At 34.4% G+C, this 69,435-nt stretch overlaps 8 protein-coding genes across 15 annotated transcripts in view; 4 read left to right on the top strand and 4 right to left on the bottom strand.

The window, feature by feature from the left end:
* The window catches only part of LOC132165155 (ubiquitin-conjugating enzyme E2 10-like), a 2,332-nt gene extending 163 nt beyond the window's left edge, over positions 1 to 2,169 (top strand). Inside the window, exons 1-5 of the mRNA XM_059575651.1 lie at positions 1 to 9; positions 177 to 632; positions 1,005 to 1,132; positions 1,307 to 1,411; positions 1,807 to 2,169. The exon at positions 1 to 9 is cut by the window's left edge and continues 163 nt beyond it. Coding sequence (XP_059431634.1) covers positions 563 to 632; positions 1,005 to 1,132; positions 1,307 to 1,411; positions 1,807 to 1,950 — 447 coding nt within the window. The 5' untranslated portion in view covers positions 1 to 9; positions 177 to 562 and the 3' untranslated portion in view covers positions 1,951 to 2,169. The remainder of the gene's footprint in view (positions 10 to 176; positions 633 to 1,004; positions 1,133 to 1,306; positions 1,412 to 1,806) is intronic.
* Positions 2,170 to 20,953: 18,784 nt separating this feature from the next.
* On the top strand, positions 20,954 to 25,004 carry LOC132166429 (protein kinase STUNTED). 2 transcript variants are annotated; one of them, XM_059577248.1, is made up of 11 exons: positions 20,954 to 21,028; positions 21,298 to 21,574; positions 21,659 to 21,732; positions 21,805 to 21,923; positions 22,022 to 22,137; positions 22,228 to 22,776; positions 23,217 to 23,465; positions 23,559 to 23,722; positions 23,815 to 24,042; positions 24,121 to 24,270; positions 24,493 to 25,004. In XM_059577248.1, exons 2-11 carry the CDS (start codon positions 21,418 to 21,420, stop codon positions 24,727 to 24,729), a joined length of 2,043 nt encoding a protein of 680 aa, XP_059433231.1. In that variant the 5' UTR covers positions 20,954 to 21,028; positions 21,298 to 21,417; the 3' UTR covers positions 24,730 to 25,004. The 2 variants fall into 2 exon arrangements, with proteins under 2 accessions (XP_059433231.1, XP_059433221.1); XM_059577238.1 differs by lacking the exon at positions 20,954 to 21,028 and having other exon boundaries at positions 21,226 to 21,574.
* A 4,500-nt stretch (positions 25,005 to 29,504) lies between these two features.
* On the bottom strand, positions 29,505 to 32,878 carry LOC132165651 (stress response protein nst1-like). Of its 2 annotated transcripts, none has more exons than XM_059576304.1 (3): positions 32,407 to 32,878; positions 30,171 to 30,504; positions 29,505 to 30,066 (listed from the first exon to the last, which is right to left on the bottom strand). In XM_059576304.1, the coding sequence occupies exons 1-3, from the start codon at positions 32,485 to 32,487 to the stop codon at positions 29,594 to 29,596; spliced, it is 888 nt and encodes a 295-aa protein (XP_059432287.1). In that variant the 5' UTR covers positions 32,488 to 32,878; the 3' UTR covers positions 29,505 to 29,593. The 2 variants fall into 2 exon arrangements, with proteins under 2 accessions (XP_059432287.1, XP_059432295.1); XM_059576312.1 differs by lacking the exon at positions 32,407 to 32,878 and adding an exon at positions 32,302 to 32,400.
* Positions 32,879 to 35,708: 2,830 nt separating this feature from the next.
* LOC132180479 (basic leucine zipper 19-like) lies at positions 35,709 to 41,717 on the top strand. 6 transcript variants are annotated; one of them, XR_009440164.1, is made up of 4 exons: positions 35,709 to 37,389; positions 40,409 to 40,529; positions 41,114 to 41,166; positions 41,341 to 41,717. XR_009440164.1 is itself a non-coding variant. In XM_059593349.1 (3 exons), exons 2-3 carry the CDS (start codon positions 36,609 to 36,611, stop codon positions 40,435 to 40,437), a joined length of 810 nt encoding a protein of 269 aa, XP_059449332.1. In that variant the 5' UTR covers positions 35,709 to 36,246; positions 36,578 to 36,608; the 3' UTR covers positions 40,438 to 40,760. The 6 variants fall into 6 exon arrangements, 3 of the variants coding, with proteins under 3 accessions (XP_059449332.1, XP_059449318.1, XP_059449302.1); XR_009440162.1 differs by having other exon boundaries at positions 41,330 to 41,717; XR_009440160.1 differs by having other exon boundaries at positions 41,114 to 41,717.
* A 663-nt stretch (positions 41,718 to 42,380) lies between these two features.
* Positions 42,381 to 46,427, bottom strand: LOC132183720 (WD-40 repeat-containing protein MSI3-like). Its single transcript, XM_059597119.1, has 6 exons — positions 45,991 to 46,427; positions 45,257 to 45,580; positions 45,010 to 45,153; positions 44,446 to 44,570; positions 43,693 to 43,788; positions 42,381 to 42,877 (listed from the first exon to the last, which is right to left on the bottom strand). The coding sequence occupies exons 1-6, from the start codon at positions 46,321 to 46,323 to the stop codon at positions 42,655 to 42,657; spliced, it is 1,245 nt and encodes a 414-aa protein (XP_059453102.1). The 5' UTR covers positions 46,324 to 46,427; the 3' UTR covers positions 42,381 to 42,654.
* A 4,363-nt stretch (positions 46,428 to 50,790) lies between these two features.
* LOC132189524 (heavy metal-associated isoprenylated plant protein 26-like) lies at positions 50,791 to 51,833 on the bottom strand. Its single transcript, XM_059604269.1, has 2 exons — positions 51,638 to 51,833; positions 50,791 to 51,452 (listed from the first exon to the last, which is right to left on the bottom strand). Exons 1-2 carry the CDS (start codon positions 51,728 to 51,730, stop codon positions 51,069 to 51,071), a joined length of 477 nt encoding a protein of 158 aa, XP_059460252.1. The 5' UTR covers positions 51,731 to 51,833; the 3' UTR covers positions 50,791 to 51,068.
* An 881-nt stretch (positions 51,834 to 52,714) lies between these two features.
* On the top strand, positions 52,715 to 54,040 carry LOC132163598 (uncharacterized). The gene has a single exon (XM_059573949.1). It carries the CDS (start codon positions 52,992 to 52,994, stop codon positions 53,832 to 53,834), a length of 843 nt encoding a protein of 280 aa, XP_059429932.1. The 5' UTR covers positions 52,715 to 52,991; the 3' UTR covers positions 53,835 to 54,040.
* Positions 54,041 to 57,801: 3,761 nt separating this feature from the next.
* LOC132189514 (heavy metal-associated isoprenylated plant protein 26-like) lies at positions 57,802 to 58,963 on the bottom strand. Its single transcript, XM_059604259.1, has 2 exons — positions 58,783 to 58,963; positions 57,802 to 58,412 (listed from the first exon to the last, which is right to left on the bottom strand). The coding sequence occupies exons 1-2, from the start codon at positions 58,861 to 58,863 to the stop codon at positions 58,029 to 58,031; spliced, it is 465 nt and encodes a 154-aa protein (XP_059460242.1). The 5' UTR covers positions 58,864 to 58,963; the 3' UTR covers positions 57,802 to 58,028.
* Between the last annotated feature and the right edge of the window lie 10,472 nt (positions 58,964 to 69,435).

Genomic DNA, 69,435 nt, shown 5'->3' with positions numbered 1-69,435 from the left:
CGAATAAAAGTGAGTCTTTCCTAGTTGCCTTTCCAATTAGAATCCATGGTTTCTTTCTTTGTCAAAGTGGTTTTTCTTATTGCCAACAAGGTCACTTTCAGCACTCGTTTTAGTTTCCATAAAGAGTCTTAAATGTGAGATTAATTGATTCTACCTCTTATTTATCTTATACACAGGTAGGGAGAAAGTAAGACCTGTAAAGTTATGCTTGACAGCAGGTTGTTGAAAGAGAAGAAGGATCGGTGACAGCAAGCAATTTAAAGCAAAATGGGAAATCAAATCGATATAGCAAGTTTGATTTTTCTTCTTTCTTCTAGAACACTCCCAGGATTCTTTGCTTGCAACTTTTGTTTTTTCTGGAATTGATACTGTGCCCACTTTCATCAGCCCTAAAAGATTCATGGACATCTTCATTTCCACCTCTCCCCCATTAAATACACCCTCTCTCACCTTCCCTTCAGCAGTGTGCTCATAGATTGTTTTCCTTCTTTTGCAGACCTATTCTCTCTCTTGAATACTTTGAATACTCCATATAAGAAATTATAATTCTGAAATTGCTTGAATGGCATCAAAGAGAATACTGAAGGAGCTCAAGGACTTGCAGAGAGATCCACCAACTTCATGCAGTGCAGGTTAGAGAAACTAAAGAAACTGGAAATGGGATTTAATCACAACAGCTAGTTTTGTTCTTGAATAAGAGATTGTGATTGCATAAACTAATAAAGTAAAAAGATTGTGAGTAACCCCCAAGGGGTTGGCCCAAGTGGTAAGGGCCTTGGTTTTGGTGACATTTTCATCATGTCTAAGGTTCGAATTCCTTTAGGTACAAACAATTCTTTGGGGCAGCCGAAGTATTATTCGATCCGTGTGAAAGGGGTGCTTTACACGGATCCAAGGTTTACCCGATTAGGGAGAGTATATAAAGTTGCCCTGCTTGGAGGAGTTCTTCGTCATTAAAAAAAAAAAAAAAAAAAAGATTGTGACTGCTGATGGTTCATTTTCAGGTCCTGTGGCTGAGGATATGTTCCACTGGCAAGCAACCATCATTGGTCCAAATGACAGTCCCTATGCTGGTGGTGTTTTCCTTGTGACAATCCATTTCCCACCTGATTATCCTTTCAAACCCCCAAAGGTATGCAGCAAAGTTCACTAATATCCTATTTTGCATCTAATTGCTGCATTTCAAGGTTGATATGTTCCTCTCAAAAGTCATTGCTTTCTATCATGGTTACAATTCTTAAAATCTTAATCATAGCTTTGAAAAAGAAAAGGTTGTGATATTCTCCTTTATAAATATGCTTTGCAGGTTGCCTTCAGAACCAAGGTGTTCCATCCAAATATAAACAGTAATGGGAATATATGCTTGGACATACTCAAGGAACAATGGAGCCCTGCACTCACCATATCCAAGGTGATGTATTGACTCTTAAAAAAAAAACTGAAATCCATCTATTTTGATTTTTCATAGCATTTGAAAGCAATAGTCCATCCTAAGAAGTGCATCACAAACAAGCGAAATAACAATCCAATTTCTCTCAATATGTCCCTCAAAAAATCCGTTTCGTGCGGATTCTTCCCCCTTTTTATTTGTCTAAACATGATATTGAAATATATAGATCCTATGGAAAGGAAAATTGAACTCATGCTATCAAAATGCAAAGCAATTAATAGTCATCATTTTTTTTTTTAGGATATTATTGATGTGTTCCCTTATGGTGTACTTTGCTCAATTTCTTCTTCATCTAAAATTGCTTGAACCAATAAGATTTAAAAGTATACTGATATATATAGGAGTGATTCTTGCAGGTTTTACTCTCCATATGTTCATTGCTTACTGACCCAAATCCTGATGATCCACTTGTTCCTGAGATTGCTCACATGTGCAAGGCAGATAAAATCAAATATGAGTCAACCGCTCGGAGCTGGACCCAAAAGTATGCAATGGGCTAGATCCTATATATATATGTCTATTATAAATTAAAGCACCTTCAATTCTCTATTCTTCCCGATCTTAAACCTTCCATTTTACTTAAAAATAAATAAATAAGCCTGCCATTTTGTCTGTCATGATGCCTTGTTGAGGTATAGGGATGGCCTGAGATAGGCTTTAACTTTGTAATTTGAGCATCTCTTTGCTTGGAATAAATGGGTGGGCAACTTTTGAGCTTATCTTTCAATCTCAATGAGGTTCTCTTGCTTTAAGATTACTGTAATAAATACTTATCAAAGAAAAGATTATTGTAATAAACAGACTTCAAATTCACCCTCATCCTTGTTCATCTTGGGCTATGTAGCACCACTATTGCAATAAAATAGTAAGAATTAAATAATAACAGGGGCTAAGGAGTATACCTCATGAAGACATGCAATCCCCTCATACTCCTAAGAGATTACACCAAACAATTACTAAAATTAACAAAGTTTCTTGATGGATCTCCCCACCATTGCAAGCAACCTTCACTTGTAGTATCAGACTTGAAAACTTCAGTAGCGATGTCTCTAGCACCGCTCTGTTAAAATATTTATTAAATTAATCATTTCTTAAAAGCAGATAAGTGGTGATTTAACATGGTATGAGAACAGAAGTCTTGATTTTAAACCTTAACTTTATAATCCACCTCTCATTTCAATTAAATATTTCACATGTTAGGACTCATCTATTGAAAGAAAGTTTGAGCCCACACGTGAAGCGAATGTTAAATATTTAAGTTTGATCTTTTAAAATAAGTGGTGATTTAACACATCCCACTCTCTGGATTGAAGCATAGGCCAGTTCCATTATCTCCTCAAAATGAGCTCAGATTGCGACAAGATAGGAGAGAGGGTAATCATTGGGATGGCCCAAAGAGGGTGGTTCGGTCACCAAAGTAGATGGTTTGGGTGTAGCCGAACCACTACCATAGCTAAAAAGGATGATTGGGCCACCCCCAAAAGTTAGCTTGGGCGCAGGTGGGCAACCATACCACCCTAACAGACAAAGGAGTGGTTCCGCCACTCCGGTGGCTTGCAAGTCACTTTTTTTCTCTCTTTCTCTCATGATCCAAGTCCAGATGAGAGCTATTGGACCCGGTGCCCATCCAAATCTACGAAGTTAGCTGATCACCATTGGTGCTTAAATCTTCCATAATTGACATGTTTCTATTCTCATCAGGACTCTTGATATCATATCATTATTCTTGCAAAGATTCATGAGGACTGTATAATCTCAATTAGTTTGTCATGGCCTTTTCAATGCCATGCTATCAATGACGTCTAATTGAGGTTGATATCATTGTCAAGGTGACAGATTTTAGTTTTGCAATGAAGATTGCTGTTTCGGACATTGAAGTGTTTCATTTGGTCTTTGGTTATCACTAACCACCTTAATATAATATTGGAACCTCATTACAATTTTCCTTTAGTTTATAAACAAAGCTTGGTTTTTGTTTTTGTGTTTTGTAAGAGTGTTTTGTGTTCGGATTATTTGTTAATATTTTTGTTTTAAGAAGAGAGAGAAAACAAAAAATTTTAACAATCAGATGACCTACCGAATCAAAGAAGCGGATTTTTTTCCAATATATAACATATAATGGGATTGTTGTATGGGCCTTAGTGATGTACCAAATAATATTCAAAAGTCAAGTGATGCCATTTTCAGTGGGACTGCCTATATCTCTAATTTATGTATTTGTACATATCTACTAAAGTTGATGCTATGCATATATGGTTGGCATTATTATTGATTACTTTACTAGAAAAAAGATGTTTGCATTGAAAAAGATAGAGGTAGGGGGGCATACTTGACCCAAGCAATATTCTCCCAACAAATAATTTCTACACATGCCTCCAGAATACGTACAGTTGATTAGCCATTAACATATTCCTTCTGAGTTTTCTAGTGATCATAGCCCCCACATTACCAATTAACATATGGAAACTATCCTACTATCTTTAGAAATTAACCCGTCTCCAACATGCCTTGGTGCCGCAATTTCACAGGTTAAAGGTACGTTTTTTAAACAAAATCGCCAAATGTACATACGCGGCACCATTACTCTTAGAGATGTTGCACCAGAGGCAGGCATGACCGTTACATGCGACTTCTATATGTTTAACCGTACAAGGACGGAACCAGTATTTCTCAAGAGGGTTAAGCGTGAATAAAAGGCTATTCTTAATTTTGATAGGGGTCAAGCCTAATTCTTAAGCCCAAATATATATATATAAGAAAAATTTCAAAACTAGAAAACTATGAGCGGGGCCCATCCCTGGCCGTGTTGTTGCCTGCTGGAACTAGTGACTCATATTCTCTCAGGCATAGAGAATAATATTGGAATACTAGTGGTTGGCCGAGTAGATGGAGCAGAGTGTATGTTATGTTGTAACCATGAATCATTAATAGTAAAATATAGCCGCACTCTCTTGTGGACAAACCACATAAATCTGTGTCTCAACTCTCTCTTTTTGATTTTATATTATTTATTATTGTTGTGCACGGTAACAACACGTGTCCTTCAATAATGCTAGAAGATGGTCAAGGCTGATTGCTAAACAAAGTAAATGATCATACACCAAGTTTTATGGCAACGAGTGTTCCACATGAACCATTTTAATTATTTTTAGATTCGAAATATAAGCACACACCCTTTGTTTATAATACAAAGCAGCATCTTATAAATTCTTAAAGGTAGTGGTGGAGGCATATTTGTCTGTTCTTTACATTTTCTTATAATATCCATTATTGTTGGTCATGTTTCTTTTCTTTTTCTTTTTTTCTTTTTTTTTTTTAATTTTATTTTTGGTTCTAATTCGTCTGATTATTATAGCACTTCTCATGATTTTTGAAGGGTTTTTATTAAGATTTCATTTGTTCCAACAAGAAGTCACTCCCATGAAAATTATAATAATAGTAGTTGAAAGCACTGCTCCTTGCAATGGGTTTTTTAATCATCATTCAATGAATATATATTTAAGTTGTAACTTTCTAACTTGGTTTCGAATGCTATACTAGTAATTTTCTATAGGTTTAGCAGTTAGAATAGGATCCTCTCCGGTCTAAAATAAATTGGAGGATATCCAGTTCATGGCTTAGGATTTCTTCTTTAAAATTATAGAGCCACAAATGAGACACATGTCCCATTTACCAAAAAAAAATAATAAAATATTATTTCATATTAAAAAAAAATAATAATAAGGGGTAGTTGGCCACCTCCATCTTGGCCATACGGGGTGGCCGGACCACCCCATTTTAGCTCAAGCCACCCCCTATGATCGGCCAGGGGTGGCCGGACCACCCCCTATGTCCAAACTAAAAAAAAAAAAAAAAAATCGTTTGGCCCTTGGGGGTGACTGGACCACCCCCAAGGGGCCATGGGGTGGCTTCGGCCACCCCAGACCGCCCCAACCCCCAACTAGGGTGGTCCGGCCACCCCCAATGGGGTGGACAACCACCCCTTAATTTTTTTATAATTTTGTTTTATAATTATTTTTAAAATATATATAATATTTTATTTTTTATTTTTATTAATGGAACAAATGTCCTATTTATGGCCTCAGGATCTCTCTAGAAAAATTCTGACTATTAACTGAATATTTTCCAGTTCAAAATGAACTGAAACTTATCATGTTCCTTAGCAGTTTGGTTGGTTCCTCTCACCCCCCAAAAGTAAGATAGAATCTAAAGAGGAAAGAGATTGAGATTTTCTGAAAATTTTTATTCGAATTTTAGATAATTCGAGCAAAAATTGAGAGAGGAAGCTCAGTTTGCCCGAGCAGGTAGAACCCACACACTAAACTACCTTGGGAACACCTTTAATCCTACACCATCTCTCTCATTCCTTGCCAAAACTTCTTGAAATTCAAGTAAGAAATTTCAAAGAGTCGGGTCCCCGATGAAAGGACTTGGGAGGGTCTTTCCCACTATCTAACCTAAGGTTGAAAATGTCTCAGATTTAAGGGGAATCCGCCAATTGGTGATGAATTCTCTTGGAGAGCCAAAACAATTAGGGGTGTAAATGAGCCTACACACTCGACAACTCGCTTGCTACCCGCTCGACTAAGCTCGACCCGAACTCGAGCTTGACACTGTACAAACTCACTCGTTACTGTTGAAACTCGCTCGATTAGCTAGTGACACATACCCGACTCGCTCGATTAAGCTCGACGAGGGCTCATGAGTTCGACTCATTTAACTCGAGATCGGCAGGCTCGCCCAAGCTCGTTTTAGGGATCGAGAGCTCGACTCATTTAACTCGATAATCGTTCGGCTCGCCCAACTCGTTTAAGGCTCGTGACCTCGACCCGTTTTATCATTTGACTCGACCTAACCCACACGACAATGTAACTAAAAAAATAAAATTAACCATGTTATTAATCAATAATAGTCATAGCTTCAATATGTATACAATTAACTAATTAAGACCTAAGGCTATAGTATACGTTGTATAACTACATTATATGGAATATGTTATTATTTATAAGTTTAATGTCCATTGTCCAATTCAAAAATAATAATAATAATAATAATCATAGGTTCAATGTGTGTACCATTAACTAATTAAGATCTAAGGGTATAGTATAAGTGTATAACTAACATTGTATAGAGTATAGAGTATGTTATTATTTATAGGTTTAATGTCCAATGTCCAATTAATTAGTTAAAAATAATAATAATAGTAATCATCATATTCATAGGTTCAATGTGTGTACAATTAATTAATTAAGATCTAAGGGTATAGTATACGTGTATAACTAACATTGTACAGAATATAGACCATGTTATTATTTATAGGTTTAATGTTCAATGTCTAATGTCCAATGTCTAATGTCCAATTAATTAGTTAATAATAATAATAATAATAATCATATTCATAGGTTCAATGTGTGTACAATTAATTAACTAAGATTTAAGGGTATAGTATAAGTGTATAACTAACATTGTATAGAGTATAGACTATGTTATTATTTATAGGTTTAATGTCCAATGTCCAATTAATTAGTTAAAAATAATAATAATAATAATAATAATAATAATAATAATCATCATATTCATAGGTTCAATGTGTGTATAATTAATTAATTAAGATCTAAGGGTATAGTATAAGTGTATAACTAACATTGTATAGAGTATAGACTATGTTATTATTTATAGGTTTAAGGGAAATTATATATAAACTCCTTAGGTCAACGCGCTTTTTTTAAAAACTCCCTGGGTATTTTTATTTATTTATTTTTTTTTGAAATTTAGTCTTTGGGTCATTCGAAACTACTAGAAAACTCCGTACCGTCAATTTTTGTTAACTGCCGTTAGTCCACTCAAAACTCCCAATTTTATCTGATTAAAATATTCATTTTTTATTAATTTAATTTAAAAAATTAAATCTAAAAAAAAAAAAAAAAAACGCCACCCCTGGCCACCCTCCCAACCCCTTGGGTGGCTCGCGGCCACCCCTTTCCACCCATAGGGGCTGGTGCCACCCTTGGCCATCCTTCAATTTTTTTATTTTTATTTTTATTTTTTAAATTAAATTAATAAAAAATGAATATTTTAATCAGATAAAACGGAGAGTTTTGAGTGGACTAATGGCAGTTAACAAAAATTGACAGTAGGGAGTTTTCTAGTAGTTTCGAGTGACCCAAGGACTAAATTTCCAAAAAAAAAATACCCAGGGAGTTTTTAAAAAAAACGCGTTGACCTAAGGAGTTTATATATAATTTCCCTAGGTTTAATGCTCAATGTCCAATTAATAATAATTATAATTATAATCATATTCATAGGTTCAATGTGTGTATAATTAATTAATTAAGATTTAAGGGTATAGTTTAAATGTATAACTAACATTGTATAGAGTAGAGACTATGTTATTATTTATAGGTTTAATGTCCAATGTCCAATTAATTAGTTAATAATAATAATAATAATCATATTCATAGGTTCAGTATACGTACAATTAATTAATTAAGATTTAAGGGTATAGTTTAAGTGTATAACTAACATTGTATAGAGTATTGACTATGTTATTATTTATAGGTTTAATGTCCAATGTCCAATTAATAATAATAATAATAATAATAATAATAATAATAATCATATTCATAGGTTCAATGTGTGTACAATTAATTAATTAAGATTTAAGGGTATAGTTTAAGTGTATAACTAACATTGTATAGAGTATAGACAATGTCATTATTTATAGGTTTAATGTCCAATGTCTAATGTCCAATTAATTAGTTAATAATAATAATAATCATATTCATAGGTTCAATGTGTGTACAATTAACTAACTAAGATTTAAGGGTATAGTATAAGTGTATAACTAACATTGTATAGAGTATAGACTATGTTATTATTTATAGGTTTAATGTTCAATGTTCAATGTCCAATTAATTTGTTAATAATAATAATAATAATAATAATCATAATCATATTCATAGGTTCAATGTGTGTACAATTAATTAATTAAGATTTAAGGGTATAGTTTAAGTGTATAACTAACATTGTATAGAGACTATGTTATTATTTATAGCTTTGATGTCCAATGTCCAATGTCCAATGTCCAATTAATTAGTTAATAATAATAATAATAATAATAATAATAATATTCATAGGTTTAATGTGTGTACAATTAATGAATTAAGATTTAATAAGCTATTTATAGATTTAATAATAATAATAATAATTTATAGGTTTAATGTCCAAACAGTCCAATGTCCAATTAATAAGCTATGTAAAAAATTAAATTATATGGTACTACTTAAAAAAAATAAAATGTATTAAGTAGTATTTAAGTTTTTAACTTTTAAGTATTGTTTAAATTTGTTAACTAATGTCTAATGGTATTGCAAAATAAATGCCAATAATGCTATAATTCCTATAAACTAAAACAACCAAACACAACACACGTTTTTGAGAAAAAAGGAAAAAGAAAAAGAAAAAGAAAAAACCAAACAGACGTTTAGAGTTTTTTTAGGGTACTAAAACTAACAACTTGTTAACTTAAATAAACGGTTGTGGTTGAATTGATTGAAATTTTATTAAAGATCAATTGTTTAGATCATTTATGGGAAAACGGAGAGGCGAACTCACATATAATTGTGCACACGGAATAATTCAATTTTTTTTGAATTTTGAAAAAATCTGAACTTTTACCTAGATTAATCCTATCCGTCCGATTAATTTCCATTATTTCGTAGCCGTTCGATCTGCAAAGTGGACGACAGCTATATACCACCCCGCAGAGATCTTTATCTGGTGTTCCGCCTGAAACCATGAGCTTATTAATCGAACGGTCATAACTTAAATGAAAATTTTAAGATCATAATCAACGGTAAAAAAAAATCATGTTCATAAATGAAACCGGATTCACTTAAGTCACGCCGCAGAGAATTACTTCCAGTCCTCTCTTTTCGTACACAACGCACAGGAAGCGAGACTGACGCGCCTCGATTATGCAACATTTATTTCTAGCCGTCTATTTTTTGGAGATTAAACGTCAACCATTGGATTGAGAAAATGAAAGCCAGCTGTAACGCAAGCCTATGCGTGCTAGTTATCTGGTGTTCCGATTTGTTTGATGAGCTCACTAATCCAACCGTCTGAAATAAATCGAAAAATCAATCTTAGATTAAACGGTCAAGATGGAATATTTTGCATATATGGCACCAGATTCACCAACTCACGCACGCGGTGGATAAATTATCCACTTCTCGTGCTTCACGTACGCACGAGAAACGAGCCATCAATTCCGACTCATATCTCAGCCGCCCATTGTTTTGAGATTAAACTACAACCGTTGGATCAATGAAATGGAGGACAGCTGTAAACCACGCCCAACTTGAGAGTGATTTGGTGTTCCGCGAGACAGAGTAAGCTCCCTATAATCATCTGATCGAACGATTGAAATAACATAACTAAAATATTCTATATAATCTACGGATTTTATTAAAGGGCTGCATGGGATTGCAGTAGTCACAGCCGTATTGGATCAAAAAATTTAAAACTTAAAATAGGACATGCGGCAGGCTAGGACAAAATCAAAATTTTTGGATTAAATCCAACCGTTCATTAAGAATTTTTGTTTAAACATTTATTAGATCCAACGGCTGGGAATCGTTTTGAGAAAAAAAAAATGTAAAACTAATCGTCTAAACGTCTGCCTGGGAGATCAAGAGATGAGAGGGAGAGGGACTGAGGGAGAAAGAAAGCAATCTCATTTCGTTATTCGCAGAATAGCAATGGCTATGAAGTCACTACAGTGAGCATTCAATGCCAATCTCAGCCCTCTCCCATCGTGGTTGAAAAATTGAATGCACGCATTCAATCCTTCTCAACCCCCCCCCAACAACCCGTTTGTTCCAGTTTCCCAATCAAGGCTACCCAGCCGTTGATCGATCATTTCTCCACTACATCTAACGGCTTCTAGCCATTCGTACAATATTTTTGAGAGAAACTCTTAAGGTAACTCATGAATCTCTTCCAGTCTTCCATTTCAAACTAGAAGACTGAGTTTGTGTATACCAGAGACTACCAGAGTACCAGTTGTTCACCAAATCACCTATGCGGCTATGCCGTCCAATCTCGCCGCCAAATCCCTTTTTTTTTTGCTTATTTAAGTTATTTGAGTTATTTAACTGATTTCTGGTTTTTTTTTTTTTTTGTTAACATGTGGTTGTAATGTGGGCCGTGTGGCAGGTTTCTCTTCTCCAAACCCTAGCCCTTAGGCGTAGCATATACCATTCTGATGGCTATTGATCTGACGGTGATGGTCCTGATGGATATGGCACTTGAGTATTGGGCTTCCAGTTCCAGTATCTTGCTTTGTTTTTTATTCATTCCCATCCCCTTTTTATATGTGCTCTGTAACTTTGTTTGTTATTTCCTTTGTTATCGATTCGAGAAAACAAACTTGTTCATTCTTTTGAAGCGTGAAGCTACCAGACTCTGTCACTCTAAGTTATGTTTATCCTAACTCCTAACTTCCTGAATCATAACTTGTTTAGTCTCTTAAATTATTTTCTAATTTGGTTGTGACTTGTTTAGTTAATTTCTAATTATAATGTTGTGTGTTTTTATCATTTCAGAGAGGAAGTTGTGCACACTGCCTCCTTGAATTGGTGGGTTGTATACTTGTATTTCCAAAGTACAAACGCTATTGCAACATATTCAGTTGTCTGTCGGAGACTAAGGTTTTTAAGTTTTAACTTTTAACAACTTATGCTAAATTAATAGGAAACCCTAATTAAGTTATGCTATGTTTTTTATCCCCGAGTAGTAATGTATGTTTGTTATATTTTGTTATGTATAAGTATAATGCATTAATGTGCCTAATTAAGCTATGATTTGGGCATTTGATTAAGTTCTGTTAAGTTATGCATTTATGCTCAATGTGATGAATTTTTGCCCATCTCATTAATTCATGATCTAAAAAATTTATGCTTTGATATTTGCTCTTTGATTAATGATGTAAATGTTTGCTATATTCTGTTATGTATAAGTATAATGCATTAATTTGCCTAGTTAAGCTATGATTTAAGCATTTGATTAAGTTCTGTTAAGTTATGCATTTATGCTCAATGTGATGAATTTTTGCCCATCTCATTAATTCATGATCTAAAAAATTTATGCTTTGATATTTGCTCTCTGATTAATGTTGTAAATGTTTATTATATTCTGTTATGTATAAGTATAATGCATTAATGTGCCTAATTAAGCTATGCTTTGAGCCTTTGATTAAGTTCTGTTAAATTATGCACACTGCCTATGTTAAAGCAAAAACATAAATTATTCTATTATGTATAATGTATTCTGTTAATGTAATTTCTGTTAATTGATTTTTTATTTTCCATTAATGTATTATGTTATTTTATTTATCGAGTTTTTTAATTTTGCAAATTATTAACAGTTATCATGGACAATACATTTCAACTCAATGAATTCAATGATGTTGATTTGGGTGATGATTCACTCACTGCCGACCCTACTCCTGGATCTGGTGTGTCTACTAGCACTGAATGCACACCAGATGAACATGTTAATCTAGTTTCTCCCGTTGTTGTTGAATCTGGGGATGAGGCTGGGGTTGGGGCTGGGGATGGGGATGGGGATAGGGCTAGGGCTGAGGGTGGGGCTGGGGTTGAAGGTCCAAAGGAAGGAAAGGCAAAAGACTTCCAAAGTCTGGAATGACTTTTCTTTTATTACAATAAATGGTCTTAAAAAATCTCAGTGTAATTGGTGTAAAATGTTGTTTTCTGTAGGGAAATCTAGTACTACCTCCACCCTTAGTAGGCATTTAACTGCTTGTGTGAAGTTTGTGGAGATGAATAGCCTTAAGAAGCAAAAGACTTTGTCATTTGAACCTAGTGATGACATTGATGGTTTAGGGACCTTGACAAACTTTACTTTCAATGAGAAGAAAGTTAGAGAACTTGCTGCCCATATGGTACTTCTACATGAATATCCTTTTAATATGATGGAGCATGAATTTTTTAACAAGTTCATGAGGGCTTGCACAGCATACTGAAAAAAAAAAATTAGCCGTGCCACTGTAAAAAGTGATTGCATTGCCACTTATAACATTGAAAAGAAAAAGTTGAAAACACTTCTAAATGAATTTGATAGGGTAAACATAACTACTGATATGTGGACCTCCTCCCAAAGGGTTTCATATATGGTGGTTACTTGCCATTTTGTGGATTCTAATTGACTACTCCAAAAGAGGATTTTAAATTTTTGAAATGTACCTCCTCCACATTCGGGTGTTGTTATTGCTGAAGCCTTAAGGAACAGTTTTATTGAATGGGACATTTTGGATAAAGTATTTACAATAACTGTTAATAATGCTAGTGCTAATGCTGCTGTCATTGACATTTTGAGAGATGATATTGAGTTGAAGGGTAGTTTGCCTATTGGGGGGCTTATGTTTCATGTTAGGTGCTGTGCTCATATTACCAATTTGTTGGTGCAAGCAGGGCTTTCAGAAATAGGGGACAAAATAGATTCTGTTAGGCAGGAGATTAAGTATATAGTAGCTTCTGAGAGGCGGTTGAATTTATTTAGTGATATAGCAAAGCGTTTGGACTTGGGTTGTAATAAACTTATTTTAGATGTTCCTACCCGATGGAATAGCACCTACTTGATATTGAAGACTGCAATTAGGTTCAAGGAAGTGTTTCCTAGATACCATAGAGTAGAGTTTAAGAGTAGGTTTTTCTGTAGGTGGTAAGTCCTGAATAGTGAGATACAGTTGAGAATGTGAACCAAGTTTTAGCTATTTTCAATGATGTGACCAATGTTGTCTCTGGAAGTGACTATCCTGCATCCAATCTGTTTCTACCCGAGGTGTGGAGAATGAAAGAAATTGTGGATATTAAGGCTGCGAATAGGAATTAATATATAAGATTAATGGCAACTAAGATGAGTGATAAATTTGATAAGTATTGGGGTGAATCTAATATGTTGATGGCCTTAGCTGCTGTGTTGGATCCTAGATACAAAATGAAGTTGATTAGGTTTTGTTTTCCTATCATTTATCCACTTAATGTTCGTGGTAATAACATAAAGGTTGTGCTGAATACTTTGAAAGAGTTGTTTGAGGTTTATGTTACTGCCCATAATGCATCGATCATTCAACAACAAGCAGCTGCTGAAGTCAGTGCTGCTACTACTACAATTGCCTCTATTACAGAGGAAGTGTCTGGTGGTAGATCACGGTTTAGGCAACATGTTAGAAGCAATGACATCATCCGGCCTATAAAAACGGATTTGGATGTTTATCTTGAAGAAGATGTATTCATTTCTGATAGTGAGAATGGTGAAAATAGTGATTCAAACTTTGACGCTTTGGGATGGTGGAAATCCAATGCCTTAAAGTATCGCATCTTATCTAAGATGGCACAAGATGTATTGGTTGTTCTAATCAGTACAGTTGCTTCAGAATCATCTTTCAGTGCGGGTGGTAGAGTTATTGAACCCCATAGAGCATCATTATCAATTGATACAGTTCAAATGCTTTTATGTGGTTCAGATTGGGTTAGAGCACTTCATGGCAAAAAGAAAAAATTTCGAATACCTGTAAGTTACTTTATGATTCTGTTATTTTATTTATTTCCATTTTCCAAGCTCTTTTTTACTTATAATTTCACCTTATTAATTTTGTGTTTGTGTTTGTAGAAAATGGGGGAAGTGGAATTGCCAAATTTGCCGTGAATGTTTTTTTCTCATTTCTGTGAGGTTATGATTCTGTTAATTATTGGAAAAAATATAAAAAAGCCCCACAAACTACCAACCGTTTTCGATTTAGCCTCATAATATTTCAAAAGTGATAAAGTAGCCCCCAAACTTTCAAACTATTGCATTTTGGCCACTCCGTTAGTCAAAACTGTCAGTTTGGACTGAAACTACAAAACAAGGTCGTTTTGTTATGGGTAAGTTACTACAATGCCCTTTTATAAAAAAAAAATGAAAAAAATATAAAAAAAGCCCCCCAAACTACCAACCATTTTCATTTTAGCCACATAATGTTCAGAAAGTGATAAAGTAGCCCCCCAACAAAATGATGTCGTTTTGCAGTTTCTGTCCAAACTGACGGTTTTGACTAACGGAGTGGCCAAAATGAAATAGTTTGGTAATTTGGGGGCTACTTTTATCACTTTTGAAACATTAGGGGGCTAAATCGAAAACGGCTAGTAGTTTGGGGGGCTTTTTTATATTTTCCCTTAATTATTTCAATTTTCCAAGCTCTTTTTTACTTATAATTTCACCTTATTAACTTTGTGTTTGTGTTTGTAAAAAATGGTGGAAGTGGAATTGCCAAATTTGCCGTGAATGCTGTTTTCTCATTTTCTGTGAGGGATTCTCTGAAAAAACTGAATCTGTTTACTGTTTGGCTTTACTTATTAAATATGTAATTTGAATGTCACATTATATTTTGATGTTATGTTCTGTATTAATTGTTATACTTTGTTGGCTTTGTTGGAACTTGGAATGTTAGACATTTAGATTACCTGTTTTAAGCTTTATTATAAGTTATAACTTATAACTGCATGGAGATTCGGAATTGAGGTAATTTACTTTGTTCACTTTTCCAGTTTCCTTTTGTTGTTTTCAAGTTTATCTACATTGCATATACTAGTTTTTCTTATGTGTAATCTTTATTATATGTTCATTTTGAGTTTGCTTGTAATCTATTAGCCTATATCATGCAACAACTTGTGTTCATTCTGTCCTCCCATTGTTTTTGCAGATATGGTTTTTGAACAATCATTAAAATGTCCATTTGCATAATCTTAAGTGATAATTCTCCATTGACATGTTGCAAGAGAGTTAAAAACATCTAACAATCTTTTTTTTCATTGAATGCAGTGACTGTCTGTGTAGGCCTGTGGCAACTAAAGCTGTGTAATTTAGTTGCATTTTTCTCATTGGTCTAATCTTTTATCTCTTTTTGAATTTGATTATATTAACTTGTTCATGTAACTAGTTTTAAATCATTGAATGCAAGTTCTTTATGATTCCGTTATTTTATTTATTTCCATTTTCCAAACTCTTTTTTACTTACAATTTCACCTTATTAACTTTGTTTTTGTGTTTGGGGAAAATGTTGGAAGTGGAATTGTCAAATTTGCCATGAATGCTGTTTTCTCATTTCTGTGAGCTAATCTGTTTACTGCTTTCCTTTGCTTATTGAATATGTAATTTGAATGTCAACATTAGATTTTGATGTTATGTTCTGTAATAATTGCTATACCTTTGCTAGCTTTGGTGGAACTTGAAATATTAGACATTTGGACAACCTATTTTAATTGTGTGTAATCTTTATTATAGGTTCATTTTGAGTTTGCTTATAATCTATTAGCCTATATCATGCATCAACTTGTGTTCATTCTGCCCTCCCATTGTTTTTGCAGATCTGGTTTTTGAACAATCATTACAATGTCCATTTGTATAATCTTAAGTGGTAGTTCTCCCTTGACATGTTGCAAGGGAGTTAAAAACATCTAACAATTTTTTTTTTTCATTGAATGTAGTGACTGTTTGTGTGGGTCTGTGGCAACTAGGGCTGTGTAATTTAAGTGCATTTTTCTCATTGGTCTAATCTTTTATCTCTGTTTGAATTTGATTATATTAACTTGTTCATGTAACTAGTTTTAAATTATTGAATGCAAGTTCTTTATGATTCTGTTATTTTATTTATTTCCATTTTTCAAGCTCTTTTTTATTTATAATTTCACCTTATTAACTTTGTTTTTGTGTTTTGAAAAATGTTGGAAGTGGAATTGTCAAATTTGCCATGAATGCTGTTTTCTCATTTCTGTGAGGGAATCTGTTTACTGCTTTCCTTTGCTTATTGAATATGTAATTTGAATGTCAACATTAGATTTTGATGTTATGTTCTGTAATTATTGCTATACCTTTGCTTATTGAATATGTAATTTGAATTTCAACATTAGATTTTGATGTTATGTTCTGTAATTATTGCTATACCTTTGCTAGCTTTGGTGAAACTTGAAATATTGGATATTTGGATAACCTGTTTTAATTTTTATACCTTTGCTAGCTTTGTTAGAACTTGGAATATTGGACATTTGGATAACTTGTTTTAATTTTTATACATTTGCTAGCTTTGTTGGAACTTGAAATATTGGACATTTGGACAACCTGTTTTAATTGTGTATAATCTTTATTATAGGTTCATTTTGAGTTTGCTTGTAACCTATTAGCCTATATCATACATCAACTTGTATTCATTCTGCCCTCCCATTGTTTTTGCAGATCTGGTTTTTGAAGAATCATTAAAATGTCCCTTTGCATAATCTTAAGTGATAATTCTCTCTTGACAACTTGCAAGGGAGTTAAAAACATCTAACAATTTTTTTTTTTTGTTGAATTCAGTGACTGTTTGTGTGGGCCTGTGGCAACTAGGGCTGTGTAATTTAGTTGTATTTTTCTTATTGATATAATCTTTTATCTCTTTCTGAATTTGATTATATTAATTTGTTCATGTGAATCATGTAACTAATTTTAAATCATTGAATGCAGAGACTCAGAGAGCCAGTTTGTGGCAACTGCAAGTCTACAACTGGGAACCAAAATTGATGTATTTTGTTTTAAGTAATCTTGTTGTTTATGTTCATTTTGAATTTGCTTGTAATCTTTATTATAGGTTCATTTTGAGTTTGCTTGTAATCTCTATTATAGGTTCATTTTGAGTTTGCTTGTAATCTCTATTATTGGTTCATTTTGAATTTCCTTGTAATCTCTATTATAGGTTCATATTTTTTTTTTTTTTTTGCTTGTAATCTCTATTATAGGTTCATTTTGAGTTTGCTTGTATTCTCTATTTTAGGTTCATTTTGAGTTTCCTTGTAATCTCTATTTTATGTTCATTTTGAGTTTGTTTGTAATCTCTATTATAGGTTCATTTTCAATTAGCTTGTAATCTCTATTAAAGATTCATTTAGAATTTGCTTTGTAATCTCTATTATGTTTTTATGTTCATTTCCAATTTGCTTGTAGTTTCTCATATGGCTGTTTGCTGATGTAGATACAATCATACAATTATATTGAATTTTTATGATGAATTTTGTGTTTTTGTTCACTGAATTTGAATTTTTAGTGATTTTAATTTTCACTTTTTTTTTTTTTAAACCATTAAACGAGCCTTAAATGGGCCAAGCCACACATTTTAAGGCTTGTGTGACCCTTTAACCTGGCTCGGGCTCGATAAACTGGAATATTAAACGAGCCGAGCCACACATTTAAGGCACGTTTGGCCCGTTAACCGGGCTCGGGCTCGATAAACTGGAAAGAAATTAACTCATCATTTTCGAGCTCGAGCCGAGTCGAGCCACTCGAGTACTCGACTTGGCTCAAATTTCCCATTCTAGTGAGCCCAAGCTCGATCCTGAGCCAATGTAGTTTCCAATGAGCCGAGTTTAGGCAATGGTTTTCTAGCTCGGCTCGAGCTCAAGACCGGCTCGATTATTTCCCCTCTGTAATGAGCCGACCCAGTATTGGCAAAGCTCGACTCGGCTCAGCTCATTTACAGCCCTAAAAACAATGACCAAAGAGTCTCCTTCTAAAATAATTTTTTTTAAGCTTAGATTTCGATCTACTTGTAGCACTAGATAGTGTTTTGCCAACAATAATGCTATACATACTTTCATTTATTCATATTCATTTTTACACTCTTTTAATGGCCCCAACTACCCCCATAAATTTTCAATATTTTTTTTTAGGTTTAGTTTTTTTATTATTTTTAATATTTTTTTAAGACATATAGCATTTTTAGGTGACGACACGTGGTAATCCATTAGTTTGAACTAACCGAGATATAAAATTGGTCTTTTCTTATAAATCAAGTACTATTTACGATAAGATTTGAACCTTAAATAAAAAAAATAAAAAAATGTAAAGTCAAATACTAATAAAGTATTTAATACGATTAAAAAAGAAGACCATGCCCAAAGTGTACGTTTGCATTCATGAAAAGTTTTGTGTTGGTCAAAATTTCAAATGATGTATAGGCAAGTAATTGACCATTCTTTTTACATGGTCTGGTCACATGCCGATGCAGTGGTCGATACGTCTCAGTTTTGTTGCATGCTTTCGGCCATTAAAAAAAAGATGCCTGTGACCTCTTAGAGTGGGGACCAATCCCATTAGTTTATTATTTATAATAGAGGGGGGTCCCAAAATAATCAAATCAAGTCAAAAGATTTTGCACAAAATTCATATCTTGTACAGGTGTATAGCGTGTTTGATGATGTATTCAAAACAATAAACTTATTTTTCATTATTACTTTTTTATAATTCATTTACGATGTATTTTTTTCAAAATGTTTTCGGTTTTGAAATTTTTTCAAGGTCCAAATAAAAATAAAAAAAAAATTGGCAAAGCTTTTTTTTATATTTGATTTTAATTTTAATTTTCTTTTTAAAAGTTAATTAATATTTTATTATATAAATTTAAGTGGGACACGTGGCGTGATGTGAGCTGTTGAATGAAAATGAACGTCTAGGATGAACAATATGAGATCCTCATATTCTCCCTCTAATATGAGGGGATCCCCGGATCCGAGAATCTTATCTAAACCAAAAAAATAAAAATAAAAAGGTGACATTGAGATTGATGTCCCAAATAAGAAAATGATTTTTTTTTCTAAGCAATCAGCCTGGAAAAAGGGGAGAAGAAATTACAACAAAATAAACACAAAAGGGGTGGATAACCCAACAATAAGCTCTTATTCAACCATATCAATGCAAGAAAACATACTAAAAAAAAAATTAAAAAAAAAAGGGAAGGATTGTCCAAAATTATTGACACGACTGTATATATTATTAGCACATGAGCTAAGAAAAATGGCCGCCCTAATTGGTGGTTTAAGGCAAAAGAAGGGACACGAATCACAACCAATCCCTCAATCTTTCCAAGAGGCATGAACAGCAAAAGTTCCATTAACCTGTCTCGAAATTCTATTGTGAAGTTGCTCCCGCATCACACTCGAAGGAGAACCACAAATGACCATGGGATGGTTTGACCTCCTCTTGGCTGACTAGAAGGGTTGCCAAACCACCCCTAGGCCATGGGGTGGTTCAGCCACCCCCCATTTGGCTAAAAGGGGTGGCTGAGCGGCCCGGACCAATCTAATTTGACTAATGGGGTGGCTCGATCACACCTCTCATCCAGTATTTTTTTATTATTATTATGGATGATGCGTGTCATTATATAATTATATCTGACTTGACACACTAACAGAATCTATCAAGATCTTAGATAGAAGTTAATAGTAAGAACTTATTTATTATTTTTGCATACTACAGGAGCTCTTAGAACATTTTTATACCATAGGGACTAAATTTTTATTTCTTTCCCCAAAACATTCAGAAGTAATTTAAATGAAACTGGCTTGCATCCTGTTTCTAAATATGGACAGTCAAAATTAAAACTCATTATTGTTTTACCAAAAACTCACTTAATACTTGAAAAAACCTTGATAGTCTATATTCAATAATAGAAGACTGTCTTTTTTTTTTTTTTTTTTTGACATGTATGCACAACGAAAGAAAAATGAGAGAAGAGAGATTTAAACTAGTGACATCCGCTTTATGAATCGTAACTTCCAGTTGATTGATCTACCCCATATTATTGAATAATTGGAAGCAAGTCAAACTCATTTTAAATACATAATAAATCATCATATTTATTCCCCCGAATGTGGGGTTAATGTTAAACTTGATTTGTTCGAGGAAAAAGAAAAAGAAAAAGAAAAAAAAAAAAAAAAATGTGTGAATGTTCCAATAATTATATAATGCGAGATATGTATTAGATGAAATTGAATTATACAAATAATTATTTTAAAAAATTATAATTATAATTTCTGCTTTTAATATATTATACATATGTGATTAACCTTTTATTAAGTCATGACAATTAAGTCTTTAGGTTGAAACTGATTGTACGAGTCAAAGTGTATCACAAGGCACTTTTATTTCTTCTTTTTTAAAATAATAATAATAATTTCTCTCTTTTTCTGGTCTCAAACCTTGTCCTTACTGTTCGTCAACCCGGAACAGCCGGTCGAGAGCTCCAACCCCCTCTTTTCGGTGCACGGAATATGACCGGATATCATGAGTTTCCCGCGAAAACTGCCGGTGTTATCAACGGACTTAAATAAAACATTACTCCTCTTTTTACTCTGTCTTTGTACACAAACCATTATTTTTCCCCACTCTTCATGGAAATTCACTCACTTGTCGACACTTTCCTCTCCATAATTCCAAAAACCCATCACCTTTTTTTTTTTTTTTTTTTTTTTTTTTTAATTTTTTAGAGTAAACCCATTTGCTTAAATAAGCTTGATCGTCACCAAAGCACTCATCTTTCAAAAATATTCTTTTTTAAATTCAGAGTCTTCTTGTAATTTTAATAGTTTTTTCTGGGTCTTGATTTTTAGCTGCATTAGGTAGCTAGGCTGATGCTGTTTGGCGGTTTTCATATTTAAAACATGTTTGGCTCCAACAACATGTTGCCACAACACATGCACCTTTTAGGTACAATTTTATTGTCGGGTCTTGTTTATCGTTTGCTATAACTTTTTTTTTTTGGGTAAATGTTTAATCTTTAGTGCAAAATCATGTGGGTTATTTCATGTAGTATGACTCATGGATAGAATACTTAATTTTTTGTTGGGAATTTTTTATTAATAGGGATTTGGTTTATTTACTGGTAATCTGTTGATTGGCACCATTTATAATAGTCTAATGGGGGCATTAGAGTTGTTATTCTAGCTTTGAGTGAAAATGGTAGCTTTTTATTGCAGGGATTGAAATGATCCGTTCAAGAACTGGCAAGATTAGTGGTCAGAACAGTTCAAGAAGGAACAGAATTTATAGATGTTTTGAGAAATTGAAAGAGATTGATTAGAGGGAAAGAAAATACAATGACAGTTGAGGAGGAACAAAAGGCTGTTGTGAAGAAAAATGTATTGGTTGGCATTCAAATGGACAGCCATAGCAGAGAGCTGCTCAGCTGGGCTCTTGTGAAAGTAGCTGAGCCTGGAGATTGCGTGGTTGCAGTTCATGTTTGTCGAAGTTCTGGTAATACCCTTTGGAAAATTTGCATATGCTTTCTCAATTCAAATTCTTGTTTCTTTCCTGTAATATGATTTATCATCAACACAGATCAGGCTTCAAAAAACAAGAACTTGTTGGATGGTTATTTAGAAGTTTATGAAGGCCTTTGTAGTGTAAAGAAGGTCAGTAATGCTTTTTTTGTTTTTGTTTTTTCTCGTTTGTTGCAATATCAATGATTGATTACCATGTTTCAGGTTGATCTCAGCGGTCAGATATTCACAGGAAGTTCAGTGAGAAAGGTTCTGGTGAGAGAGGCAAAGAGCCATGCTGCTGTGGCTGTAGTTGTAGGGATAAGCAAGCAAAGCGCTCTCGGGTAGGGGGGGGATCTAGCTAGAAGCCTAGAACCTCAACTTTTCATTGGGTTTAGTTTGTTTGATTCTTTTCTGATGACTAAACAAATATCGTTTTCAGGGGTTGGGCTTCCATGGCGAAATATTGCACCAAGAGATTGCCTTCAACGACCGATGTTTTGGCTATCCACAATGGGAAAATTGTCTTCAGAAGGTTCACCAATAGCCAACTACCAGGTTTGGTATTTGTTTCCTGGTTAATCAAACACCCATCTTGTAGATTAATTCAGATATATCATATAATGAATTTGTTTTCGATTATTTCAGGCCTTAAAGGAGATCCAAAACCAAATTTGAGTGTAATGCAAGTTCCCACTTCCAAAGAATGCCAATCTGAATTTGGTGACTCTGAGACAGAGTCACAGATATCCACTTCTAAAGTGGTTCAAAACTCAATTGATGAAGACTTGAAGGATGAAGTTTTCAACCATGCCTGCAAAAGCAACCAACTTTCTTTGAGATCGACTTCTTTATATGCAGGAGACCGTTCGGAGCAAAGCCAGCTTGGTTGGCCGTTACTCCGCAGAGCTAGTTCATCAAGTCCACGAGCCCCACATGGAAGGAACATGTCTGTGGTGCAGTGGGTAATGAGCTTACCAGATCGTTCCCCACAGCTAAGTCCTCAATGTTCAACTATTGAAGAGAGCCCATTTGAAGGAGATATCAATGACATTTTGGATGAGAGTACTGAAACAGGTGTATCTGCTTTGTTTGAGCTACCAAAAGGTTTGGAGCATCTCCTCAAAACAGACTCATCAGTTTGCAAATGGTTCGGTCATGAGGTTCTGAAAACTTCAACTTCTCATTTCTCCTCAGGTGACTACCTTTCATCCTCAGATTACTCATTGAAATGTCTTTTCCACTTTGTAGAAATTTGTAATAAAAGGGAAAATAGTGAAAAAAAAAAAAAAAGAAAAAAAAAAGAGAGAAAATGGGACAAAATAATTTGGGGGTGGCTCGGAATTATACACCTACATTCACTACTAGGAATTGCCCTAGAGGCTAATTGTGATCTTACTTTCTTTTTTTTGAGGTGAATTGTGATCTTACTTTTTGATGATTTTTACATTTCAAATTATCCCTATTTATAAGGAAATTGGGGTAGGTGAAGAGAAGAAAAATAGGTAATTGATTTGATTACAATCAACTAACTATGGAAAATATATAGATAAGCAAATTATCAAACCTATATAGAAACCCTATATTCTAACACCCTTCAGACTAATTTTCTACATAAAATTTTCCTTTTGTAACAGAAAATATGATTGGGAAAGGAGGTTGTAACCGTGTATATAAGGGGATTCTCCCAGATGGCAAGCCAGTGGCAGTAAAGATTCTGCAATCAAGCAAAGAAGCATGGAAGGATTTCGCACGTGAAGTTGATATCATCTCCTCATTGAAGCACAAACACATCACGGCCTTGCTTGGGGCTTGCATGGAAGATAATGCTCTAATCTCGGTTTATGACTTCTTTCCTAGAGGAAGCTTAGAGGAAAACCTACACGGTAAAGATTGAATGAGATTTTATGCTTCTTTTTTTTTTTTTTTTTTCACTTGCTAGCCAAAAACCATACTATATCAGCTAATATACAATGCAGGTAAAAGCAAAGATAAATCCATATTATCATGGGAAGTGAGATTTAACATAGCTGTTGGGATTGCTGAAGCTCTAAATTACCTGCATAATGAATGTTCTCGGCCTGTTATTCATAGAGACGTCAAGTCTTCAAACATTCTTCTCTCCAACGGGCTTGAACCACATGTACTGCTCCACCAGACTAATGCAGATGGTAATTCAAAATAATGCATTGTCACAGATGTGTAACATGACAAATTGTTATTTTTGTGTGACAGTTATCTGACTTTGGGCTCGCGATTTGGGGACCGACAAATTCTTCGTTTGTGACTCAACGCGATGTATTAGGAACATTTGGTTACCTTGCTCCTGAATATTTCATGTATGGGAAAGTAAGTGACAAGATTGATGTGTATGCATTTGGTGTAGTGCTTCTTGAATTGATTTCAGGAAGAAAACCAATTAGCTCCGAGACTCCCAAAGGACAAGAGAGCTTGGTCATGTGGGTAAGAGCCTCCTCCAGATATAGAATTTCTGCTTGTATTAGTTATGTGGATGAATAACATTTAACACAATGAATGCAGGCAAAGCCAATAATAGAGAGTGAAGATGTAAAAGGTATATTGGATCCAAACTTGGATGGAAAATATGATGAGGTTCAGCTGCAGAGAATGGTTCTTGCAGCAACACTATGCATCACACGGGCAGCTAGGCTTCGGCCTAAAATGAGCCAGGTAATTACATTGCAATTTTGAAGATGCCATACTCTTAGTTAGATGTCATACATTAAGCAATACTCCAAATATAAGTTCTCTTTACTATTACAGTGAAAGCTACTTGATTATTTATTTATTTATTTTAGTTAAAGTATTAACTAAATGATTAAATTCATCATTTCCTATCCGTTTAAGCTTTTGGGACAATCTGAGATTTAACATATTAACTTACTTTTCCAGATGCTAAAGCTCCTAAAAGGAGATAAATATGTCGAAGGTGATCCAAAGGACTTGGAAAGCCAGGACAATAATGACGATGAGGTTTATCCAAATTCTAGTGCAGAGTTACATTTGAGTCTTGCATTGCTTGATGTTGACGATGATTCCACATCATATAGTAGTCTGGAGCAGAGAAACAGTCTTTCTTCAGAAGAATACTTGAAAGGAAGATGGAGCAGATCATCCAGCTTTGATTAGCTTTAGTTGTACTTTCCAAAATACTTCTTTTGTTGCAAACAAAAAAGAGGGCTAAAACTAAACTTTGTCAGATGAGTAGTTTTTACTGTACAGTTGAGGAAAAAAATGTTGGCACCCGACTGTGAGGTGGTTTATAGATGTAAAATGTAAAAGTCCCATTTAATGTGATATTATGATAGGATCAGCCCTTTACTTATCAACAGCTAAATGTCACAGAATCTTGAGACAAACTTCAGAATTTTGTAAAAGTTGAGCTTGTGATGCTTAATGGCCAACTAATTGTCTGCAAATTTGAATAAGCATCATTAATTATCTAGTTCATGTTTCCAATCTAAAGAAACAATGCTCTAATGGTTTAAGTTCATGAGAAGTAAGAGTTACTAAGATCCATAAAGGGTAAAAAAAAAAATTGGTCATCAGAGATTGAGACATTTATCATTACAGAAGCCTGGGACTAGACTAAACTAAAACTGAGATGTGATTGAAGGGAGTTGCAATAACAATGAGTCTAAGTTCTCCAATAAGTTTTAAGTCTCCAATAGAACATGATTGGACAGCAAGAAATAGCATGGTGATTTGTGATTTTAGAGGGAATGTGGCCCTAAGAAGGCTGAATTGCAAAAGAGAATGCAAGCCCATTTTGAGGTCACTCATGCATAGTCAAATTTTATCAATTCCCCTTGATTAAATGCAACAATGAAATCAGGATATAAAGGCTCATGAACAACTCTACATTAAAATAGATTGTAGACAACCTTTTATGTTAGTGCATAACATAAAGAAAACATGCATTTATATGCAAACAAATAAAAAATAAATAAATAAATAAATAAATAAATCTAGTATAAATTTGGAAATAATGCTTTCCTGCCGCCTACTTATGCAAGACAAAAGGCACATCTAGCATCACTTTGATATCAATTGATGGAAATGTTCTATCAACTACCAAAACAAGCAGCATACAAAATTTTATTTCAAATTTTTTTTATGAAGTTGAATATATATGTAATTTAGGCTTAAAAATTAAGCTTGACCCTTATCAAAATTAAATTTGACCTATGATTTGTATTTTGGCATTTCCGAATGAGAAATCCCGGTTCCGTTCCTAGGTATGTCGACTTTACCCTTTCCTTCATTATTCTTACCCCTCATGTATCTCATCTCTACCATACAATTTAGTTCAAATCGTCACTGGAACAGACTAATAACATTTTGGGAATAATGTAAAATGCATGAAGCACTCTTAGTTCACCCCATAAATATTTACCATCAAGGGCTCATATTGGAAGAGACCAAAAAGTACTCTCTCTGTTGTTTTTTTTTTTTTTTTTTTTAGAAGCTTTTACATATTACACATATATACCCCTCTTGTATTTCATATATGTCAAACAATTTAGAGTTGTTTTGCCCTAGTGTGAGAGCCTAAAACACAAAGTCAATCTGCAGAAGAAAAGCAAACACAATGGGCTATTGCTTTTAAGGTGGAGGCATCCAATTTGGATCGACATTGGCATTAGAATCATGTTCCCCTGAGAATGGAATTAAAAAAGGGGCAGGACTAACATCTTGTAAGTTGTAAGCTCTAGCTATCACCAAAGTCTTGCCTCCAACTTGAGTCAAAATTCAAATTCGTCGACTTTTTTGTTCATGGGTTTGACTTATCTATTTTCATCATGGCATCTCCAAAAAAAAGAAAAAGAAAAATAGGAGGTCGGAGAGCCCATACATGGGCAGTTGAGAATGAGAGGAAAAGCGGAAGTAAAGAGAGAGAAAAGATATAAGAAATCTTGAGGTGGTTCGGTGTTTGAAATCTACGTCTACCACATGCATTTAATTGCCGTAAAGATTACATCCGGCTCTTATTGACTTGATTCTTCTTTACAATTCAAATGGCCATATTTGTTAGAATTTTACTAAATAAATCTGTCTTACTCCATAGCATGTGAACAATAATAAAAAGAATTTAAACATACCTTCTTTGCTTGAAGATGAATTTGCCATCTTCTTCCCTTTGGCAATTGTGGTAAATGAGGGGTTAAATATCTTCAAGAAAAATTTCAAAGCCAGAAAATCAAGAAAATTTCAAAATCAAAAGGCCATCACTTTCCGACCCTCCTTAGTTCCGCCCCTAACCCAAGCCTGAAGCTGAACTAGCTTGATTTTTATTTTTTATTTTTTGCTTAGAAAAAAAAAATGAAATGATTTTAAATTGACAAGATTTTAGGCCATTAAAACACTCACCTTTATCAGTAGAGTACATTTGTTCACTACAAGTGGCTTGACCAAAGAGCCATGAGACAAGTGGCAGATTGAGGTCTTCGTGAGTTTTCTTCAAGTGGAAATTCTGTCTCCATAGTTGAGCTGCAAGTACATGAAGATAATACATTATTTAGGGTCCCCTCAACTGAAAAGGAATATATTCCATTTATGGGCAGCAAAATGATGCACTTGATGAGAAGAAAAACTATACAAGAAAACTTGCGACCGGAATCTTTGTATCAATTCTTCCACTGCCTATAAATAGAAACTCCAAGACTTCCTATTAGAGCAAGAATACTTGAGAAGAAGTGAGGTCTAACATGAAGATTAAAGTTTTGTTTGATAGCCAAGAATGACTTGCCTGCTATATATGCTTGCAAGAGGTTAAAGTGTTTGGCATTGTCTAGAACTTAACCTTGCTCGATTCTCATGCAGGTCATTCTGGCTAAACTGACAAGCTTTTTTCTTTCATGTTAGGCCTTCTCTTCTTCACCAACAAGCTTGTGAGATATTATATATTATTGACTCAAAGTATTATTTATAGGGAGGTTGTTCAGTTCACAACTCGAGCTAATACGAGGAAGAGAGATCTAACATGAAGATAAGAGTCTTGTTTGATAACCAATGATGACTTGCCTGCTACTTACAAGAGGTTAAAATTATTGGTATTGTTTGAAAATCTTTATTTGGTTTCCATGCAAGTCACTTTGGCTAAACTGACAAACTCATCTCTTTCATATTAGGTCTTATCTTCTTTACTAACAAGCTTTTGATACATTATATGTCATAGAGCAAGAGTATTATTTGCACCCTACATTGCTAACTCTTCAATTTTCGATACAAGCTTACAAGGAAGTAAGGTCTAACATGAAGAAAAGAGTCTTGTTTTGGTAGCCAAGGATGACTTGCTTGCTACTTGCAAGAGGTTAAAAGTTAAAGTGATTGATATTGTCTAGAAACCTTGTTTGGTTCCCACGCAAATCACATTGGCTAAACTGACACGCTTTTCTCTTTCATGTTAAGCATTCTCTTCTTCACTAACAAGCTTTTCATACATTATATGTCCTGGAGTCAGAGTTTATTGCACTCAACATTGAAGACCGTTCAGTACAAGTACAAGCTTATAAAGAAGTAAGGTCTAACATGAAGACAAGAGTCTTGTTTGGTAGCCAAGAATGACTTGCCTACTACTTGCAAGAGGTTTAAAGTAAAAGTAATTGATATTGTCTAGAAACCTTGTTTGGTTCCCACGCAAGTCACATTGGCTAAACTGACAGGCTCTTCTCTTTCATGTTAAGCCTTCTCCTCTTCACCAACAAGCCTTTCATACATTATATGTCCTGGAGCCAGAGTATTATCGCACCCTACGTTGGAGACCATTCAGTACAAGCTTACAAAGAAGTAAGGTCTAACATGAAGACAAAAGTCTTGTTTGGTAGCCAAGAATGACTTGCCTACTACTTGCAAGAGGTTTAAAGTTAAAGTAATTGATATTGTCTAGAAACCTTGTTTGGTTCCCACGCAAGTCACATTGGCTAAACTGACAGGCTCTTCTCTTTCATGTTAAGCCTTCTCGTCTTCACCAACAAGCATTTCAGACATTATATGTCCTGGAGCCAGAGTATTATTGCACCCTACATTGGAGACCGTTCAGTACAAGCTTACTAAGAAGTAAGGTCTAACATGAAGACAAGAGTCTTGTTTGGTAGCCAAGAATGACTTGCTTGCTACTTGCAAAAGGTCAAAATTTAAAGTGATTAATAGTCTAGAAACCTTGTTTGGTTCCCACACAAGACACATTGGCTAAACTGACAGTCTCTTCTCTTTCATGTTAAGCCTTCTCCTCTTCACCAACAAGCTTTTCATACATTATATGTCCTGGAGCCAGAGTATTATCGCACCCTACATTGGAGACCATTCAGTACAAGCTTACAAAGAAGTAAGGTCTAACATGAAGACAAAAGTCTTGTTTGGTAGCCAAGAATGACTTGCCTACTACTTGCAAGAGGTTTAAAGTAAAAGTAATTGATATTGTCTAGAAACCTTGTTTGGTTCCCACGCAAGTTACATTGGCTAAACTGACAGGCTCTTCTCTTTCATGTTAAGCCTCCAATTCTTCACCAACAAGCATTTCAAACATTATATGTCCTGGAGCCAGAGTATTATTGCACCCTACATTGGAGACGGTTCAGTACAAGCTTACAAGGAAGTAAGGTCTAACATGAAGACAAGAATCTTGTTTGGTAGCCAAGGATGACTAGCCTGCTACTTGTAAGAGGTTAAAGTTAATGTGACTAATATTGTCTGAATACCTTATTTGGTTTCCATGCAAGTCACCTTGGCTAAACTGACAAGCTCTTCTCTTTCATGCTAGGCCTTGTACTCTTTTCCAACGAGCTTTAGTTTGACACATTATGTCTTGGACTTAGAGAACAAAATGCAGGTGAGGCTGTTCTTAATTTAATAATTGGCAAGAGCCGCAGGACTGACAGAAAAAATACAAACCTAACCACAGATGACAAAATTATCTTCCACTCTTAGACCTAACCACATATGACAAAATTATCTTCCACTCTTAGGTAGATACAATGATTCATTTGCAGTTTCAAAATGATGTTACAAATGGCAAAGCAAATATGTCAGCCTTGGACAAATATTGAGCATAAGGGTATAGGACATTGCTTTCATGACAGTGAGAGAAGTCATCATTGTAAGCATTAGTTCTTCGTATCATGTCACTTCTGTGCTGCCTTCTTTGAAAGAGCCACTCTTGATCATCAAACTTAGGGTTCTCAATCTGTAAGGGATGGGGAATCCAATTCACAATTAACTTTCTATATTGTGATTCAATCTGCATTGAGCAACTTCTAGAGAAGGTGAATGCTGGAGCTGTTTCGGTTTTCTCATCAGCAACAACCTGAGTTCGAGAAGAGGGGTGCCACGTCTCTCTGGTAGGTCCAGAAGCCATTTCCTGGGCAATTGTTGTGGACATACCAGGAGTAGAGCAAACTGGTGTGCTGGATTGTGCTGCTTGATCCTTATGCTTTTGCAACTGAAAGTGAAAATCAATAATGCTTCCTGCAGTAAAACATGGAGACAAGTTTTTAAGTATCTGAGAAAAGATGGCAAACCTAAGTAACCAATGAACTTCCTAAGAGAGGGACAAATGCAAAGATACATACCATGGTTATGGTAGTCCTTGGGAGACCTTGTGTCGTTTCTCCTCTTAACATTTTGGCTATTGTCAGAAGAGTCATATACACTGTCAGAGACTATGGGTTGCCCAAGCTCTTCAGAAAGACTGTTGTTCTCCAACCCTGGGACTTCATATTTCCTCTTCTTTTGATTGTCACTTTTTTCCCGACTTCTCTTGTTCTTGTCATGCTTGTGCCTACTTTTCTGACTTTGCATTTCCTGCATAAGCTCACCATCTTCCCTTCTTTTCTTTTTCTCTTTCTTCCTCCTCCTTTTATCCTTCTTCCTTTCCTTCTCAGCATGTGCCCTTTCTCTGTTGAGCTTTAGACAACAACAGAAAAGCTGTCAGTTTGAGATAAGCTAAACTAGTGTATGAAAGAAAAAGGCAGCAACATGCTAATTCATTAGCTCTCATACTTTAGTAACTCCAAAGATGTAAGCCTTAGTAACATATATTAGGAATAGCTTCATGTTCCCTAATCTGAAAATAACGATACATGCTTCCTTTAATAAACATGCAAATCAGATTTGTTCTTCGAGTTTTCTCCCACTCACCTCTGATATTTCTGCAATAAACTACATAATTTCAAACAATGCCCCAAGCTGAACATTGTCCTAATTTAGAACTAGTCACTATCACTTTAAAGTCAAGAAGATCCATAGTATGATGTGCAACCATTATTCATGTTATGAACAAAAAACTTAGCAAGCATGGAGGTCATAGTGTATACTTAAACGAAGAACTTGACCTTTTCATGTTGCATCATATCACTACTCTATGAAAAGAGTTATCCCCATTTTAGGATGCTCATCCACATTTTGTGAACATATCATCAACTACAGACCAATCAATAAACAAATTACTGAGTTATCTCAACTCTATCATTGCTTTTAATAGAGCTACAATTTACTAGAAAAGTTACCTATGAAGAAGTCATCTAATTTCTAAGCTCATCAGTCATGAAATCAGCCTATGGCCGTACGGTATGCCATGGAAGCTTAGAAAGCTCAACGAAATCAGGACATAAAAGGTTCATGAACAACTCTACATTAAAATAGATTGTAGACATTGGACAACCTTTTATGTTAGAGCATAACATAAAGAAACCGTGCATATATATGCAAAAAAATTCAAATCTATTATAAATTTGAAAATAATGCTTTTTTGCCACCTACTTATGAAAGACAAAAGGCACATCTAGCATAATTTAACATCAATGGCACTGTCATAAACGAAGTGAACTTCAAGTGAAAAGAAATTCTGATAGAGAGCTTCATTCCATGAGTGCAATTCCTTGAATTAATAAAACCATGTTTATCTCTACAATAACATTGTCATGAGTACATTACTTGTCTCTATAAACTAGAATGCTAATAAATTCATTACCCTAGCAGATAAGACTATAGCCAATTGATCCAAGATCTCTGATTGAATTGCTATTTCAGTTAGCATTCTAAGCATTATGCCTTGTAGAGAATTCAAACCTCCAGGCTCTTTAGCACAAGATTTTGAATCTCACGTGTCTAGCATGTCACCACCAAGGCATCTTGAAAGAAAAACATATTCTAGAGAGGCGCAAATTGAAAATATTTTCTAATTAGTTGCCATGATACTGAAGGTCCCAAATACCTTTAAAATATCTTTAAAGTTTCAAAATTAGAACTACTACCAGCCGCAAACCCCAGCTAAAAAAGAAAAGTTTTGGCTGCAATTAACACAATGAACTGCACTGAATTTTCTATATTTTTATATCAATGAAAAAGCCAACATTTTTCCTGATTCCCGAACCCAATCAAAGAACAAAAGCCATTCAAAAATTAGGAATCATTCAGAAAACCCCAAAGAGAACGTTAAACCCCACTAGCACAGAAAAAAGAAAAAGACTGCTTTTATATTACACAATAACATATTATGCTTTCATTCTATTTCAAATAAGTATCATTATCTAGTTCATGTTTCCAATCTAAAGAAACAATGCTCTAATGGTTTAAGTTCATGAGAAGAAAGAGTTACTAAGAACCATAAAGGGGAAAAAAAATTCATCAGAGATTGAGACTCTTAGCATAACAGAATCCAATGACTAGACTAAACTAAAACTGAAATGTGATTTAACTTACTTAGTTGAATCCAATTCCTCTCCTCATTGAAGATGTCGTCATCACCAAACACAAATGCCATGAAAGATAACAACAAATAAAATCTATTAAGTTGGCCAAACAAACCTTAATCAGTTCTTTAAGCGCCTCGCCACCCACACCGTTCCACACGTACCCAGGTGGAGGGAATTCTATGCACCGCGACATTGATCTTAAAGACTTAAACTTGAAGGCGATTATCAACACCCTTTACCATAACCTGTTCAAATTCGATCTTTTTATCTTCTAAAAGACCAAACTCAAACGGTCACCAACTCACAGGTATCCTGAAAAACTATTGTTCACAACAGAAATATCAAGAGGAAAAGTACTAGAGACCTCTCAGCCTTTTTGAAAGCCCACCAAGCTCTTCTCCTTTTCTGGGTGCTTTTGTTTAAACTGTGAACAAGCTCACCTGACCTAGAAACTCAAAGGGTTAGAGAGAGTTTCCGTGAGAGTAGGATTTTGTTAATTCTTGGCAGCTTCCGTACAGTTCAAGTAACCGGAGAGGAGCGGCTTGGGATTGTTTGCTTTTTGGCCTATCGTGTCTATCTTTCAAAGTTTGTCATTCGTCCTACCAAGATCATATTTTTTTGTAATATATAGTTTTTTTTCGTAATATATGGTTGAAATTGTAAAACTATTTAGCACCCATATCTGTCGGCGCGGCCCAACAGAGGACACATATATTCTTTTTTTTTTATCTTATATGATTGAATAGTTTAATTTGTTTTATTTAGTGTTTGAATATTAACTAAATAATAAAATTTTGCATTTTATACGTTTTTGCTAAATAGTAATTATAATATTTTTTTTTATATAGGAAAACACAATCACAGAAACATACTCCCTTTTCACCATAAAATGCTTATGATAAGTTTAAGGATATCCTATATAATTATTATCCTAATTTGCACTATCATCACCTTGAAATTTTGGGGTTGAGCTTTATATTTAAAAGACCCATTCATGGACATTCTCTAAGGGATGCTTTTTTTTCTTTTCTTTTTTAAATTCTGACAATTATTTCACTTAACATTTTTGCTGAGTTGGTATGCTTCATCTACCCTTAATTAAAAAATAATAATAATAAATAAATAAATAAGAAAAGAAGAAGAAGAAACATGCCAAGTTATTGCCAACTCAATGAAAATGTACGTGAGATGAAAACCAAAATGCAAAGAAGCATTTATCTTTTGAACAGGTTTATTGGTTTAAATTAGAGAATTTGGACTTGAGTCTTGACAAAAGGGTTTTGTAATTCAAATTAGCAGAAGAAAAAAAAATGAAGTACCATTTTTGACCAAACAAGAATATAAGTATATAACCTGAAATAGACCATGCATAAATTTGAAAAGTCTAAACCCATCTAAATTAATCTGAATTCCATAATTTTAAAGAAGAATATTCCTACTAAGATCCTTGACTAGTGTAGTATTTCATGTTGAAGTTTTTTTTTTTTTTTTTTTTTTTTGTCTTTAATTTGTTGTTCAAGAATATTGAACAAGCTGAAACAAATAAAACTTGTAATTTAGGATTGAAGAAATCCGATGGGCGCATGCTAGCTAGCTTATCAGTCATCATCCATGCACGTAAAGATTTAAAACTAAAATTTGAATAGAGAAATAGCGGGAAAAAAAAAAAAGAAAAAAAAAAAAAGAAAGAAAGATACAAGAATTTTAGAGTTGTTCGGTGTTAGGCATCTAAATCCACTATGACGGAGATTCAGGTAGGTAAAGATCATACAAATAAGGTAATTGATTTGTTTGCGCCACTAAATATATTGACAAGAAAAGTATGAAACGTAATAATATAGAAGCCCTATATTCTAACAAAACAAGTCTTGGTAGTATATAATTTGGTTGACAAATCGATCATATTCATACGTGACACCATGATCCATTCATGAACAAAAGTGTCATTATCTTATATCCTACTATGTAGATTTCCAACACCTTCCTGGCAATTAATAATCATGCATGGTTGAGTTATTCAACAATGTTGGCCGGTCTTTGCCGTTTGGGACAAGCTTTCCATTGATGTAAGACAACAAAAGAAGAAAAAGCTGAGAATTGTGAGGGAAATCTTTCACTCTCATAGCCAGAAACAAAGACAAACACTAGGGAGACTCATATATATATCTTGAAAAGGATTGGGAGGCCCGGAGGCCACCAGTTTTTCACTCCACTTGGTGCTTTTTATGAACTTTTCTTGCCTTCCAAGATGAGGAGGAAGAATAAGACAGAGGGCATCTCATATATATTAATTTTGGTTTAATAACTGGTTTTGAACTTTTGGTCCACATACCACCAATTGTGGCTTGAATGCTTGATTTTTCTGCAATAAGTTATTCCCCCGTACGTATTACTTTTTCCATCAAAACTACATGGGTACGTACTCTTTTCCATTTCCAAAAGAATAATACACTAAATTTTTACACCACTTGATTTGACATGTTTGAGTGATTAATAATTTAATTTTTTAACTGACTAATAGTCTAATATAAAAAATCACTTAAAACATCTCATATTAATTGGTGTGAAGCGAGTATAAAATTATTTAAACCACTTCACATTAACTAAAGTGAAGCTGGTGTAAAGAGTAGTGTTACTCTTTCAAAAAAATACTTGATTCTCCTTCTCTTTCAAGAAAATAGAACGTCTACTATACACCACATTTTATCTTACTTTTATTCGACTTTGCTAATGTAGCACTTTAAATTAACCATTAAGGGTTGATTAGTTGTCCCACATTAGCAGAATTAGATAAAAATAAGATAAAAGTGTAGTATATGCACGGACGAAGCCATAAATTATTATAGCCACGGGCCAAAAAAAATTTGCTGCTAGGTTTATATATATATTTTTTGTTTACCTTAAAATTTTTTGTTCTTAGGAATTAAAAGGGTATTAATAGTAACAATAGCAGTAATAATAAAGAATATCTAGTATTGTTAGCATTTATGGAAAGGGTATTAATAGTAACTACAACAACAATAATAAGAATATCTAGTATTGTATAACTACTTGCAATTATGGATATGCTATTAAGTAATGCTAATGCTAAAATTACAAAATTAGTTTTTAGGATTTGACTTGTGGTTATGAAATTTTTTTTTTTTCTTTTTTATTATTTTTTTAAAGATAAATGTTGTAATTTGATACAGAAGGAATTATTTTTCACATCCATACCACATGAAATTGTATATTTTATTTTCATTTTTAATTAATTTTTTTTTTTTATACTGAAACAACTTCACTTTTTATAGTTTATTTTTTTATTATTTTATTATTTTTTTTGAGGGCATAATAAATATTTGTATTATATTATTTATAGGTCTCACATGCGAGGATGTCTGTGGAATCACCATGGAAATGGTACGATGTAAGCAGCTACACGAGGAGCCATATCTCCGTAAGAACACTTGTAGCCTAATAATCTGACATGTATCTAACGGACGGTCGAGATGAAAGATATGTATCATATCTCTAACAAAACTGAGCTGATGATATGAACCCCACACTCCTTCTTCCTTGATTTTTCAATGTTTGCACCGTCACCGAGGGAATCCCCCAAATACGTATAAATTGGACGTGAAGGGCTTTCCTTGACTTTGCAAAAGTGCCTCTGGATTCTCTGAATCAATCGCTCTCTCTCTCTGTCTCACTCTCTCTCTCTCTCTCTCTCTCTCTCTGGTACGTCCAATTTTGTTTTTCTTCTATCTAGGTATTATCATTAGCAGCCCACCTAGGGTTTTATGTCAAGCCGGCTCGACTTTCTGGGGCTTCAATTTTCTTTCAAAGCCAGGGTCTTTCTTCGATTTTGTTCGTCTCTTTTTAGTTCCCAGAACCTTGATTGCATTGAATTATTCGACACAGCCTATGATTGGAATCTTCCATGCAGTTCATTCGGTTTAAGGGTGTGATGGTAAGCCTTTCCCTACTTGTTAAAAATCTGTTATTTTTGGCTTGATCAAGTGGTTTTTAGTGTTTTTGGCGATGAAATCTCATATGGGTTGTGACTGGAATGGTTGAATTCGTCGTGTTCATGTAGTTGGTTCTAGGGTTTTGAGGTTGATTGTGCAAAACCCCAGCTGGGCATGTTTTAGTAGTTTGATATTAGGACTTTGAATCTGTCCAGCACCACAATTTCCCATCTGGGTATTTGTTAATTCTCGTCACTAGGGAGAATTGGGCTCAAGTTTTCATCTGGGTCAACTTCAAAATCATTAATTTGTTTACCTTTTCACTAGTTTTAGCATTTTGTTTGGTGGCGATTTTGATATCCTAATGGAGGACGGGGAGCTTGATTTCTCGAACCAAGAAGTGTTTTCAAGTCCGAAGATGGGGGAGTTTCCGAGCAGTTGCTCAATGGATAGTTTCTTTGATGAACTTCTCAAGGACACTCATGCTTGCACTCACACCCACACTTGTAACCCATCCGGCCCTGATTCTTCGCATACGCACACCTGTTTTCATGTGCACACTCAAATCGTGCCTGTCCCATCTGAGGACAAGGTTTCCACTGATGATACTGCAGAGTCCACTGAAAAGAAAGGGAAGAAACGCCCCTTAGGCAATCGGGAAGCAGTTCGCAAGTACCGTGAGAAGAAGAAGGCCCGAGCTGCATCGTTGGAGGATGAAGTTACCAGATTGAGGAATTTGAATCAGCAGTTGTTGAAGAGGTTGCAGGGTCAATCTGCATTGGAGGCAGAGATTGCAAGGCTTAAGTGCTTGCTTGTGGACATTCGAGGAAGGATTGAAGGGGAAATTGGATCATTCCCATATCAGAAATCAGTCAATCCAAACTTGCCTCATCCGAACATTCCGAGTGCATATGTGATGAACCCGTGTAACATGCAGTGTAGTGATCAGGTCTATTGTCTTAATCCAGTTGTGGATGGAAATAGAGGTGAAGGCACATCATTAAACGGGCAAGACTTTAATGGCTGTGAATTTGAGAATCTTCAGTGTTTGGTGAATCAGAATTCGGTATCCAAGGAGCTTTCTGGTTGTGGTGTTGGGGATGTAGCAGCCGATGTCAATTCATTTGGTACGAATAAGAGGAAAGGTAAAACTTCGGTTCTTTTCCTTTTTGGTTTATTTGGATGGAGTGTAGGCTATTAAAGTTGATTAATTGGGGCTTTATGTCATATTTTTACTATTTTTTTAGTATGTATTTGTGATATGGAACTTGTTACTTGTCCCATTAGCAGGCTTGCACTATGCAACTTAGCAACTCTAATAGCAATACAGCTTTTGTTTTGTGGGACATACTTCTATGCCTTGTTAGGAGTGTGGAGCTTATTATTGTGGCAATTAAATAATCTAGTTGTACCTGATTTTTTTCTTTTTTGGTCTTTGCTACCGTAAAATAAGTTGTGTTGTAGGCGATTTGCTGTGATATGAGCTTGTAATTAGTAGTGGTCTTATATTGTTGCAACTTTATAGGTCATCTTATTGTTTGCTTTCATGAGTAGGGATGTATTATGGTTGCACTAGGGAGTCGTATTCTTAATTTACAAGTCCGTTATTATCTTCTATTATTAGTTTCCTCTTTTAAGTTAGGAACATTTTGCAATGCAAATGCCTGTGTATACTTTTTCCTATAGGTCTTTCAAATCCATTTATTAACAAGCATATCTCATAGTGGTCTTTGTTGATATTTAGATGCATATATTTTATTGTGATTTGCTATAAATGTTAAAAGCATGTCTATAATATCCTAAAGTGTAGTAGAAAAGTCATTATCATAGGCTGTGTGTGTTTGTGTGTGTAAGATATACTAATCTTTGCAGTTATTTATCTTCTTATCTCATGCCCACATACTTATCCAAGAAAAAGAAGGGCTATTGTGGAGTAATGATATAAGGAGGACTAGAGTCCTCCCAAATGTGATGTGGCATTTAAAATTACCAATAAATCAAAATTCAATAATGATCTTAAATGCCACATCACATTTGGGAGGACTTTAGTCCGCCTTATATCATTACTCGCTATTGTGTGTATAATAGAAGATAACTAACTGCACAAACTAGCAATAGCACTATTTTTGGACTAGCCTGTCTCCAAGCAGATTGAGTGTGTCCTAAAAGAGTTTGAGGATTTTATTCTCGAGAGTGAGAACTTTCAAACATTGAAGGCCAGTGGGCAATAAGGTACAGGCTGGAGCTGGAGTCTGGATGCGGAAACAGAATACTCATAACTGCAAAACAAGACAATATAACATCATGTGGAAGTGTAAAGACTTTAGTGGCTTGACAAGAGTTAAGTAAGAGAAAATATAAAGACCCAAACAACATGCAACCATACAAAGATTTTCTATCCAGGCTGGATTCATGAAAATCTTCTGCCATTTAGCTCTCTCTGGGGTTTGATTCTCTATATCAAATTATTGGAACTAGAGGACGGAGCTTTGTGTTAACCAATTAATAATTTAATTATCTGACCTCACTTGATGTACCCTTCTACTTTATACTTATTGGTATGTTAGTTGCAATTTAGTTCAATTTATAATTTGAGATTCTAGAGGTAGTGGTGGCAAACTTTGGCAAGAATCAAACCTGAAAGAGCATAATTCCGTTAGTTATATCATTTTGGATCTATTTTCTCATGTATGCCAACTATACTAGATTCAAGTTATATTCTCCCACTTATTCAAAAAAAAAAAAGTTATATTCCCAAATTTATGGAATTTCATGATAATTTTTTTTTCTTTGTATGAATTCTTTGAATTTTGAGGCAGTCTTTGTTGTATCTTCTATTTAAGGGAAAAATGTTCCAGCGGTCCATGAGGTTTTACTTTTTATCAAATTTAAGATTTGAAAGTTGTCAACTCCCTAAGGTTTGCACCATTATCAAATAACTCCCTCCATTCCTCTTCCGTTAAATTTTTAACAGTGATAAGTGACACGTGGCCATCATAATGCATCATGTCCATTAAAAAGAAGACGTGTCTAGACCATCTAGTCAAGTAGCTTACATTAGACATACGCCACACTGAATTCGTCACATCATTGACACATTAGCCCATAACTTAAAAATTGGACACGTCTGCTAGGAAAAAAAAAATGGAGGGATGGTCGCAGGGTCACCCCTTTGTTGTGGAAGGGTGTGTTCAACAGAGGGGGGTCAAAGCTTTCATCTCAACATGGTTGTTGTTATTTGTCAAAGAGCCAGTTGTGGGCAAGGCCTAGTATGACCCAAGTGATCTCCAAATGCTGAGGGTCTTGGCCACAATGGTGTAGGTGACCACGACAATGAGCAATACAAACATGATGTGAACTAGGAAAACCAAATCCATAATGGCCACAGCCCTCAGCAGTATTTACTTCATGTCTCACCCCAATTCAAGAAGAAAACTGCTAGGCTTACAAACAAATGTTACAAAAAAACTTTTACAACATGATGTGGCACAATATGATTGGGTTTCTCAAAAGTTAAATTTATCTCATTTCCAATCATGTTGTGCCATATCATGTTGTAGAAGTTTTTTTGTAAAATTTGTTTGTAAGCTTAGCATTCCTCATTCAAGAAACCACACAGCCTATAATGTGCACAGCGATCATGGCTGAGGCTTCCTTTAGTGTTAAGGCTGGGTGAAAACCATTCAACATACTAGAGTTCAAGCCTAGGAAGAGAAGGCCTACTAGTTAGTTGGTTTCTTCAATTGAAATGAGGAAGAAAAGAGGGTGAGGGGGTAGGGAATCAGGGTTTTACATTATTGTTTCCTGTGGAAAGTGATATGTATGAGATTGCAGTGTTTTGAATGATTATATATAAAGTAATTTCAAATATTCAACTCCCATCTCACTGAGCTAATGTGGTAGTGCCCATCAACCTTTTGAATTTTTTTTTTTTTAATAAAGGCATATCCAAGGGCTGATATGCATTGCCAAATCAGCCCAATGGGATGAAAGTTAAGTATGTAGCATTACTCTTCCATCTATATCTAGTTTTCCTTGCTTATGATCTCTATTTTTCTCTGTTGATAAAAAAACTAATGTACTTGTACACAGCTGTAGGGTTTCTTCTACTTATTGTTTGTTAGCCTTTTATGAGCCTGATTTATATGGTGATTGTTTTACTAGGAGGGGCTCGTTCAGCAAAAGCAAGTTGAAGAGCTGATTAGTTGGCAGTGTCTTTGTCAAGGATACATATGGTCTTCCAAATAAATAGTTTTGTTGAACTGCAGCATCAGCTTTCCCTCAGGTCATTATGTGGTTATTTATTTCATTTTTTTCTGCTTTATTTTTAACCCACTGTTGGGTTCTTGGAGCCGCCATGGCTTACATATTTCAAGCACTACCGTTTTTGCCAGTTCATGAAGTTTATTCTACTTTAGTGTTTGATAAAGCAGAAAGCTTAGTTGATGTGTATAAGTGGAAATTATGGTTGAGGCCAACTTTATGGTTTTCTATGAAGTCAAATGCCTTTGTCTCAGCCTTCATATTCTATATGTGACGTCTCCCTTCTCCATTATTCTTTTCATTGAATTAAGTAGTAGGACACTTGCCCTACTTCTAAGGATAGATAGAAAAGGTGGGGGAGGGACTCTCTCTTTTCTCTTCCAAGTCTACTCTCTTTTTTCCCTCTTTCTGCTGTCCTGTTCAGAAAGACCAATTAGTGGTTTTGGCATATCTTATGCAATGATTGATTCTATCAGCTTCGTCATTTAGCGTTGTGCCATTCTTTTTATTTTTATTTGTAATTAAGTAGTCCTTTTTCTTTGAGTGGATGTTTTCAAAAATTTCTTTATTTCTAAGCCATCCAAATTCTTGATTGCTGGATTACAGAACTTAGGGAGATGGGATGCCTTTCATCTTTCAATGCTATGAGATGTGAACAGGTGAGAACAAAACTCGCTTTGTGTGATCCAAACTTCTTGTTTGTGTGGAAGGATAGAATCAGCTTGCGATGTTTCCAGTATATTTTATTCCAGTTACTTTGCTGCCATATAATACAAGAAGTTTGCTTCTGCCCTTGGCATTTTCCTAACAAAAGTATGCCAGATTTCCATCAGGAAGAAAGCATTGCCTTCTAACTGAAGTTCTGCAAAGGGATTCATGTCATCCTCGAGTTGTGACAGAAAATTGGGTAAATTGCTCAGTATGTTGACCCTAATTGACCCAACTGGCCACTGTGATTACCAACCAATGGAACACTCTCACCACCACTATTAGGGTGAGAAATAAAGATAGGAGGATATTATATCTATGGAGCTCATGGCCTTTTATGGTCATCTACTTAAAAGATTGTTCTAGCTTGCTAACTTGTTGAATTCATTAAGGCAAAACTTCGTAGCATAGTTCTTTTCAAGTCATAATTAAGCGGAGGTGAAAGTGGGGTGCCCGTTTGATTATGCATAATAATGAGTTGAACATATATATTGGTGGTGGATGACTTCTCTCCAGTTTGTACCTTTGTGGTTAACCATTGCCTGCTCATAAGAACTTCAGGCTTTTTATTGAAACATTAAAACCGGGCTTTGAATATAGAAGCTAGAATTTGCCAAGAAAACAATAAATTATTAGGCTCTTTTCACGTGTTGTATCATGTCTTTCACATACCAGGATAAACTATCAACCGTTATATCTTGTCGATTTTACTTCTCATGAAAATTACTCACCTCCAATTTAGGGGTTGCAATTTGTATCATGTATTGAATTTGGGTTATGTCAATATATATATATATAAAAAACTATATAAGTTAATTTTAACGACTCATTTAATTAAACGGGTCAAATTTCTCAATCTTAACCTTCTAATTTTATATTGAATTTCGTCTCAAATTCACATAAAAAATTATCATCCCTAAATATTATAAGTCAGTTCGGATTGTATCAAGTCTTGAGTATAAATTATATAAGTTAACTCTATCATAACTCATTTAAGTTATGTTAAAAACTGCCAACTTTACGCCCAAATCCAACCATACTCGGCAGATGTGCCATACCATAATGACCATAGTAAAGTTTCCTATAGAGGAAGCCAATAATGATCCTGGACCGTAAGAAACTTCCTGTTGAAGTGGAGATACCAACTATGGATCGGGAGGGAGGAGAAAAAAAGGGAATACCGGTCCATTGCCATCACAAATGGAGCCTAGGGCTCTCCAAAGATCCATCACAATCTCTTCCAAGAGGATTTAAATCAAACGAACAACTAAGTAGTCTTAACTAACAATGTTTCAAATTGACTATATATGAAGGACACTAGAATCTACAGATTTTTTCTGAGTATGATGATGAACATTTCAAGTGAAAAGTCGAATATGGTTTCTACCTAAACCTCACAGCTGAAAGTGAAAGATTGCCTTTAGACCCAAGGATCACATCTATGGTGAGTCATCAGTAGCTTGCACGTCGTCATCATCATGATATATGCCCTCAGCCATTTGCCAGACCTGAACAGTGTTGTCCTCACCCACACTTGCAATCACCCATGGCTGATACTTGTTCCACGAGAAATCTGATATCTTTGCTTTGTGACCCCCGTGAGAAAATAGAAGCTCCGGAGGACCATCTTCAGCATCTCCCTCTGACTGCTCATCTCCAATCCTGAAGGCATTACTTATCGATTAGATGAGAGGCATAACACATATTTTGTGCAGAAGTCACACCAACATATCAGAAAGTCTAAACATGGTATTATACTTTAAAATATAAGAGAAGTCCATAATTTCAATTTTTTTTGTAGAATTCCTGCCCAGAAAAGCTTTCCAAAATCTCAACAAAGTTTTGGTAGAATATGAGACCATCTCAACTTTGAAAGAATGTATTAAAATAGCAATAAAAATCTTATAATGAAATGTATAACCCCACTCGTAAATCTTCATAATGCATGGCTCCATGCTTGTAATCAATGATTCATAAACTGAAGTCTAAAGCATCAATCAGAAAAAAAATGAGATGCAACTGAATCCCATGACAGACCATTTGAGCGATTGACATTGGTGCATGCATGTTCAGTAAGAGTAACATCCCTAATCTTTCTTGCTGCAGATAAATATAACAGTGGTGGTGGTTGAATAGTAAGGTAGTCGACTATTTTGAATTTCCAAGTCAGTCCCTTTATGAGACATATTTGAAGTGGCAAGTGCCTGTGTTCTGTACTCGATCCACTTCACAGTATTCCAATTAGTCAGGAGACCTTGATGCTCTGTTTTGTTTATGGAAAAAGAAAGGGAGGACCAGATCCTTACAAGAAGTAAAAATCAACAACATTTCCAAGCTTTCCCCCCTTTCCCTTAATCTTCTTGGCAACCAAAAGTTGCATAAAGAAATATACAAAAGTAATATGAAGAAAATTAAGGGCACTAAATATAATTTTTGTACAAATAAAACAAAAGAGCAGCTAATTCTGATGCGAATACCTGTTAAGATCCCAAACCATCAACCTTCTATCATCAGCAGACGATGCCAACACCGTCTCATGGTTAGGATCCCATTCTACCTGGAATACTTCCTCTCTGTAAGAAGCAAATCAAGGGTACAAAAAAATGATGAGTTAACTTCAATATGATCATCACTATTACAACACACTAGATCAAGAGAAACTAGGAAATAACGCTTTTCACCCAGAACGTGCTGACTCTCACATAAATGGAACTACTGCTTCAAGAATCAGTTAGTAATTTAGTGGTTGAAGAGTGTGTCACAAACATGTAAAATAGTTTTAACCTTGTCAACAGATTCAAATTCAATATAAGATATGGACTAAATGTTCACCATAAGCCAAACATCACTTTACTTTCAAAGCCCATTAAACTCTTTTTACTCTGTATATCCAGATCTTGGGCAATTAGCAAGCATTCGAACACAGTAAAACATCACATCGCTGATTGTTTTGACCACAATAGTCATTCAACGACATCGCATGCATTGAAAAACTATTTGACAGAACCCTGTGAATTCCTTTGTAGGTTTAGTCTTGAATTGCAGACATAGATGAATGAGAACAAAGTTTATTCAAATTGCTGAAGGAATTGGTTGTGTGCACGTGAGAGAGAGAGAGAGAAGATTGGTGCTCTTTTTTTATTTTTTTTGGGGGGGTACAAGGCCAGATTCACATATAATTTGTTCATGATACTGAAATCTAAGATCAATCTATTAGGCAAAGGGCATACGTGTGACTGCTTAAAACATGCAATGGCACACTCAGCTTCCTTGTATCAAAGAGACCAATGGTGGTATCCGAAGATGCTGTAGCCAAGATCCATTCATTGTATGGATTGAAGGAAAGATAGTTCACCTGGGATCACACACAAAAAAACAAATCAATAAAATGCATACTTAAGTACATAAATAATATGAGAAACAGGAATGCACATAGAATCAAAGGGCAACAAAGATCACATCTCAAGATAACAAAACAACTAAAGGATTGAAGTCATCAGATAAAAATGTTATACATAAATTAAGGAGAAGGTTTCTTCAAGACCTGAAAACGAATTGCATCAATTAAGCAAAATAAAAGAAACGAATTGTTTATCAGTGAGAACAAAAAAAAATGAAATAAATTGAATAGAACACAATCAACATACTTAAGATAGTGGAAAATTTGATAGAGGTTGCACAGAAAAGCTAGAGTGGCACGCTAAAGAGGACATGGTAGGTAGGTGCAGATATTCAATAAACAACTTGGAGAGCCACTACTATCACACAAATGAATGGTTTGAAGATTAAGTCACCTCTTTCTCGTGGGCTTTGACAGAATGTTGGGGTTGGTTTGTGCGCAAGTCCCAAATTATCAATTGACAATCATCCCCCACAGATCCAAATAAATTTTCATTCTTTGAGTGCCAGGAGACATCTTCAACCACACTTTCATGAGCCTGTTATTTACATTTGCAAGACCCATAAACAAAGTATCGAATGCACCATGACTAAAACACCAACATCAACTACCAACATATAAAAATTGATTCAGAAAGTTACCTCATAAACATGCAACGCATCAAGCACCCTATCTTGAGCCACAGCAGACACATCCCACAAACATATTTTATGGTCATGTGAGCCACTTAAAAGGTATCCCTCCTTAAGGGGACTCCAAGACAACCCGTACCCTTCCATATCATGACCCCTTAGCCTCAAATCTGGATCACAATCACTCCCTTGTTGCCTCCCCGATTGTTTGGTGCAATCAAACACATAAACCTCAGACCCACTTGTCTTTGCACCCACAATTACCGGGTTCTGCGGCATACACCGTGCCCTATTCACTTCTCCATCAACGCGTATCTTCTGTGTTATCTCCACCTACAAGCATTCCAAAAAAAACAGAAACATATGTTGAGGTAGAAATTCCAACACTGATTTCGGACAAAATAATTTTTGAAATAAGAGCGGTGGGGATCTTCAAGTGCCGCTTTTGCCTATGAAAGCACCAAAGGTGCACATCACAACGTTGGGCTAGAAAATTTTCCAAATATTCAGAAATCAAACCACAAGACAATTCTTGATAACAACAATGTAAGTATCTTGTCTCTCATCTCTGCCAATTAAAACACTAAATAGATAAATCAAACACATTCTCCTAGATGTTTTAACAAACACTTGGTACCCACAAAAGAACTCATCAAAATACCAAACATCCACAGAACAATCCATGAAAATAATAAATACCACAACATCTTTCTCGAAAATGAGTTGGAGTACCAGAAACTGACCTTAGGGACTATAGGGTTTTCGGCGTTGCCATCTAAGCTGGCCTCCGACGCTTCTCTGGGGAGGAGAGCGTCAGCGACCATGAGGAAGTTGGGGGAGCCCTCGGCCGTGTGGGTCCCGAGGACGAGCCTGTGGACGGCGAGAGATGGGTCGGAGGCGTGGGGCAGTGGGGCCGGAAGCGGGGCCCAGTGGACGGTGAGAGACGGCCATTCGAGAGGGTGCGAGATGACCAGGTCGTAGAGGAACGGCGTGTTCTTCCTCCACACGGCGTAGTCCTCGTCCACCTGGCCATCGAGACCCGCCTCTTTCTGTTGTGGTTGTTGTTCCTCCGCCATGGTCTCTCTCTGTGTGTAGCTCTTTCTTTGTTTTCAGGGTTTCCCGCCTAGTAATTGGGCGTAGAGGGAATGACGGGGTGTGGTGTGGGGAAGAGTTTTATATGGTGCGTGGTTGTTTGGCGCCAAAATGCCAATGGTGGATTTTATTATTATTATTATTATTATTATTTTGTAATTATGGGTGGATTTTGGGTTGGGTTAGAAATGTTCTAAACTTTCACAAGCAAATTCACAGCTACATGAGGAAATCCTAAGGTGCGGTAAAAAAATGGGATTTCTTTCTATTTTTCTTTTAACGGTTTATATTTTATTTTACTCTTTTTTTTCTCATTCAAAATTTTAAATTAAATCTAGTACAACAATTTTTTTTTTTTCCCACACCTAAGCCATTTCCTAAATGATTGCCAAAGGTTATATCTGGTATAACTTTTCTTGATTTAATGATAGATTAGTGTCATCCATTTCAAGCAAAATATATATGATTTATTTTATGATTACTATTAGATTTTACGTATCTAATAGTGTATATATTGCCATGTCATTTAAAATTAAGGAGATAAAAATAGAGAAAGAGAGACACATAATATGTGGTTAGGCCATAGGCCTACATCTATGAATGAGAGCTATATACGTTAAGAGTGGAAAGGCGGTTACGGTTAGTAGTTATTGACTAAAACTACTAATCGTAACTACTTAGGCGGTTAGTAAAATCCGCTAACCGCCTAAGCACTTAACCATCCGGTAACCACTTTTTAAAAGAAATAAATAAATAAGTTAAAAAACTAAAACTAAAACCAAAGTTGTTTCATGTATTTTTATATATTTTATAAAAGCGACTTTTTCTAATCATCTTCAAAAGCGGTTAGCAGTTAGTAGTTAATGGGCGGTTAATAACCGCCCACCTTCTCACCCCTAATAGAGGTTATATCTTTTCTTGATTGATTTGATTATGCACAATGCTTTATCTATAGAGTTTTATAAGTGACATTAAAAAAATAAATAAATAATTAAATCCTTAAAATTAAGGTAAACAAATTACAAATAACTTTTATTTGTATCAGTAACATATATACCATCAAATACAACAAAACAAAATTTTAACTATAGAATGAATCTTCTTCATTTCACTTGAAATGAAGAGGATCCTATTATGTGCCATATATGCATATTATAAGTTTTTGTCAATCCATTTCATTTATTATACAATTTAAAATCCATTTTATTTAATAGATTGTTAATATATGAAAATAATAATAATTATTATTATTTTAAAGATGATGTGGATTTAAACATAGGATACTATTGATTAGAGGCAAAATTAGGCGTATGGGTGTTAAAAGATGATGTGGATTTTAAAATAGGATAATCTTGATTAGGGGCTTGATTAGGTGTATGGGTGGATTAACACAGGATAATTGGTGTATGGGTGGAGGGTAGTTCCCCCCTCCTCCAACATAGCTCTTGGTGTTCTGAATTTTTAATTTTTAATTTTTTTTTTAAAAAAAAAAGGATAAATTATTCTTTCGTATATAAATTTTTTACAAATTCACTCCCGTCCTCACATTCTTCTACAGATGGGGAATGGTCGCCACCCTTCATTTGGAGGCTTTTTCTTCTTTCTTTTTTTTTTTTTTTTTTCACAATGATATAATAAGAATGACGTGTCTATATATATATATATAAAACATTTGTGATATGACCAACTGTTGCTTGCTTGCACTCAACTCATTGAATTTTTTTTTCTTCATATTTTAGAAATAGAAAGTGTTATAAAAAATGGAGCTTACGTATGCATGCTAACATATATAATAAACGTTGACATTGGGAAATAGAGAGAGGTATACGTTGTCAGTTGTGACATTTGCATGTATCCAAAACCCATGCAAAAAAAAGTTATACCAAATGGATACCTATGACGATTTTCTTTCCTTTCCTTTTTTTTTTTTCTCCATTTATTTCTCCACTTTTACTTTGACTACAATTTGTTATTGCATACAATTAATAAAAAAAGGGTCGATTTTTAAATGTACAATGCATTACCAAATTCTTTTTTTTTATTCCTAGCTTGTTTTCCCGAGTCAATGTGAGACTATTGTTTAAAATATAATCAATGCCATGCAATGATATGGGTCTTTGTAATTTTTTTTTTTTTTTTTTAATACTCATAAAAATATTATTTGTTATATCATGGCTCCGAAGATTTTTTTCTAGATGAGTAGATGATTTAGTTATATACCTTACAACTCTTTGTATCTATGTAGGTTTATACCCTACACAAAAACTTATAGTTCCACCCTTGTATGCGCCTTTCCGTTATGTGCTACAAAAATCATCCTTTTTTGTATGCGCCTTTCCGAGTGTTAGGACTACTTGGCTCTAATATGTATTTTGCTTCCATATATCTAGTTAACCAAGTTTAATCTTAAATCACAACTTATCCCAAGTCATTTAATTGAAAATACTTTAACACTATCCTTCATATGTAAGCTCAAACTTTTTATTTAATGAGTAAGGAACAACACGTGATATATTTAATTAAAATGAAAAGTGAATGACGGAGATAGAGTTCAAACTCAGGACTTATACTCTAATACCATGTTAAATCATATTTATCTAAAAAACTTAAGCTGATATAAATGAGTAAATTTAATTATTTAATCAATACTTTAACGATTGTGTTACGTTGTATGAGAAAACAATAAAATTATTCACTTGCTTTGTTAATTAGAAAACATGACATAATTGACACCTACCATCCATGTTTTGGACAGCTTCCTTTGAAGTGTTCAAACATTAATCTATGAAAACCTAAATTGATTAAGAAAGAAGTTGAGAAGTAGTTGATGACAACTTTGACATGGAGTTTCCAGTCACTGTTAAGAATTAGATTAGGTGACAGTTATAGAATAACATGCAAACGATCTCTATCAATTCACATACCAGGAAACTTTCTTTAACTGTCATAATTTAATTAATTAAATGGACTATTTTGCTATTAATTTAATGTTTGAGATAAATGATAGATAGACTACAAAAAAAATGTTTATCTTAAAGCTATATTTTATATTTAAATTATATATTTTGTGTGTTGGGGATAGACCTTGAGACCACATAGACAATTACCATAAAATATAACTGCATCTCCAATAAAAATAAAGAAGTTAGTTGAAAGATCTGGTAAATTGTATTTGAGTAATACTATTAATTTTTTACACTCACTTATAACATTCATTTCATATCGGTTAATGTGACGTGTTTTAAGTGATTTTATATGTTATCAATTTTTTTTTTTAAAGTCGCTTATAACTTCCAACATTAACTTATGTAAAATGAATATAATAAATGAGTGTGAAAAGTAGCATTACTTATTATATTTTACAAACTTTATTAGTGTTGACACAATATTTTGGGTAGTTAGGTTGGCAGCAAAGCTACTCTTGCAAAATAAGAGAGATCGTTGGAAGGACGAGAATCCGACGTTAAACAGTTGTCACCAATAAAGTTGTGGACCATTTAAGAACTTTTTTTTTGTTCATTTAAGAACAATTATTATCACCACCATGACGTTACCAACCTATCCAATATAAGAATTTTCTCTACTTCAAGTGAAATTGAGAAGAATGGTTTTATGGTCAATTTTTTATTTTATTATATCTAAGAATGTACATAATATCACGTTATTTTATCATATCTAAAAGTGTATATAATGTTACGTAATTTAATTGCATCCTAACAATTTAATTACTCTTTTCCCGCCATGTTAAATGAGATAGAAAGAATCCTAATCCCCATCCAAAACCGCAAGGATTGTTTGGTAGACAACAATGCGTCCAAAAACGAAATAACTATTCCTCTTTTATTTTTAAGAATAATTATTCATTAGGAATGACTATTCCACATTTTGAGAAATACTTGTTCCTCCCCCAAAAAGAGACCTAGAGGAATAGTTATTCACATGAATAAAAAAAAGCTTTATTTTCGTCTATTTATTTATTTATTTTATTTTTATAAGGAAAAGGAAAAGGAAAAGAAACTAATTATATTTTTTTTGTTAGCCAGAAAAATTAAAATAATAGCTTTTTGGTAAATATTTTTTAGAGCTAGGGACCTAGGGTATTTTAGAAAATTTGAACAAAATATATTCCAATATTCCAATTAAAGAATTTGGTCATTGGAATGATCATTCCATAAACCTCAGGCTTATGTTTAGGTGTTAAGTCACAAGTTAATTACCTTAGAGCTTAAGCCAAATAAAAATAATGAATTTAATAATTTAAAATTAATATTTGAACACTTTCTCTCTTACACAAAAATAAGAGATAATTAAGAAAATAATATTCAAATTCATTACATTTGATATAATATCATAAAAAATATATCACTAATGACCATCAAAACTTAAAAGTAATATAATAAATTTAATTATTTAATTAATATTATAACATCATAAACAAAGCACAAAGAGAATGAATACGAATACAAATACATTTCTATAATTATGAAATAAACTTCAAGCTTATATTACTCATAAATAGATAACAGCATTTTTTCTTTTCTTTTTTAAACTGCTAATATTTGGTACATAATTATAACCAATTGACAAAAAGCTTAATTTACAGACAAGATATTGAATCTACACCATAATATCAGAATTACATAATTGAAGAATTTCAGAGAATAAGAAATCTACGGTGCTAAGAAGTCCACGTCATAAGTTTTTTGTCAAGCATTAATTTGTAGCATCATCACATGATGGAACAAGCGGAGGGGTTCTCATCACTGAAAGCTGTGGTGTACCGCACCTCAGTGGAGCTCGCACGTGTCAGATACGACATCTGCGGGTCCTGCACGTTTCGCACGTACCCAGCTGGGGCCTTCCTGTCGTAGACCCCAGGCGCGTAGGGGTGATCAACGACGTCGTATGGCAAGTAGGGCCAGATCTCGGCCCTCTTGTTCGTCCGATGTTGCAAGCGGGACACCACCCTGGCGGGGTCCACATATCCAACGACCGTCACCTTGTGCGCCTTGCGTTCCACGGTCACCTGCTTCACACCCATCATTCCCTCCAGCGCCCTCCTCACCTTCCGCTCGCATCCTTCGCAGTCCATCTTCACCTTGATCTCCACCGTCTAATCACACCAACCATTTCAAATCAATCGAATTAGTCCCATACGTGGCAAATAATACAACGTAGTTTAACTCACCTGAGCTTTTTTTTTCTTTCTTTTTGAAATAAATATTTTCCAGGGTGCAAAATAAAAAGGTTGCGTAGGAGACAAGGAGATGATTTAGAGGAGAAGGGTAGTTAAGTTACCTGCAATTGCTTGCGTTGCTTGAGCCTGGAGCGGGCGCCAGAAGAGGCTCCAGTGCAATCAAAGAGGTCGGTGATATGATCCAGAGCACCCATTAATATTATCACGTTTGTTTACAAGAAATGGTGTGTGGGAGATGGAGTTATATAAAGAAGGAAGCAAAAATATCTAAAAGCCTAAGCTGCGACTTGCGAGGCCGCAATGATAGTACGTTGGACAATCTGACTCTGGGGTCCTCCACTTTTATAAGCAAATCTCGTGGAGTGGAGGCTGTCTGTCTGTCTGTCTATCCTATGGTCCACTTGCAATCCGCTGGGACGTCGGCACATCTGGATCGTCCTGCTTCTTGGTTCTCTGTTTATGGGTCTTCGCCACGTGTCCCTCTAGTGTGAACTTGGTTTGGACTTTGGACACATTTTCTACCGTAGATCACTTATACTGTCCTGTGTCAGATTTCTTTTGGAAACAATCTGAGTGTTTCGGAGTACTTCTATAATATCATGTTACCGTCACTCTATTGTCATTTAAAAATTGAATGATGATTTAAAAACATGTTATCGTCACTTTTTTTGTCATTTAAAATAAAATTTAATGGTAATTTTAAAAATTATATTATTTTTAAAAGATATAATATTATTATAAAAAAATATTTTTTTTAAATTTTTTTTAAAAATGCTAAATAAAAGAAAAATAAAAAATAGATAGGATTGCTTCATACATTTTATTTTATTTTTTAAATAAAAAAATAAGACAAAAAATTGAACTTATATTAGGCAAAAAAGTTAAGTTTGTATCATGTCTCTAATAAATCTTTCAAGTTTATTTTCGGCTTTGCGTTAGTAACTGTTCTTAACGGCCCTTTAAAAGAGGCCCAAGTTATTTTTGGCCCATTATTATTTTTTCTTGGGGTGGACAAATACCCGTCCAACCCGCAAAACCCGCCCCGTCCATTTTCCTTAACAAAAAGGCGGATCCGGGTTGATTTTTCAATTACCCGTACAGGTCGGGTCTGATTGTGGGGTGAGTAGTGTGTTTTTAAAAATCCCGGATACCCGCCTCCGTACCGAGTCGGGTCGTAGTAAGGGTCACGGGTCGGTACGGATACCCGCCCCGTCTCTCACGCCTCCATCTCCCTCAGTTCTCTCACGCCTCCTTCTCACGTCTCCCTCAGTTGTCTCACGCGGCGCCTCCCTCTCCCTCAGCCTCACTCTACGCCGCTCCAACTCAGCCGTGCGTAGCGTCCACCGGAGCTCCGATCACAGATTCACAAGGTTTGTTTCTCTCTCTTTCTCTCTCTCTCACTAACATAATACCCGAACCCTAGAAAACCCACCTACTGTTTCTTCTCTCAAACCCATGAAGACGGTCATAGGTGAGGTCCGCTTGTCGAAGCCAATCTCGCTCAAGAAGGCCACCTCGACTCTCTCCACATTCGTCTCCACCGAGAACGGCGCGTCTCCGGCCGTATGCGCCTACCTCCGACGCGCCCTTGCCTCTTTCAAGGACTTGAGGCAGCACGAGAAGGAGCTCGGAGGTACACGGTCCGAGCAGAGGCACTACCGGCCCAAATCGGAGACCCTCAGCGATGTGAGTCAAGCACGGAGTCACAAACAAATAAGAGATTGGCTGGAGAGTAATATTACCGGCGGAAACGGGATAGAAAGGGACGAGAAACCTACCCGGATCGTCGTTTCGGGTCAGGAAATGGGTCAAGGGGTTGGAGACGAGGGTAAGAGAGAGAAGCATTGGAAGAATAAGCAGAAGGGCGAGTTTGGTAAATTTGGGGAGAGTAGAGGCACTGAAATTAAAGTGAAAATCAAGCCTGAAGAGAATCCGGGAGGAAGCAATGAGGGTAATGTGGGAATGGAGAGCGAGACAAAGAAGCACAAAATGAAGAAGATCTTCGCCGAAGAGATTATTAAAGAAGAAAGTAAAGAAATAGGTTTAGCCGACTCGTATTCGGTGGAACCAAAGAGCTATAAAAGGAAGAAGGAGGAGAAGAAGGAGATAAACGAAGGTGGTGATTTTAAGAATAATGGGATTGCAGCCGAGAGCGATTATAGGGGTAGAATGGGAATTGTAGAAGTAAAGGAGGAGGAGAGCAAGAAGAGGAAGAATAAGGAGGTTGAGGAGATAGCAGAGGATATTTCGGAGGAGCAGAGGGATAAGAACAAGAAGAAGAGGAGGAAAACTGAGTGAGATAGATTGAGTATGGTTAGCAATTTTGCTGGTGTTGTATTTGGAAACTGGTGAAGATTTTTTTTTCAAAGCAATCCATTGGCTCAGCTTGGCTATAAGGATAACTTTTTGGTGTAACCGGTAATTTTTATTTTGATGTAATATTGAGGGATTATTTTTCTTAGTAGCTATTGATTGCAATGAGATTTAGTTGATGGTTAATGTTATATCTGCTGTAAGTGTTACCGTGGATTGTTTTTCGCGAATTGGACGACAAAGTAACAATGTTTGTGTCAAGTGCAATTAGATGATTGCTAATGAGTTGAGCATGTATATATTGATTTTAATGACCTTAGTGAAGTTGATTGATTTATGCAATTCATTTAATGCCAATGTGATGAACACCAAAATATTTTCAAGTGCATTTTGTGTTATGATAGCTTCCATTAACATTTAGGCACCTTGGAGATTGTTTTCCACATGTCATTGCTTTTTGGATGCTGATGGAAGTGATGACTGCATATAGCTGTTTTACTATCTTTATAATGCAAACTAGTTTGGATAATGGTGTGATTGAGATGTTTTAGTTGTAATGGTCTCTGACATGTAGTAACAAACTTATTTGAGTTCTGGAATTATGGGTACTTATTTTCTATCTCCATGTATGTTCAAATGATCATATCAATCACAGTGTTCATTGTAAAACCCTCAAAGCACACATCTGCGCCGCACCCAAGATTATCAGATTATGTGAAGCCAAATGCTTCAGATGTCGGAATGATAGCCGATGATCTCCAACGTTGTATGATTTTGGGGAGTGAACTATTAAATGCAATGGATGTACTGTCTGTTTGGAAAGCTTGTTGCTGAATTTGTGAACTCTGTGACTTTTGGTTCACAAAAACTGTGTGGAAAGGAAAATGATTACAAATTATTTACATTAACCATTTTCATTCCTCTTTCTTTCCAACAGCCAAATGTAGGTATATACTTTTCCTGCAATCTTTTGTTCCTCAGTAAATAAAGCATCTTCATTAAAAAAATAGTAAAGGAGATATATGAGTCCTGTTTATCCTCTTTAAGCAAAGTCATTGTGCCTATAGGAAGATCGTGTGCTCTAATCTATGAGTAATGCTACACATAATAGATAAGCATTATTATACACAACTGAAGAATGCTTTATCTATGGTATTAGGAGAAACTGTAATCAGAGAGTTAAAATGCTTTATCTATGGTATTAGGAGAAACTGTAATCAGAGAATTAAAGTGCTTTATCTATTCACTACAAACAAAGACAGGTGAAGAGCCTTTTTGGCAGATTGGACAATGGTGGAGAGTGTGAGAGATTATTACTCTGTAGCAGGTTGACAACTAGTGGGGTTCAATTTTGGAGGTTTTGTGATTTTCCACATGGGAGAACAAAAAGTCCAAGGACTGAAAGGCCATGTTGCAATAGAAGATTGGATTTTTTTTTTTTTAATAAATATATTTCTGCAGCTCTGACTCATTTTTGTTCCTTAGTTTTCTGTTTATGAAAACAAGATGAATTTGCCAAGTTGATTGAGTGGCTATTCAGGGAGGCTTGCTTGCTCTCTGACTCACACAAGCAGGGAGGCTTGCATGCTTGGAAGATCATATGGAGTGAAAGGTATTCTTCTAGTCTAAGATTGTCTATGTATGTTTTATATCCTTTACAATAAGTCTTCTTGAATGATTTCATCTTGCTGAAACATCTGTAATTTACATCATTGCTAGCATAGTCATGAGAGGTGGACACTTTTCAATTCTACTCCAAATGCATGGCTGTCTATAAGGTTTCCATAGGTGGAATGATGTCCCACTGTCCCAGGATGTGACATATTGGTATATGTTATTCTAAAACAGAAGCCTTTGCTTTTTCCCCATTGAGTCAGGGGCCTGAATTTTATATGCTTCCTTATCATTCTTATTTGGCCGAATAGCATGGTCGCCACCTTCATTATGGTGTGTGACAAAGTGTAGCTTGCACTCCACTCATTGTTATTTTCATGTTTTTAAAACAGACAAGTGTTATAAAATGGAGCTTTACCTCTGCATGCTATGATGCTAAACATCACACCTATGACTATTTGCATTTTTTTTCTTCATTAATTTTTCCACTTTTAATTTTACTATAATTTATTCTTGCATAAAATCAAGAAATTATTAGATCGCTAATCATTCGGCGCATTTTCAATTTTTTATTTTTTATTTTTATTTAGCGTTGTATCAACTGTACATGATATTTTGTTAGGGTTACCCAACTCTTATATGCACCTTGTTTCTATCTAGTTAGATAAGCTTAATCTTACCCATTAAAAAGCAAAAGTAGTCAATTTGGCTGTGTTAGGCTCTCCGAGAAAACAAGGAAATTATCCACTTGCTGTGTTTTGTTGATTAGAAGAACATGACATAATTGACACCTACCAATAATACCATGATACCATCGTTGTTTTGGACGGCATCCTTTTCAAGTGTTCAAACTTGAAACTGTGAAAAGCCTAAATTGATTAAGAAAGAAGTTGAGAAGTTGATGACAACTTTGACATGGGTTTTCCGTTGTTGTCAAGAATTAGATTAAGGTGATAATCATAGAATAACATGCAAAAGGTCTCTATCCAATTCACATACCAGGAAGTTTCCTTAATTATCACAGTTTAATTAATTAAATGGACCATTATGTTTTGAATTTCATGTTTGAGATAAATGATGAATAGACTAAAAATAAAATGTTGGTCTTAAAATTATATTTTCTATTTAGATTATATATTTTAGAGAAATGATGATAGAATTTATTCTATTTTTAACTATCTCCATAGTGAACAGATGAATCTACCATTGATTTTGTCTGGAGTCTACATGAGTCTACAAATCTAATGGTTGATATATTAAAGAGGAGTTTACTAGCAAACTTTATTGGCAAACAAATAAGGTTGGAAGTAGCACTAAATTACATGATTAAGCAACCTGTCATTTGTCATTTGTCATTCACATGGTAAACAAAAAACAAAAAGTTGTGGGCCTATTTAGAAGAAAACAAAAAGTTGTGGGCCTTAGTTCATATTCAAGCATATTGCTCTTTCCTCCTCAATAAAGTTGTGGACCATTTTGGAACAATTATTATCGCCACCAGCCCACCACCACGTTACCAAGTACCGACTCATCCAAGATAACAATAGATTTTTTTTCATCTTTTCTATTTTTGATTGAAATTGAGATAAATTATTTTATAATTAATATTTTATTTTATTACATTTAATAATGTACATAATATCACGTTATTTTATTACATCTAACCGTAAAATCGAGAATCCTATTCCCCATTCGAGACCATAAGGGTCATTTGGTAGATAATAAGTCCAAAATTGAAATAACTATGCATAACAATCAATATTTTATTTTATTACATTGAATTATGTACAAAATGTCATATAATTTTATTACATTTAACCGTGAAATGACTACTCTCTATTTCAAATACTCTCATTCGAAAACATAAGGATGGTTTGGACCAAAATGAGAAGACAAATCATACAGGATTATATTTTCATAATTGGACCATGGGAATCCACATAATTGAAGACAATTATTTCTAAGAAATCACCATTCCAATGTAGCCCATAATGAGAAGACAATCATACAGGGTTATATTTTCATAATTGGACCATGGGAATCCGCATAATTATGTAACAAGGCTCATGTTTAGGAGTAACATTAACTATTAACTTAGAGCTTAAGCGAATAATAAATAATGAATTTAATCGATCATTTGGCTAATATGCAAACACATGATAATTTATTTTATTTTATTTTATTAATATTCTAAAATCAGAAATCAGGCACGAAAAAGAATGAAATCGAATACATTCAAAGCTTATATATATTACTCATAAATAAATAGAAAACAGTAGTTTTTCTTTTTTAAATTGTTAATATTTTGGTACATAATTTTTAACCAATTGACAAAATCTTGGATCTAGACGAATAGTTTCATCAAAATATACAATGAAAATTACATAATTGAAGATTTAATTCTTTGATTCTAAGATCTAATGACCAAGTCATAGTCCCCAACCAAACAAAAAAAAAACCAAAATTAATTTGCATCACAGAGAATTAAGAAATCTACGGTCCTAATAACTCCACCAACCACATAAGTACTACTAGTATTTTTTGTTCAGCATTTTATATATAGCATCACATGATGGCACAAGCTGCGGGGTTCTCATCACTGAAAGCTGTGGTGTACCGCACCTCAGTGGAGCTCGCACGTGTCAGATACGACATCTGCGGATCCTGCACGTTCCGCACGTACCCAGCTGGCGCCTTCCTGTCGTAGACCCCAGGAGCGTAGGGGTGATCAACGACGTCGTATGGCACGTAGGGCCAGATCTCCGCCCTCTTACCCGTCCGATGCGCCACGCGGGACACCACCTTGCCCGGGTCCACATATCCAATGACCGTCACCTTGTGCGACTTGCGGTCCACGTCCACCTGCTTCACACCCTTCATTCCCTCCACCGCCTTCTTCACCTTCCGCTCGCATCCTTCGCAGTCCATCTTCACCTTGATCTCCACCGTCTGATCACACCACCCCATTTCAAATTCAAACAAAATTAGTCCCACACGTGGCAAACAATTACTGGCTCTATTAAAGCGTACAGATAATAATGCCCGACCAAAAGCTTATATTCTATATCTAACATGTGGGCCCCACCCGTAAAGAGGGGTGTATATTCCAGAAGCTAACGTAGGACAAAATAATAATAATAATACGACGCAGTTTAATCCCCGTCCACTGGATTTGGAAATGGACTTTTCCGGCATGGAAAACTAACGGCTAAAGTCCATATTTATATTACAAGATCGATAGAATTCTCTCGATTTCATTCAACACGGAGATATAAAATAGATCCAATGAAATAGTTGAAGAAAGAAATGAAAGATGTACCTGCAATTGCTTGCGTTTCTTGAGCCTGGAGCTGCCGGAGGAGCAATCGAAGATGTTGGAGAGATGATCCAGAGCGCCCATTATCGCGTTTCTTTACCCAAAATGTTGTGTGTGGGGGGAGGGGAATGGAAAATGTTGTGTGGGGGGAAATGGAGTTATAATAGAGGGAGCAAAAATATCTGCGAGTGGGACTAATGATATGATAGTCTGGCGGAGTATCTTACTCTGGGGTCCTCCACTTTTATAAGCACAGCTCATAGAGGCTAGCTATGGTCCACTCGAAATCTGGGACGTTGGTGCTCGTATATAATATAATAAAAATGAATCTGGATCGTCGGTTACTTGGTTCTTCGTGTTGGGTCTTCGACACGTGTCGTGGATAACACGGTGGGCTAGACAATCGATGAATTTGGACGGGGAGGATTCCCACTCCCTGTAGACCATGCACTGACTATGCACCGACCCGGTGGACCCCACGCTGTTTTGGCGGGAGTTGGGGAGATTTCCGCTCACGCGCTTTTGTGCTTTAACTTTTTGGTGGATTTGATGGCGGTGTGTGGGGCCGGACTTTCAAAACCGGCCCCGCAGGATGGGTACGAGTACCTGAGTGGTGGGTCCACTTTGAATATTACGGGGCTTTTTCGATATAAGGAGATAAGAGCGTTGCGTGTGGGACAATGACAACATGTTGGTTGTCACCAACTGCCAAGTGTCCTTCAACCATAATTACCGTTTTTATAAATAATCTTTTTTTTATTATTATTATTATTGATTAATTTTCGTTTTCTTTTTAATTAGCCATTAAATTTGTAATGAAGCTTATAGATTAAATTAATGATGGATTTGAAAAATAAATAAATAGAAAATCTATATAATTCTTGGGTACTTGTACGTAATCCTCTTATCTCATGTACATATGAGGATTTTTTTATTATAATTTTTGTACAAATTAAGATAATAGTCTATGTGATATTTATTAGCTATAAGTTATAGCTTGACTTTATTTTCTGAAAAATTAACCTTTTCATTGTTGAGAAAATGATAATCATCAAGTAGAATATAACACGTCATCAGTTATGATAAGGAAATGAGGAAGTGACGATAATAGAATGGACCCAAAAGCATTGTGAGGAGATTTTTTGAGACCATAATTATTGGTGGCTTACTTGTTTCAACCACAAAAGTTATATCCTTGTGATTTTGATAAAATTTGTTAAAAGTAATTTTCCGAATGGCTCGACCGGGGATGAAGCGCTTGCAAAATAAAGAGAAAAAGTTATTGAAAATTGTTAGCGTCAAAAGGTTGACGAAGCCTCCTATGCTTAAGTCAGTTTGAAAAATCAAAAATTGAATTGAAAGTGTACGTAAAGAAAAATATCTGGATTAGGTGAGAAGACCTCCTTATCTATATGCATTGTTGTGCTTATAAAATATTGGGTAAAGTCCACATACCCCCCTCAAACTACCACCCAATTGACAATGTCCCCCCCCAAACTTTTAATTGTGACAATGTCCCCTCCAAACTACCAAAACATTGTCAATGTCCTCCCCAAGACTAGCAATAAGACAAAAATGCTCCTATAGATTTCTCAATAAGACAAAAATACCCCTACAAATTCAAAAAAAAAAAATTGATTTTTTTTAAAAACGAAAAATTTTAATTTAAAAATAATAGTTTTTAAAAAAACAAATTTTTTTCAACAAAAAATTTTAATTTTTTTTTAAAACGGAAATTTTTATTAAAAAAAAAAACTATTTTTTTTATTTAAGTTTTTAAAAACAAAAAAAAAAATTCATTTTATTAAACGAAAATTTTATTTTTTTAAACGTAAATTTTTATTTAAATAAAATTATAAACAAAAAAAATACAAAAAAAAAAATCGAAATTTTTTAAATTTTTTTCTTATAAAATTGATTTAAAAAAATATATATATATATTGGCCAACGTTTGGATTTTTTTTTTTGTTAGTTTTTTTAGGTTATTTTTTTATTTTTTTTTATTTTACTAAGGGTAATTTCGTCATTGGGGGGAACATTGACAATTTTTGGTAGTTTGAGGGGCACAATGTCACAATTGAAAGTTTGGGGGGGACATTGTCAATTGAGTGGTAGTTTAAGGGGGTTAAGTGGACTTTTCCCTAAAATATTCTCCCGAGAATATCGAAGGTCATTTGGTATAAGCAGATGGTTATTGGATGATGTGGCAAGAAAGGAATCGAGTTTGTATAAGTGTACTCGAGTCCTGAAATCAAGTTAGTCATTGGGTTAGATTGATGGATTTCTCCGCGGCCCATTAGTCTTAATGTTCTCTCCGAATCTCTCGTAGGTAGGCTTTGAGCCCTACGGCATATTAGCCTGTCAAAAATTAAAAAATAAATATTTGAGGTACTACAATTTTTACAATAAATCATTTACGAAACGGAGGTAACCGTTTATATTTAATTAATATTGTGTGACATGTATGAGAAAGATGTAGGCTACAAGATGAATTCCTTGAGGAACATGTATGGATTATGCAGCTGGGCCAGGGCCTCATTCAAGTCTTGTCTTTGTACCCTAGTTCTTCTTATCCAAGTCATGAATATGGGCTTGGCTCTAGCCCACTCAACCCAAATGATTTATGAGTTTTTCAGTGATTAGCAGTTGGGATGGTAATTTGTGTTCGCTTGTCAGATTTGAATCGTGCTGAAGCATTACCATAAAATTATATAAGTCAATAATAACTTAACTAATTTAATTAAATAATTCAGACTCTTCAATCCTGATCTACGAAACAAAACATTTCTGTTTGGTATGATGTTAGGCTCTGTATGCACTGAAATAAGATAATAACAAGTAGTTCCATTTCCATGTTAAGACAAAACTAAAGCTCTTTGTGTTTTAATTTTGGCTCTACATGCAAAGATGCACCCAAGCTGACGATCACATCTAAAACAATCTTTCTTTGAAGTTTGCCTTTGTATCTATATGCCGTTCTCCATGTTGTTTCATATTATATACAAACAAATTAAATATATTATTCAGTTGGATATATATAACATGTTCATAAGAGATTTGTTTATACTTTTGATGATGGCCAAGCCTAGGTTTCCCTTTTGGAAGTTTCAAAAAATACACTTCTTAACTATACAAAAATCAAGTTTTGCTTACTTTTTGGTGATTGGAATTTGCATCCACTTGGACATTCTAGTTTTATATTAAGAAAAATGCGTGGGATATTACAGTTCTTACTACAATTTTCTTGTAAATTCTCGTGACAGATTCTTAAATTCTTAATGACAAAAATATTAAGCAATAAAATTGATGTCAGTAAATTATCACATCAATTTATAAAAAAAATTGTAATAAAAACTATAATATCCTACTAAGAGATGCAACTAGGCAAGAAATGAATTTATTGAAAACATTATCTTATGAACATATTTGCTGACACCATAGTAGAAAGATAAAAAAGTTGGCTTGCCCTGATTTTTCGCCCTTTATTCTATTCAACGACAGAACATGATAAGGGCCAAATCTTAATACTATTTCTGTCGTTTTCACTTCAACGGCTATGAACATCAATCAATGCTGCCACATGGAGGTGCATAACGCAATGTAAGCACAACGGTGAATTAAATTTGTAGGTGTCGTTTTGTCAATCGGTTACATTTTTCAAATAGCCTCATGTAGCCATGTAGGCAATAAACAAAGTAGGCAATAAACAAAGATCTAAACAACTACTAGGTTCATAGATTGTTTCGCATATTCTTATTCAACACTTAATTGTATATATATATATATATGAAAAATTATAGTTTATTCCTCCTAAAGTTGACAGCGTTTTTCAATTCGAACATGAAAAGTTTCAATTTTTGAGCCCCACAAAGTTTCAATTTTTTTCAATTCAACCAATATTATCCCAAAATTTCCATATTGCCCCTTTTTTTTTTTTTTTTTTATGAAAAAAAAAACACACAAATTTGGGGGTGCAAAAAGTCCAAATGGGCAAAAGAGCCACCCTGAATTTTTTTTTTTATTAAATTTTTTATAAAAAATAAAATAAAAATTATGGGCAATATAAAAAGTTTTGGATACAATTGGTCAAATTGCAAAAATTTGAAACTTTGGAGGATGGATTACAAAAATTGAAACTTTAATGTTCGAATTGAAAAACGTTTTCAACTTTGGGAGAATAAACTGTAATTTTTCCATATATATAATTCTAATAGCACGTTTTAAAACTGCTAAACCAAATAACTACTTAATAGAGTAGGTTTTTAGATTGTTCGGCATGTTCTTATCAAGCACTTAATTGTATTTTGATTTTGATTTTTCAAACAACACGATTTGAAACTGCATGTTAAACCGAACAACTACTTAAATAGAGTAAGTTCATAGATTGTTTGGCACGTTCTTATCAAACACTTATTGTATTTTGAATTTTTTTTTTTTTTTTTCTTCTTTCAAACAACATGTTTTGAAACTCCTAAACGGGCCAACTGCTTAAATAGAGTAGGTTCATAGATTGTTTGCCATCTTCTTACTAAACACTTAATTGTATTTTGATTTTTCTTTTTCTAACATCAAGTTTTGCAACTGTAAAACCAAACAATTACTTAAACAGAGTAAGTTCATAGATTATTTGGCATGTTCTTATCAAACGCTTAATTGTATTTTGATTTTTTTTTTCTCAAACAGCATATTTTGAAATTGTTAAACCAAACAACTACTTAAATAGAGTAAGTTCATAGATTGTTTCACATGTTCTAATCAAACGCTTAATTGTATTTTGATTTTTCTTTTCTAACATCACATTTTGCAATTGTAAAACCAAACAATTACTTAAACAAAGTAAGTTCATAGATTATTTGGTATATTCTTATCAAACACTTAATTGTATTTTGATTTTTTTTTTTTTTTCCAAACAGCACATTTTGAAACTGTTAAACCAAACAACTACTTAAATAGAGTAAGTTTATAGATTGTTTTGCATGTTGTAATCAAACACTTAATTGTATTTTGATTTTTGTTTTTCAAACAGCACGTTTTGAAATTTTTAAACCAAACAACTACTTAAATAGAGTAGGTTCATAGATTGTTCGGCATGTTCTTATCAAACGCTTAATTGTATTTTGATTTTTATTTTCAAATAACAAGTTTTGAAACTACTAAATCAAACAACTACTCGAACAAAGTAGGTTCATAGATTGTTTGGCATGTTCTTGAACAGTATGGGACATGGGAAAGAGCATCAACACAATTCACCCAAAAACAGAGGAAAAAGAAAAAGTAGGTGTACGAGTTTCAGAGCACACAAAGGCATGGGCAACCTAGTTTTTACACAGTGAAAGGCTTCTCATGCGTGAGGGCATGTGGATTGCTGCATGTATTATTGTTATTATTATGCAGAAGAGATATAATTGCAAAAAGAAAGAAAAAAAAAAAAAGTCTCTGAAATGAAGATCCATGTACAATTTGTCAGAGATATTATGCTGGTAATCAGTTAAGAGAAGAAGTCAAATTATACACAAAAGGGTATAATTCAATGTTTTCTACAGAGAAAGAGAGAGAGGGGCCAATGAGTCATCCACATCCAGGCACAGTACAGAGACCCAGAAGAAGAAAAAACAAACAAGATGTAGTCAAAGTTGCACGAGAAGCACTCGATCGAAAGCACTTTTTCTTTTTTCTTTTTCATCTTTTTTCTTTTGTGGTGACGAGCGAGAACACAGAGAGAGAGAGAGGGAGAAAAAACAGGGGAGGGGAGCAGCATGCATGGGATATGGGGCTCAGTCCAAAGACAATTCACATGACTTGTGTGTGTCGGTCTCCAATGTGGAAATTAATATGAAATCACATTAACCGAATCGACCTCCTTTATGAGAGAGAAAGAGAGAGAGATTGGCGACATGGAAGAAAATGGGTGCCCTCTTTTTATTTATTTATTTACCTTTTACTTCTTGTCCCCATGAGGGGGCCAACTTTGCTCAGTTTTACACCCTAAATAAAGAAAATTATGAACAAATCTTCCAAGAGGTTTTCTTTTCCTTTGAGAATATTTTAAGCTTATATATGTATAGGGTGATCGATTAAAATGGACAAATAATTTTTCTTTCTTTCTTTTTGATGTGTTTTGTCTCTTCAACAAGGTAGAAATTAGAAAATGGCGCACCAAGATTCTTTTTTATTAGGTTGGTTGAATAACATAGAAATTCAGTCAAATAGAGGGGGCTCTGCAACCCTCCCTCGTAAATGATTTAAATTTTTATATTATTCAAACAGCCTAACAATACAAAATACTCAATGACATTTATCCCTTAAACTAATAGGGTTTAGGGTGGCGGAATTGCGATTTCATATATAAAAATGATGTGATTTTAAACTAAATTGTAGAAAACAGATGGTTTGAAATTGTGTTTTCAAAAAACAGACAAGGTGATACTTTTTTGAAAACACACAATTTTAAAAGTTAAACTTTGATTTTAAATGTCAAACTGCGATTTTACTAAACGTTTAACTGTGTTTTTAAAAATCACGTATTCAAACAAATCACCATTTTAAAACTGCAAACCTAAACGGAGGGAATAAGGGAAAAAATCGTGTTGATCGATGTTCATTAATTGAGAATCATTTGAAGCGATCATGCTTTAACATGATTACTTGACACAATCCAATGCAAAGAGATGCATGGATGAGTCCCAAACTTGTATATATTATGGTTGTGTTTATCTTTTTAATTATGAGATAAAGCTTGCCCTACTCACTCACGACAGATTCCTATTATGCATGGCGTAAATTAAGCTGCCACATGCATTGAATTTTAGAAGCAAAATAATTAATAAATATTATCTTTTGTACATAATGTGAAAGAATCTTTCCTTGTTCCATACAAATGCTTTCTTTTGTCTCCAAATATTATTATTCTAAAAAGCTATCATCACTTCTCTTGAACACCATTACAATAACAATAATAATAATAATAATAATACTTATATTGTAAGCACAAATATTTTAATTATAATTAATCTGCCTTCATTATATATTAGATCCAATCTCTCTATTCTAAGCTTTGTTGTTTATATATATATATATATATATATATATATATATATCTCCAAATGTCTTAATATTGACAAACTATAGGAATATATTAAATTAAACAAGCTAAAACTGCTGGATTAACAGAGACAAAGAAAGGAACCAAAAAAAAAAAAAAGTTAAGTCTTTAATAATACCCACTTGAGGGATTCAGGTGGCCTAATTCGGAGAGCACCAAATTCGTGGAAAGTCTCACACTCATCACAGGGCACGATTTTTTTTTATTTTTTATTTTTTTTATTTTTTTTTCATTTTGGTCTCCTTTTTCTATGGTAATATTATATTATATTATATTATGCAAGAAAGAGGCCACAAGCTTTGGTGCATTGGTAATCTCACGACAATTGCCTTTACTCCCATCATCAACAAAAATATATAATGAAAAGCAGGCATCGTTCTCAATAAAGTATGGTATTTATCATCAAACTTTGGATTGTTATGGCCCCAAGATACTCCTTGATTGAGTTTGATCGGTAGGTAAATGGTCTCAATTAATCATTCTTTGAAAAAACTTCACTTATCCTCTTCCATTCGATAATATTCGTTAATTATATAGTATAAGGATATTTTTATTTTTTTTACTTTTTGAGGACACAATAATACCTTTTCAATATAATTAATTGGATATTATCCAGTTCATTTAAAATGAAGAGGATCCTAATTCCTTATCGTTTCGGTATTTTTGTAATCATATTTAGCTTAAAAGTTACAATATCATAAGAATTCAAGGCTAAATCAAACAATTTTTATTTATTTTTTTTGAAGTGGGTATTTTGGCGATCACGGAAAAGTTATTGTAAATTTTTTAAAGTTTAAAAATATGATTATAAAAGTATCAAAACATGGAAAGTAAGTTAAGTTTCTCGATGATTATTTTATTCTTTCTTTTGGGGTGGTGTGGAAAATGGAGAATATGGTATAAATAATTGGGTATTGGAAGGGTTTCCTAGAAACTTCAATGACTTCCAAATGGAACAAGATTTTCTAGCTTCATGAATTCTCCATAGACTTTGATTGAGGATGAAGAAGGACCACCACCACCACCCTTTGTCATTGTCATAGTCATATGCATTATGCAAAATCACAGAAAAAAAAATTTTAACTGGGGTGGGTGATATAATTAATTCAAAAGTTGCTGCCAATTTCACACACCTTAAATTGTGGCCTGTTTTGCCTTGATGGAAAGGCAACCTCGGCCACTGTTGCCTCTGCCAAAATGGTCCATGAAAAAAAGTGAAAACCCCCAACATTTAGGCAATTATTATGTTTTCCCACCATCAAAATAGTAAAAACCTTCAAAAATACTCTTGTGAAAAAAGCATATAGTAGAATCTTCTGATCAGAGAAAAAAAACAACCTGCCAATACAAATTGAAAACATGTTTGGTGGGGTTTGGGGTATCATGGGAAGTGAGACTCACGGCATTGTGCATTGCAGCCATCCATATCACTTTGCCAAAAGCTAGAAAACAAACAAAGAGAGCAGTAGTTGGGGAGTTGCAGAGAAGACTTTTCCTCAAATTCGAGAAATGGGTTTTTGGAATTTTGTACCCCCGAGGGTAATAAAACCTAGTCACCTATCAAAAAAGAAAAGAAAAAAGAAAAAACAACCTAGTCAATGAAGAGAGAGGGAGAAGTGGGTTCACATGGATTGCACACTTGGTTGCAGAGAAGTGAAGGAGCTCATTTGGTCATGGTTGGTGGGCAGCACATGGGTCCACCACCACCACCATTTGTGCAGGCCCTCTCCCTTTCTTTCTTTCCTCCCTGCTTCTCAAACAAGTGATGGCATGCAAACGGAAACTCGTATGCTTTCAAAATATTCATCATGACCGTTTTCAAAGACCTTGGGAAATGTATCCATTGTTTTTTTTTTTTTTTCCAATTACTTTTCTGCTTGTGGCCCCCTTCAATCTTGGTGACATGGACCTCTTTTTTTTTTTGGCGTGTTTTCTTATCCGCGTTAGGCCGACAATTTTTTATATGACACAAATTTTCTTTGATCTACTATAAGCTAAGCGCGTCTTCAATAATAGAAGTAGGTAAAATAAATTTTTACTTTTAACTACTTATTTTTTTCATATATACTTCAATACAATAGATTTTCTATTATATTTTTTATTTTCTTTAAATATTATTTTGTGTGAGAAAGAGGATGAGAGAGAGTAAACGAAAGAAAGTGAGAAAAAAAATAATAAACAAAATTTATAGTGTGAATAGTAAATAAGCTAATCACCTTATTTGCTGTTCACATTAGATAAAAAAAAAAAAAAGGGTTAAGTTGTCTATTCTCCTGGAGACAAAAAAAACACACATAATAGTTGGATTTGATTATTATCAAGGATTTAACTATTTTTTTAGAGATGCTCTTAGCCTTAGGTTAGTAAAATGATAATAAATGACCGTTAACAATATTAAAAAAAATATGTGAGAAATGACACTTGACATTCATTAGAGTAAGTTGGTTTATTTGTGTTTGTGATTTGAAAATGTGATTTTTAAAATCGTAAATAAGCGTTTGGCAGAAGTGCAGTTTAACCTTTAAAATTTAACATTTTCAAATCGTAATTTTTTAAAAACGTAACCCTGAACAATTCATTTTCTACGATTTGGTTTAAAATGGCATTTTTGCCAAACCCACCCTTAGTTTTATGCTACGGCGTGAACTAAACTTGTAACATTTAAGGCCGATAATTTTTTGACATGACCTACAAACTTAATACGAAATTAACAAATTAAAATTAAAAAATTTGTTCTATTTAATTAAATTAGAACCGACCGACACTAGGGATGACCATCCTTATAATTGTAGGGCCATTGAGTTCCATTGATGTGTTTGTTGGCCAATAGACAGCGTATATACGCATGTGCTTTGTGTGGCGTACCAAATGGATCAAAACAGTGACCAAAGAGTTCAACGTTCAACTGAGAAAAAAGAAAGAAAGTAATGGGGAAGAAAATTCGTTGAGGATAAAGATAAACTCCATGGTACACCTTATCTCTCATTAATGGTGTTTTTATTGGTCACACACTCACGTCTAAATTATGTTTGAAAGATATATTTTCCAACCAGACTATTAAAGTCTAAAATATGTGGTTTTTAATTAGAATTTAAAAAATATAGTATTAATTAAATAATTCAATTTCTTTTCTTTTTATTAGTTTAAGTTATCACCTATTCAAAGACTATGACATCTAGAGTTTGAGCCTACACACACGAAGAGAGTGTTAAAATATAAATTAAATGATTAGACTTACTTATTTTTATCAGTTTCAACTTTTAAGATAAATAGTGATTAAACATAGTACCAAAGTAAAAAAAATCTTAAAATTCAAACCATAATTCTATGAAATCAACCCCATTTAATTCTTTGGGATCTATATAAGTCTCACAAATAATCATTGTTTTCCCTACTAAAACCCCAATAGGGCTTGTAGACTACATAACATGAGTGTGTTTTCTCGTTTTTCTTGATGTGAACATGATTTGATTGGGGACAAGAAAGTTTCCTAGTTAACCACTAAAGCTCACATATCAAAAAGAAGTTAAGGATCATATATATTTTCAAAAAAA

The sequence above is a fragment of the Corylus avellana genome, chromosome ca1, assembly GCF_901000735.1.
Source record: "Corylus avellana chromosome ca1, CavTom2PMs-1.0".
Taxonomy (NCBI): Eukaryota; Viridiplantae; Streptophyta; class Magnoliopsida; order Fagales; family Betulaceae; genus Corylus; species Corylus avellana.
Note: the sequence above shows the minus strand (reverse complement) of the source record. Positions and strands in the feature narration are given on the sequence as shown.

What these genes read in the sequence shown, in the direction of transcription:
- LOC132166429 (XM_059577248.1), top strand. Translation starts at nt 21,418, where the DNA reads ATGACAGTTGAGGAGGAACAAAAGGCTGTTGTGAAGAAAAATGTATTG. An exon ending in AACTTCTCATTTCTCCTCAG is followed by an intron (nt 22,777 to 23,216) that starts GTGACTACCTTT and finishes CTTTTGTAACAG; the next exon opens with AAAATATGATTGGGAAAGGA. An exon ending in CCAACGGGCTTGAACCACAT is followed by an intron (nt 23,723 to 23,814) that starts GTACTGCTCCAC and finishes TTTGTGTGACAG; the next exon opens with TTATCTGACTTTGGGCTCGC.
- LOC132165651 (XM_059576304.1), bottom strand. Translation starts at nt 32,487, where the DNA reads ATGTCGCGGTGCATAGAATTCCCTCCACCTGGGTACGTGTGGAACGGT. An exon ending in CGCTTAAAGAACTGATTAAG is followed by an intron (nt 30,505 to 32,406) that starts GTTTGTTTGGCC and finishes TGTTGTCTAAAG; the next exon opens with CTCAACAGAGAAAGGGCACA. An exon ending in CAAGGACTACCATAACCATG is followed by an intron (nt 30,067 to 30,170) that starts GTATGTATCTTT and finishes GTTTTACTGCAG; the next exon opens with GAAGCATTATTGATTTTCAC.
- LOC132180479 (XM_059593349.1), top strand. Translation starts at nt 36,609, where the DNA reads ATGGAGGACGGGGAGCTTGATTTCTCGAACCAAGAAGTGTTTTCAAGT. An exon ending in TGGTACGAATAAGAGGAAAG is followed by an intron (nt 37,390 to 40,408) that starts GTAAAACTTCGG and finishes TTGTTTTACTAG; the next exon opens with GAGGGGCTCGTTCAGCAAAA.
- LOC132183720 (XM_059597119.1), bottom strand. Translation starts at nt 46,323, where the DNA reads ATGGCGGAGGAACAACAACCACAACAGAAAGAGGCGGGTCTCGATGGC. An exon ending in CATGTTTTAAGCAGTCACAC is followed by an intron (nt 43,789 to 44,445) that starts GTATGCCCTTTG and finishes TGCTTCTTACAG; the next exon opens with AGAGGAAGTATTCCAGGTAG. An exon ending in ATGGTTTGGGATCTTAACAG is followed by an intron (nt 42,878 to 43,692) that starts GTATTCGCATCA and finishes TAATGCCTTCAG; the next exon opens with GATTGGAGATGAGCAGTCAG.
- LOC132189524 (XM_059604269.1), bottom strand. Translation starts at nt 51,730, where the DNA reads ATGGGTGCTCTGGATCATATCACCGACCTCTTTGATTGCACTGGAGCC. An exon ending in AGCAACGCAAGCAATTGCAG is followed by an intron (nt 51,453 to 51,637) that starts GTAACTTAACTA and finishes TGGTGTGATTAG; the next exon opens with ACGGTGGAGATCAAGGTGAA.
- LOC132163598 (XM_059573949.1), top strand. Translation starts at nt 52,992, where the DNA reads ATGAAGACGGTCATAGGTGAGGTCCGCTTGTCGAAGCCAATCTCGCTC.
- LOC132189514 (XM_059604259.1), bottom strand. Translation starts at nt 58,863, where the DNA reads ATGGGCGCTCTGGATCATCTCTCCAACATCTTCGATTGCTCCTCCGGC. An exon ending in AGAAACGCAAGCAATTGCAG is followed by an intron (nt 58,413 to 58,782) that starts GTACATCTTTCA and finishes TGGTGTGATCAG; the next exon opens with ACGGTGGAGATCAAGGTGAA.